At 45.5% G+C, this 72,089-nt stretch overlaps 1 protein-coding gene across 1 annotated transcript; it reads right to left on the bottom strand.

Moving 5' to 3' along the window:
* Positions 1–19,497: 19,497 nt before the first annotated feature.
* On the bottom strand, positions 19,498–59,664 carry LOC142382780 (EMILIN-1-A-like). The gene is made up of 14 exons (XM_075468903.1): positions 59,200–59,664; positions 41,729–41,854; positions 41,115–41,350; positions 40,485–40,726; positions 39,984–40,157; positions 37,193–37,972; positions 35,195–35,522; positions 33,805–34,047; positions 33,479–33,727; positions 32,826–33,011; positions 26,189–26,305; positions 25,443–25,460; positions 25,196–25,330; positions 19,498–23,709 (listed from the first exon to the last, which is right to left on the bottom strand). The coding sequence occupies exons 1-14, from the start codon at positions 59,337–59,339 to the stop codon at positions 23,387–23,389; spliced, it is 3,297 nt and encodes a 1,098-aa protein (XP_075325018.1). The 5' UTR covers positions 59,340–59,664; the 3' UTR covers positions 19,498–23,386.
* Between the last annotated feature and the right edge of the window lie 12,425 nt (positions 59,665–72,089).

Consider the following 72,089-nt stretch of genomic DNA (forward strand, 5'->3'; position numbering starts at 1 on the left):
GGAATATCATAGAGACTCGGAGATGACTTCCGTCAGACATAATTCGACCCTTGTGAACACGCCTGACTTGTCCCCATGTCTCTACGACCTTCCGTTCCGGAGATATAAGGAAAACAAAGTTGTTTCCGGGCGTAGCTCCACCCCCTTGACTCCGCCCCCAATGGTTATTGTGTCAGTGGATAGCCCTTGTCCTGCTGAATCCGAGGATGTGTGTATCTTGTCTATGCCACCTTCCTATCAGGACTTATTGCCTCTTAAGCTTATGCCGGGGTTCGGCATCCGGGGTTTTAGCCCCTTATCCTAACCCTAACCCTAACCCCTAACCCTAACCCTAACCCTAACCCTAACCCTAACCCTTATCCTAACCCTAACCCTAACCCTAACCCCTAACCCTAACCCTAACCCTAACCCCTAACCCTAACCCTACCCTAACCCTAACCCTAACCATGCCTAGCCCCAATTAATACCTAACCCTAACCATGTTTAACCCTAATCTTAGTGAGGCCTTACCTGGTCATTTTCCTAACCCTAACCATTAGTGGATTAATACCTAACCCTAACCATTCCTAACCCTAACCATGCCCTAACCCTAACCATGCCTAGCCCCAATTAATACCTAACCCTAACCATGTTTAACCCTAATCTTAGTGAGGCCTTACCTGGTCATTTTCCTAACCCTAACCATTAGTGGATATACACCTAACCCTAACCAATACCTAACCCTAACCATGCCTAACCCTAAACATATCTAACCCTAACCCATACTTACCTTAACCTTACTTACCTTAATTAGGGTCCAACCCTAAGATTTGGCAGAAATGGAATAAATTAAAAAATGGCAAATTAAATCACAGTTTATTAAAAACAATTTTTTCAATAAATTTTAATTGTAATTATCAAACATATTATTCGTTTATTTGGGATTGGGTTTCATTAAAATGTATAAAAATCATTAAAAAATAGCTTAAACACCATTAAAAACTTGAAACAGAAACCAGACAAAAACTCAACACGAATATGAGCAGAGAGGGGAGGGGCTGGGAGGAGCGACTATAAATAGGAGGAGATGAGAGCAGAGGAGCTCATTCTGCTCTCAGCCTCAGTGGGAACAGGACCTAGTACCAGCCAGCCAGTTCGAAACGTTTTATTTATTCGTGCTCGTTCTTTTGTTTTTGGCCTGAAGAAGACCCATTAGGGTCGAAACGTTGCCATTAGAGCACGTTCATTTTTATTTCTCTAAAAAACTAATTGATTTTTTTCTTTTCTTTTCTTGTTTGTTTCAAAACAAGCTTTTCTTTTCTTTTATTATTCATAACACATCTTTGATTTACATTTATACCTTGTTATTATATAAAAAATTGAAATACATTATTAAACTATAATAACAAAGGCTACATCAAAGTAAAAAAAGAAAAAAGAAAAAAACGAAAACAGCCCAGGAAATGGCTGATCGCTGGACCACGGTGCGCTACGGAAAAAGGCGCCGGCGCAACCGTGGTGGGGATGATGGGGGTTTCCACCAGGGGATGGCCCGTGCCCCGCCCAACCTCTACGGAGGTGGGGCCCAATATTTTCGCCCTACCCTAACCCCTAACCCCTAACCCTAACCCTAACCCTAACAATGCCTTACCCTAACCGGGAATAGGGGAGTGCTTGTGTACGTAATACTTACCTGGAACTAGGGTTTTTGACTGTGGGACTTGGTGAAAATTTTGGAAAATTGACCAAGTATTTTGTCAAAAATCATGTCTCCAAAATAGGTACCAATTGACTCCAAATGGCCTGAAACGTGCTCCTAACAACTTTCCCCAGGGTCCTTTTTGGCTGTGGGACTTAAGAACTTTTCGAGAAAATCGAGTTCCACTCATTTCAATGCGGAAACGGTTTTTGCCGATTATCTCCGGAACGAAAGGTCGTAGAGACTCGGAAGTGACTTCCGTCAGACATAATTCGACCCTTGTGAACACGCCTGACTTGTCCCCGTGTCTCTACGACCTTCCGGTCCGGAGATATAAGCAAAACAAAGTTGTTTCCGGTCGTAGCTCCGCCCCCGTGGCTCCGCCCCCAAAGGTTCGACTATCAGTGGGTAGCCCCTGTCCTGCTGAATCCGAGGATGTGTGTATCTAGTCTGTGCTACCTTCCTATCAGGACTTATGGCCATATGAAGGATGGTTCTCAAATGGTAGGGGGGTACCATTCGGAGTTTTGTCCCCTAACCCTACGGACATAGGGGAGTGCTTGTGTACGTTATACTTACCTGGAAACGGAAAAAAAAAAAAAATGGAAAGCAGAAAACAAAGTTAAATTTGACACGCCTTGGTGGTCCTGTGGACTCTGGGGATTGGGTCTAGACAGCTGGTCTACTACTGCCGTACCAAACAGCAGTAGACCAGCTGGATACACCCAATCCCCAGAGTCCACAGGACCACTAGGGCACGACCAGAGTCCAAATAGTTGCACTTATCACATGTGTGGGTTTCCCACACTCATATTCTCCGAAATACAGCATTGTCGGCCTTTCTTTCCGACTTCATGCCCACTTATTGTACGAAAGTGCCGTCGGACCTTATATGGTTGGACAGATAAGGCCCTCAGCTATCCGTAGACGTTGGTTTCATGTCTCTAGCACATTCCTATCAAAAGATATGAACTTAACATCCTAACACCATTACACAGGCACGATTTTGTCAGAAAACAATTCCACCAAGTGCATTCCCATGCATGTCAGAGTCCTGTGTATGTGAGTGCGAGTGATGCATCTCTTCCAGTGAGGATCTTGGTGGAGAGCCTACACAGGTGGAGCTCATTGCCTCATCAGGGTGCTGGGAATAAAGGAGCTGCAGAGCCTTCACTCAGTAACTCCACCGGCAGTCTCTCTGGCCGGCTGTTGTACTTTACCTGTTACAAGTTATTGACTATAATCACTGTTTATGCTACTGAATCACAACTTTTTGGACAAAATAGCTTACAACCTTTCCACCAAATGCGGTCCCATGCATTTCCTATGGAAAATACATTTTATCATGAGCATTTTGTTAAAAAACCATGTCTCCAAAATAGGTACCAATCGACTCCAAATGGCCTGAAACGTGCTCCTAACAACATTCCCCAGGGTCGCTTTTGGCTGTGGGACTTATTGAAAAAAAATTAAAGCCACACTACGCTCATTTCAATGGGGAAACGGTTTATGTTGAATAACTCCCGAACGGAAGGTCCTAGAGATTTGGAAAGTTGATCCGTTCCACATAATTCAGCCATGGGCTTTCCAATGGTACCCCCCACGAGTCTCTACGACATTCACTTCCGGAGTTATGGGCCAATCAGTGACAAGAATGTTAAAACGTCTATATCTCCGGAACGGAAGGTCCAAAACCTTATTCATTGGTACTGTGAGATTCAGCGGGCCCACAAATGGGGGGGTAGCCGAAGTTTCGATGCTGTGAATCACTGTTAAGGGTACTGAATCACCACGTCAAAGGTGGCGCTCAGCGACTACATTTTGCGTCATAACTCCCGAACGAAAGCTCGTAGAGACTCGGAAGTGACTTCCGTCAGACATAATTTGACCCTTCTGAACACGCCTGACTTGTCCCCAGGTCTCTACGACCTTCCGTTCAGGAGATATAGGCGTTTTAACGTGATTGGCTAATAACTCCGGACCGGAAGTTCCCACCCCTTATTCATTGGTACTGCTAGATAGAGCGTCCCCGAAAATGGGGGGGTAGCCAAAGTTTCGGAGCTATGAATCACTGTTAAGGGTTCCGAATTAGACCCTCTGAAGTGGCACTCTTGCCTTATCCTAACCCTAACCCTAACCCTAACTCTAACCCTAACCCTAACCCTAACCCTAAACCCTAACCCTAACCCTAACCCTAACCCTAAACCAACAGATTGCACGAAAACTATTCCCATGCATGTCAGAGTCCTGTGTGTGTGTGTAAATGTGAGTGCGAGTGATGCGTCTCTTCCAGTGAGGATCTTGGTGGAGAGCCTACACAGGTGGAGCTCATTGCCTCATCAGGGTGCTGGGAATAAAGGAGCTGCAGAGCCTTCACTCAGTAACTCCACCGGCAGTCTCTCTGGCCGGCTGTTGTAGTTTACCTGTTAAAAGTTATTGACTATAATCACTGTTTATGCTACTGAATCACAACTTTTTGGACAAAATAGCTTACAACCTTTCCACCAAATGCGGTCCAATGCATTTCCTATGGAAAATACATTTTATCACGAGCATTTTGTTAAAAAACCATGTCTCCAAAATAGGTACCAATCGACTCCAAATGGCCTGAAACGTGCTCCTAACAACATTCCCCAGGGTCCCTTTTGGCTGTGGGACTTTGTGGAAAAAAATTAAAGCCACACTACGCTCATTTCAATGGGGAAACGGTTTATGTTGAATAACTCCCGAACGGAAGGTCCTAGAGATTTGGAAAGTTGATCCGTCCCACATAATTTGGCCATGGGCTTTCCAATGGTACCCCCCACGAGTCTCTACGACATTCACTTCCGGAGTTATGGGCCAATCAGTGACAAGAATGTTAAAACGTCTATATCTCCGGAACGGAAGGTCCAAAACCTTATTCATTGGTACTGTGAGATTCAGCGGGCCCTAAAATGGGGGGGTAGCCGAAGTTTCGATGCTGTGAATCACTGTTAAGGGTACTGAATCACCACGTCAAAGGTGGCGATCGGCGACTACATTTTCCGTCATAACTCCCGAACGAAAGCTCGTAGAGACTCGGAAGTGACTTCCGTCAGACATAATTTGACCCTTATGAACACGCCTGACTTGTCCCCAGGTCTCTACGACCTTCCGTTCAAGAGATATAGGCGTTTTAACGTGATTGGCTAATAACTCCGGACCGGAAGTTCCCACCCCTTATTCATTGGTACTGCTAGATAGAGCGTCCCCGAAAATGGGGGGGTAGCCAAAGTTTCGGAGCTATGAATCACTGTTAAGGGTTCCGAATTAGACCCTCTGAAGTGGCACTCTTGCCTTATCCCTAACCTAACCCTAAACCCTAACCCTAACCCTAACCCTAACCCCCTAACCCTAACCCTAACCCCTAATACCCCTATTCCTAACCCTAACCCTAACCCCCTAACCCTAACCCTTGTGTACGTAATACTTACCTGGAACTAGGGTTTTTGACTGTGGGACTTGGTGAAAATTTTGGGAAATTTACCAAGTATTTTGTCAAAAATCATGTCTCCGAAATAGGTACCAATCGACTCCAAATGGCCTGAAACGTGCTCCTAACAACTTTCCACAGGGTCCTTTTTGGCTGTGGGACTTAGTAAAAAATCACCCCCCATTCATGAAATGCTCAATTTCCGAAGGTCAATGAACATGGGCAAGTGAGGTGTCTACAGACTCGGGGGGACCTGCTGAGCACGGGGAACCAACTCCCAGCTCGATACCACCTTCCCAGCCTGACCTGCACTTGGGCCGAAAATGAATGGGAGTCTATGGCAGCCATAGGAAGGGAGGGGCCTAGGACCACCAAACTTGGTGGACACCTGGGGGGCCCCCTGGGGACTATACACACCAAGTTTGGTCCAATGAGCACTTGTACTTTTTGAGTTATTTCGAGTGAGCAAATTTTTCTTATAATGGGAGTCAATGACAGCTACGTCATAGGAATAAGCCACACCCACCAAACTCGGTGGGCATGTAGGTCCCCTCCCACAGTCTCTCTGTGCCAAGTTTGGTCTCCCTACCACTTATACTTTTTGAGTTATTTCGAGTGAGCAAATCCATTTTCTGGTTTTCATCCTATATCCTAACCCTAACCCTGATCACAGGACTGTATGCCTAAACATAAGTCCGAGGTATTAGCCACATTTGAAAAATGAATCTTCAATTCATATTTTTTAATAAATTCATAATTCCCATAATTATCAGGTTTATAACCTTTCCCTTCCACTAACCCTAACCCTAAGGCCACAGGAACATGCTGGATCACAGGACTGTATGCCTAAACATAAGTCCGAGGTAGGAGCCACATTTGAGAAAGGAATTTTCAATTCATATTTTTTAATAAATTCATAATTCCCATAATTATCAGGTTTATAACCTTTCCCTTCCACTAACCCTAACCCTAAGGCCACAGGAACATGCTGGATCACAGGACTGTATGCCTAAACATAAGTCCGAGGTAGGAGCCACATTTGAAAAAGGAATTTTTAATTCATATTCTTTAATAAACTCATAATCCCCTCTCATTAACCCTATCCCGATAAAAACCCTCCGACCAACATATCACGAGTACACAGAATCAGGGAACAGATAATACACCACAATAGGAACAGACGACAGCAAGAACTGATGGACAAGGAGGCCCCGGCCTACCACTGCACACGACACACAACCAACCACAACCACACTCAGGGAGCCTTTAAAGCTCCATTTCACACGGTACATAAACGAACAACACCCCGGGAGGTATTAAACAAAACACAACCAATAAACCCCCCCCTCCCCCTTAATAATCTGGAACAAATTAATACTCCAACAAATACCATAATTCCTCTTCACTCTACTCTATTCCCCCCCCCCCCCCCCCCTTCTTTTCCTCCCCTCCTTCCTCTCTCTCTACAACACATGACACACACGGATACGGACCTTGTGTCTAACACACCCACTTTTTAAAAAATATAGATCCAGAAATGCACGGAGTTTCCCACGGCCTCCTGAGTTACTCCAAGACCATCCCAGCACACGCAGCAACCATCAGTTAGGTCCTGAGCGACAGTGCACCTCCCTTGGCACCTATACCAAACTCCATGGTGGTTGAACAGGAGTCCGAACTGGGACATCACGTAGGAGGGGGCCATTGAGCCTAACCCCAACCCCAACCCTAACCCTATACCCTAACCCTAACCCTAACCCTAACCCTACCCTAACCCTAACCCTAACCCTTAGGAACTTATTGCGAAAATCACGTTCCATTCATTTCAATGCGGAAATGGTTTTTGCCGATTATCTTGGGAACGGAATATCATAGAGACTCGGAGATGACTTCCGTCAGACATAATTCGACCCTTGTGAACACGCCTGACTTGTCCCCATGTCTCTACGACCTTCCGTTCCGGAGATATAAGGAAAACAAAGTTGTTTCCGGGCGTAGCTCCACCCCCTTGACTCCGCCCCCAATGGTTATTGTGTCAGTGGATAGCCCTTGTCCTGCTGAATCCGAGGATGTGTGTATCTTGTCTATGCCACCTTCCTATCAGGACTTATTGCCTCTTAAGCTTATGCCGGGGTTCGGCATCCGGGGTTTTAGCCCCTTATCCTAACCCTAACCCTAACCCCCTAACCCTAACCCTAACCCTAACCCCCTAACCCTAACCCCCTAACCCTTACCCTAACCCTTACCCTAACCCTAACCCTAACCCTTATCCTAACCCTAACCCTAACCCCCTAACCCTAACCCCCTAACCCTTACCCTAACCCTTACCCTAACCCTAACCCTAACCCTTATCCTAACCCTAACCCTAACCCTAACCCGTCTTGGGTGTGGGACTTGGTAAAAATTTTGGGAAATTGACCAAGTATTTTCTCAAAAATCATGTCTCCAAAATAGGTACCAAATGACTCCAAATGGCCTGAAACATGCTCCTAACAACTTTCCCCAGGGTCCGTTTTGGGTGTGGGACTTGGTAAAAATTTTGGGAAATTGACCAAGTATTTTCTAAAAAATCATGTGTCCAAAACAGGTACCAAATGACTCCAAATGGCCTGAAACGTGCTCCTAACAACATTCCACAGAGTCCTTTTTGGCTGTGGGACTTAGTCAATTTTGGAGAAAATCGATTTCCATTCATTTCAATGCGGAAACGGTTTTTGCCGATTATCTTCGGAACGAAAGGTCATAGAGACTCGGAGATGACTTCCGTCAGACATAATTCGACCCTTGTGAACACGCTCGACTTGTCCCCGTGTCTCTACGACCTTCCGTTCCTGAGATATAAGCAAAACAAAGTTGTTTCCGGTCGTAGCTCCGCCCCCGTGGCTCCACCCCTCATGGTTCAAAGGTCAGTGGATAGCCCTTGTCCTGCTGAATCCGGGGATGTGTGTATCTTGTCTATGTCACCTTCCTATCAGGACTTATGGCCTTTTAAGCATATGTCAGGGGGTGACATTCGGGGTTTTAGCCCCTTATCCTAATCCCTTCTGAAGTATGGCACCCTAATGGCAGGGGGGTGACATTCGGGGTTTTGTCCCCTTACCCAACAATGGGGAAGGACATAGGGGAGTGCTTGTGTACGTTATACTTACCTGGAACCGGAAAAAAAGACCTGGAAAGGAGAAAACAAAGTTAAATTAAATTTGACATGCCTTGGTGGTCCTGTGGACTCTGGGGATTGGGTCTAGTCAGCTGGTCTACTACTGCCGTACCAAACAGCAGTAGACCAGCTGGATACACCCAATCCCCAGAGTCCACAGGACCACCAGGTCACGACCAAAGAGTCCAAATAGTTGCACAATCACATGTGTGGGTTTCCCACACTCACAGTCTCCGAAATACAGCATTGTCAGCCTTTCTTTCCAACGCCATACCCACTTACTGTACGAAAGTGCCGTCGGACCTTATATGGTTGGACAGATAAGGCCCTCAGCTATCCGTAGACGTTGGTTTCATGTCTCTAGCGCATTCCTATCAAAAGATATGAACTTAACATACTAACAACATTCCACAGGCACGATTTTGGCAAAAAACTATTCCACCAAGTGCATTCCCATGCATGTCAGAGTCCTGTGTGTGTGTAAATGTGAGTGTGAGTGATGCATCTCTTCCAGTGAGGATCTTGGTGGAGAGCCTACACAGGTGGAGCTCATTGCCTCATCAGGGTGCTGGGAATAAAGGAGCTGCAGAGCCTTCACTCAGTAACTCCACCGGCAGTCTCTCTGGCCGGCTGTTGCACTTTACCTGTTAAAAGTTATTGACTATAATCACTGTTTATGCTACTGAATCACAACTTTTTGGACAAAATAGCTTACAACCTTTCCACCAAATGCGGTCCCATGCATTTCCTATGGAAAATACATTTTATCATGAGCATTTTGTTAAAAAACCATGTCTCCAAAATAGGTACCAATCGACTCCAAATGGCCTGAAACGTGCTCCTAACAACATTCCCCAGGGTCGCTTTTGGCTGTGGGACTTATTGAAAAAAAATTAAAGCCACACTACGCTCATTTCAATGGGGAAACGGTTTATGTTGAATAACTCCCGAACGGAAGGTCCTAGAGATTTGGAAAGTTGATCCGTCCCACATAATTCAGCCATGGGCTTTCCAATGGTACCCCCCACGAGTCTCTACGACATTCACTTCCGGAGTTATGGGCCAATCAGTGACAAGAATGTTAAAACGTCTATATCTCCGGAACGGAAGGTCCAAAACCTTATTCATTGGTACTGTGAGATTCAGCGGGCCCACAAATGGGGGGGTAGCCGAAGTTTCGATGCTGTGAATCACTGTTAAGGGTACTGAATCACCACGTCAAAGGTGGCGCTCAGCGACTACATTTTGCGTCATAACTCCCGAACGAAAGCTCGTAGAGACTCGGAAGTGACTTCCGTCAGACATAATTCGACCCTTCTGAACAAGCCTGACTTGTCCCCAGGTCTCTACAACCTTCCGTTCAGGAGATATAGGCGTTTTAACGTGATTGGCTAATAACTCCGGACCGGAAGTTCCCACCCCTTATTCATTGGTACTGCTAGATAGAGCGTCCCCGAAAATGGGGGGGTAGCCAAAGTTTCGGAGCTATGAATCACTGTTAAGGGTTCCAAATTAGACCCTCTGAAGTGGCACTCTTGCCTTATCCTAACCCTAACCCTAACGAGACAGAATTCTCATACCTAACCCTAACCCTTACCCTAACCCTAACCCTAACCCTAACCCCCCTAACCCTAACCCTAACCCTAACCCTAACCCCTAACCCCAATCGGCTGGACCAGGGCAACCATGCGGTGTTAACAAATGGTCCATGCGGGTTGGGGGGTAAGTATGCGGCCCCCCTGGGTTCCGACTCTAGGAACAGCACGCAGGGTGTGGTGGTCTTGAGCGGCATGACCTTAATCGTGGCTCAGTTTTCTATGGGGATTAGCCCCGCCCACGCAGCAGCACATGCCGCACCACACACGCCTTATCTGACCTCTGGGACACTTTGGTTGTCTTGGGTCGTTTAAAACTAACTTTAATGCTTCATTTAGTCCAATTACTTACCTTAAAATTACTTACCTCAGTCTCCGTTTTTCATCTCGCGCCGTCTCAATTCCTTTATTTCCTACTTTGCACACAATTTCCGACTATCGACCACTTACCATTCTTCAATTGACTTCCAATAGGGATTTACCTAATTGGGCGAGGGACACACAGCGGGACATGATCACTCCCGTCTGGGCCTCCCTCGGGCGAGGGTGTCTGGTGGTAATGGCCGAAACACCTGATGACCCTGAGGTCCACCACTGATGATGTGTCTCAAATTTAGCTAACTGACTAGGATCTCAAGTTGGACAACAGATCTGCTGACCTGTCTCCAATTTGAGAAAAACTCTCTGACACCAGACTAACACCGACCTTGACCTATATGGTCCACTCTAATTCTTTGGAAAATTCTCGCCTCAGCATACACCATCTAGGCGTCTTAGCTCGACCCCTGGAACACCATGGAATATCCAGCCGTGGTTAGCTTGGCTACCGCGAAGAGTTGAACTCTGTTGCTTTCCAGGTATTCAGGTAGTCTCAATATATACCATCTAGGCGTCTTAGCTCGACCCCTGAAACACCATGGAATACCCAGCCGTGGTTAGCTTGGCTACCGCGAAGAGTTGAACTCTGTTGCTTTCCAGGTTTTCAGTTAGTCTCAACAAAACATTAGTATGATTTTTCTTACAAGACGTATGCGATAGTCTTGATTCCGTATTAATGTAACAAATCGGATAACTGTTTCGACCCAAAAGAGTAATGCTAAGCGTGGAGGGGTCATCTAGTTGACAAGCGCCGGCCCGTGCCTTACCTTTAGTTCTCTATACCAAACCGTGAGTATCGTTGGATGCCTCGGGGGGAACTATCGAGACAGAATTCTCATACCTAACCCTCTAACCCTACCCTAACCCTCTAACCCTAACCCTAACCCTCTAACCCTAACCCTAACCCTAACCCCCTAACCCTAACCCTAACCCTAACCCTTACAACCTTTCCACCAAATGCGGTCCCATGCATTTCCTATGGAAAATACATTTTATCATGAGCATTTTGTTAAAAAACCATGTCTCCAAAATAGGTACCAATCGACTCCAAATGGCCTGAAACGTGCTCCTAACAACATTCCCCAGGGTCGCTTTTGGCTGTGGGACTTATTGAAAAAAAATTAAAGCCACACTACGCTCATTTCAATGGGGAAACGGTTTATGTTGAATAACTCCCGAACGGAAGGTCCTAGAGATTTGGAAAGTTGATCCGTCCCACATAATTCAGCCATGGGCTTTCCAATGGTACCCCCCACGAGTCTCTACGACATTCACTTCCGGAGTTATGGGCCAATCAGTGACAAGAATGTTAAAACGTCTATATCTCCGGAACGGAAGGTCCAAAACCTTATTCATTGGTACTGTGAGATTCAGCGGGCCCACAAATGGGGGGGTAGCCGAAGTTTCGATGCTGTGAATCACTGTTAAGGGTACTGAATCACCACGTCAAAGGTGGCGCTCAGCGACTACATTTTGCGTCATAACTCCCAAACGAAAGCTCGTAGAGACTCGGAAGTGACTTCCGTCAGACATAATTCGACCCTTCTGAACACGCCTGACTTGTCCCCAGGTCTCTACGACCTTCCGTTCAAGAGATATAGGCGTTTTAACGTGATTGGCTAATAACTCCGGACCGGAAGTTCCCACCCCTTATTCATTGGTACTGCTAGATAGAGCGTCCCCAAAAATGGGGGGGTAGCCAAAGTTTCGGAGCTATGAATCACTGTTAAGGGTTCCGAATTAGACCCTCTGAAGTGGCACTCTTGCCTTATCCCTAACCTAACCCTAACCCTAACCCAACCCTAACCCTAACCCTTACCCTAACCCTAACAATGCCTAACCCTAACCGGGAATAGGGGAGTGCTTGTGTACGTAATACTTACCTGGAACTAGGGTTTTTGACTGTGGGACTTGGTGAAAATTTTGGAAGATTGACCAAGTATTTTGTCAAAAATCATGTGTCCAAAATAGGTACCAAACGACTCCAAATGGCCTGAAACGTGCTCCTAACAACTTTCCCCAGGGTCCTTTTTGGCTGTGGGACTTAGGAACTTTTCGAGAAAATCGCGTTCCACTCTTTTCAATGGCGAAACGCTTTTTGTTGAATAACTTTGGAACAAAAGATCATAGAGACTCGGAAGTGACTTCCGTCAGACATAATTCGACCCTTCTGAACACGCCTGAGGTGGTTTCAAGTTTCTACGAATTACCGTTCCAGAGATATAAGGATTTTAAACTTTGTTTTGGCTGTATCTCCGGAATAGAAGGTCGTAGAGACTTGAAACCAAGTCTGGCGTGTTCAGAACCATCGAATTATGGCAGGCGGAAACAACTTCTGAGGCTCTAGGACCAGCCGTTCGAAAGATATCGAGTAAAAAGTAAAGTTACGGGGGTAACTTTAGGGGTTTTAGCCCTATATCCTAACCCTAACCCTAACCCCTAACCCTAACCCTAACCCTAACCCTAACCCTAAACATAAGTCCGAGGTATGAGCCACATTTGAAAAATGAATTTTCAATTCATATTTTTTAATAAATTCATAATCCCCATAATTATCAGGTTTATAACCTTTCCCTTCCACTAACCCTAACCCTAAGGCCACAGGAACATGCTGGATCACAGGACTGTATGCCTAAACATAAGTCCGAGGTAGGAGCCACATTTGAAAAAGGAATTTTCAATTCATATTTTTTAATAAATGCATAATTCCCATAATTATCAGGCTTATAACCTTTCCCTTCCACTAACCCTAACCCTAAGGCCACAGGAACATGCTGGATCACAGGACTGTATGCCTAAACATAAGTCCGAGGTATGAGCCACATTTGAAAAATGAATTTTCAATTCATATTTTTTAATAAATTCATAATTCCCATAATTATCAGGTCTATTACCTTTCCCTTCCACTAACCCTAACCCTAAGGTCACAGGAACATGCTGGATCACAGGACTGTATGCCTAAACATAAGTCCGAGGTATGAGCCACATTTGAAAAATGAATTTTCAATTCATAATTTTTAATAAATTCATAATTCCCATAACTATCAAGTCTATTACCTTTCCCTTCCACTAACCCTAACCCTAAGGTCACAGGAACATGCTGGATCACAGGACTGTATGCCTAAACATAAGTCTGAGGTATGAGCCACATTTGAAAAATGAATTTTCAATTCATATTTTTTAATAAATTCATAATTCCCATAATTATCAGGTTTATAACCTTTCCCTTCCACTAACCCTAACCCTAAGGTCACAGGAACATGCTGGATCACAGGACTGTATGCCTAAACATAAGTCCGAGGTATGAGCCACATTTGAAAAATGAATTTTCAATTCATAATTTTTAATAAATTCATAATTCCCATAACTATCAAGTCTATTACCTTTCCCTTCCACTAACCCTAACCCTAAGGTCACAGGAACATGCTGGATCACAGGACTGTATGCCTAAACATAAGTCCGAGGTATGAGCCACATTTGAAAAAGGAATTTTCAATTCATATTTTTTAATAAATTCATAACTCCCATAACTATCAGGTCTATTACCTTTCCCTTCCACTAACCCTAACCCTAAGGTCACAGGAACATGCTGGATCACAGGACTGTATGCCTAAACATAAGTCCGAGGTATTAGCCACATTTGAAAAATGAATCTTCAATTCATATTTTTTAATAAATTCATAATTCCCATAATTATCAGGTTTATAACCTTTCCCTTCCACTAATCCTAACCCTAAGGCCACAGGAACATGCTGGATCACAGGACTGTATGCCTAAACATAAGTCCGAGGTAGGAGCCACATTTGAGAAAGGAATTTTCAATTCATATTTTTTAATAAATTCATAATTCCCATAATTATCAGGTTTATAACCTTTCCCTTCCACTAACCCTAACCCTAAGGCCACAGGAACATGCTGGATCACAGGACTGTATGCCTAAACATAAGTCCGAGGTAGGAGCCACATTTGAAAAAGGAATTTTTAATTCATATTCTTTAATAAACTCATAATCCCCTCTCATTAACCCTATCCCGATAAAAACCCTCCGACCAACATATCACGAGTACACAGAATCAGGGAACAGATAATACACCACAATAGGAACAGACGACAGCAAGAACTGATGGACAAGGAGGCCCCGGCCTACCACTGCACACGACACACAACCAACCACAACCACACTCAGGGAGCCTTTAAAGCTCCATTTCACACGGTACATAAACGAACAACACCCCGGGAGGTACTAAACAAAACACAACCAATAAACCCCCCCCTCCCCCTTAATAATCTGGAACAAATTAATACTCCAACAAATACCATAATTCCTCTTCACTCTACTCTATTCCCCCCCCCCCCCCCCCCTTCTTTTCCTCCCCTCCTTCCTCTCTCTCTACAACACATGACACACACGGATACGGACCTTGTGTCTAACACACCCACTTTTTAAAAAATATAGATCCAGAAATGCACGGAGTTTCCCACGGCCTCCTGAGTTACTCCAAGACCATCCCAGCACACGCAGCAACCATCAGTTAGGTCCTGAGCGACAGTGCACCTCCCTTGGCACCTATACCAAACTCCATGGTGGTTGAACAGGAGTCCGAACTGGGACATCACGTAGGAGGGGGCCATTGAGCCTAACCCCAACCCCAACCCTAACCCTAACCCATGATGCATTGCAACCAATAAAAAAGTTAATTCTGAGTTTCTTTGTCCAATTTTTACCGTATCACCACATATATAACATATATCAAAATAATCGACTGACCGCCATGAACCCAAATATGAAACCCGATCATGCGTCGAGCCCAACGGGTGACTTTTATTACCACATCTAGGTATGTTTTACCACCCACAACCGCGAACGCGGGTACAAATTTCGTCGCATAAAGGGTTGAGGCTAGACCGTTGTTCTTCGGATCCTGCCGACCGGTCAACTTTCAAAGGTAAGTTCCTACTCGAGCATTCAAACACATTTCCTGTAGTCGTGCGGTGTATGGGGCACAGGAAATTGTACATTTTACTCACCTTTCCTGAGGTCGTGCGGTGTATGGGACACAGGAATTGGTTTTTCAGCACAGCTCAGCAGCAATTCCTGTAGTCGTGCGGTGTATGGGGCACAGGAAATTGCTTGTTGAGTTAGCATGGGAGTCTTGGTTGGCTCCAGGAGGCAGTGCTTGCACGGCTGGCCTGGTTCCTTCCTTCTCCTGGGGTGACTGGGAAGGCAGCGCTCGGTCGTGGCTGGTCCTGGTCATTCCTGGGGGGGACTTTCCTGGGCATAGCTGTTGGAGGTATTTTAGGGGATCCGGAGAGGCAGCGCTCTGTCGCGGCTGGCTCTGTACCCCCCTTTAACCCTCTGGTTGACCGGGAAGGCAACGCTTTGTCGTGGCTGGTCCTGGCTCTTCCTGCTGGGGATACCTTGGGGTGGGCATGGGGGTCCGGGTGGCTCCAGGAGGCAATGCTTGCATGGCTGGCCTGGTTCCGCCCTTCTCCTGGGGTGACTGGGAAGGCAGCGCTCGGTCGTGGCTGGTCCTGGTCATTCCTGGGGGGGACTCTCTTTAACATAGCTGTTAGGGGTATTTTAGGGGATCTGGAGAGGCAGCGCTCGGTCGCGGCTGGCTCCGGACCCCCCTTTAACCCTTTGGTTGGCCGGGAAGGCAACGCTCTGTCGTGGCTGGTCCTGGGTCTTCCTGTTGGGGATACCTTTGGGTTGGCATGGGAGTCTTGGGGGTTCCCGGAGGCCATATTAGTATGGCTGGCCGTGTTCCTTCCTTCCCCTGGGGTGACTGGGAAGGCAGCGCTCGGCCGTGGCTGGTCCTGGTCATTCCTGGGGGAGAGACTCTCTTTAGTAACCACCGGAGTTTGATCCTCAACTCTTCAGCCCTGATCGGCTGGACCAGGGTAACCAAGCGGTGTTAACAAATGGTCCATGCGGGTCAGGGGGTAAGTATGCGGCCCCCCTGGGTTCCGACTCTAGGAACAGCACGCAGGGTGTGGTGGTCCAGAGCGGCAGGACCTTAATCGTGGCTCAGTCTTCTACGGGGATTAGCCCCACTCACGCATCAGTACATGCCGCACCACACACGTCCAATCTGGCCTTTAAAAGACTTGAATTGGTTCCTTTCTCCATTCTTAACCCTAAATTCTCCATCCACTAGTCCAGCTTAGGTGACTAGGCCGTGGATGCACCGGGACCATAGCTCCTCCATCTCCCCGTTCCCCACCTTCCATCCCCTAGCCCGACTTAGGTGGCTAGGCCGTGGATGCACCGGGACCTAGTCTTTCCATCCCTTAGCCTAACTCGAGTGATTAGGACGTGGATGCAACAAAACTTATAACTCCTCCAAGTACTCGCGTCCACTTGTAATAGCACGGGTTATACTTATTTTAAGACTTAACTTTTAAACATGGATACTGTTCCAACTTATTTCTTTTATCCCGTAACCCGTGATTTACAAGATTGATACTTAACTCAACCCCAACGCGCCCCCTAAAAAAACGGCATTTAATCTCACTTTTTTATACTTACCTTACATAGGCCTCTGATAACACTTCGTAAAAAACAGTCTCAAATGACTAGTCCCGTTCAACTTTTAATAACCCTAAAATAAGACAAAAATCTTAAATTACTTACCTCGGTCTCCAATCGTTGACTACCGCCGTCTCGTCCCTAATAACCACCTTCATTTCCACTCCTCACACTTCTTGACCAATAAACTACGAACCACCTACCCTACTGACTTCCAATAAACATTTGTCTAATTGGACGATTGACACACAGCAGGACATGATCACTCCTGTCTGGGCCTCCCTCGGGTGAGGGTGTATGGTGGTAATGGCCGAAACACCCGTAGACCCCGGGGTCCACCACTGATGATGTGTCAAATAAATCCTTAGTTTGGAACCACCTTACTGTGGTCCCAGACTGGACTAAATCTAGATTGACTTCTCCCCACTATTAAAGAACCCTTTGACACCAACTTGACACCGACCTTGACTTTACGTTGGATTCCAATTTTTCTCGTCTCTCTTCTCTAATACCACTTATTCATCTTAAAAACGCTTATTTCGAGAAACATTTCAACCTTAAATAGGTTTCGCAACAAAGTAACTCTGTCCACAAGATTATCACTAATCCTCGGGGACATCGTTGATCGCCGCAAGGTTAACCGCCAGGATAAAGCTATCACACAAAAAAATCTTAACCCCTGAAACACCATGATATAACCAGCCGTGGTCAGCTTGGCTGCCGCGAAGAGTATGACTCTGCTGCTTCGGTATTTTCAGGGAGTCTCAATATACCATCAACTTAAAACTAAGTCCTATTTATTAGTCTCCTATATGACATATTTTTTAGCTCCGTATTGATGTAACAAATCGGATATCCATTTCGACCCAAAACAGTAATGCTAAGCGAGTAGAGGCTGTCACGTTGACAGGCGCCGGCCAGTGCCTTACCTTTAGTTCTCTATACCAAACCGTGAGTATCGTTGGATGCCTCGGGGGGAACTATCGAGACAGATTATACACACCTAACCCCTAACCCTAACCCCCTTACCCTAACCCTAACCCTAATTACCGTTCCAGAGATATAAGGATTTTAAACTTTGTTTTGGCTGTATCTCCGGAATAGAAGGTCGTAGAGACTTGAAACCAAGTCTGGCGTGTTCAGAACCATCGAATTATGGCAGGCGGAAACAACTTCTGAGGCTCTAGGACCAGCCGTTCGAAAGATATCGAGTAAAAAGTAAAGTTACGGGGGTAACTTTAGGGGTTTTAGCCCTATATCCTTACCCTAACCCCTAACACCCTAACCCTAAACCCTAACCCTGTGAAGAACATATATCAGAATAAATTTTTAATGACCACACACCGTACACCCCCCCTACACATTTCTATTACATATAAGATGTTCGGGTCCACTGGACCCAGGGCTAAAAGAAGTGTGGAAATTGATGTTCTGTGTACCTACACTCTGTCCTCCTCCTGTCTGGGCCTGCTGTTTTGTGTGTGTGTGTGTGTGTGCGCGTGTGAGTGACAGAGAGAGTTTCTGCACCTGCGGTTCCCACACAAGTTTTCAACATTTTTGCAAAATTCAAGCATCAACACTTAACACATCAAGCATCTACTCTTGTTTTCCCGCACATTTGACCCCCTGTCTTGCGGGAATCTTTATTTTCTCCCATTCTATCTGCAACAAATTGGAGGCGGGACACTATAAATATAGATTTGCCAGTGTGGTTTCTTATCACAACCGATCAAGATGGCCAAAAGGATCAAAATCACATGCGACAATTTTTTTACCTCGCACAAGCTGGGACAGGAGCTCCTAAAAAGGAAGCTGACCTTGGTGGGAACAATACGGAAAAACCATTCAGAGCTCCCACCTCAACTGCTGACTACAAAGAACAGGCCTGTCCAGTCTTCCATGGTTGCCTACACGGCTGACACATCCCTGGTATCCTATGTGCCAAAGAAAGGCAAGAATGTGGTACTCATGAGTACACTGCACGGGGATGGAAGAATCTGTGACCAGGAACATCACAAAACAGAGATCATCATGGATTATAATGCCACAAAAGGAGGGGTAGACAACATGGACAAGCTGGTGACGGCCTACAGCTGCAAACGGAGGACTCTACGCTGGCCACTGGTGATATTCTTTGACATGTTGGACATCTCAGCAAACAACGCCTTTGTCATTTGGATGGCACTTAACCCAGAGTGGAACAGAGGGAAGCTCCAGAAGAGACGCCTCTTTCTCGAGGATCTGGGAAAAGCTTTGATTGCTTTTAATTTTTAATATATTTTTTTTCTCTTTAAATTGCTGCTTTATGCTGTTCTTTTAAATGCCTTGTCTTTATGTAAAGCACATTGAGTTGCCTGTGGTATGAAATGCGCTATATAAATAAAGATGCCTTGCCTTGAATCCGTCGGTCGGGCCAGTTCCCCTATCCTAACCCTAACCCTAAGGAGGGGGAATCAGTTCCCCTATCCTTACCCTATGGATAAAAGTGTCTGCCAAATGCATAAACATCATTGTAAACTGAACCTTGAATATACATACCTTTAACAGCAGGCTGTTAAAAGAACCAATATACAGTACTAAACGAAGCCGTCTGCCTATACAACGCTGCTGTTCGATAGTCATGTTACAGATTTGTAGGAAACGTTCTTATCACATTGACATACTACAGTTTGATGATTAAAATAAGAGGCCAACAGTTATTCCCGGTTCAGTGATTTCTTGCATATAGCATTATTTTCTCAGACTCAGTGTCTTTAATGATAGTTAAACATTTAATGTCATCACAGAAGTTTGATGTGTAAAAACAGATTTACATGACAAATGCCTGTCAGACAATAAAATTGGTAAATCCACTGAGTAAAGAAGGCCTCCTTTTCACATCTCCTTAAGTGTCAAAGAACAGTCAGTTTAATATATTTAAAAGTTAATCTGGAGACAGCTAAGGAAAAACAGATAAAAACATTTAAAATTCTTCCATTGTGTTCATTGACCAATGACTGATATGGAAATGTTGAATACATTACTGATCTGCTGAAAACATTTAAATTATGATTCATATGTCTTTCTTAACCAGTTGTCATATATTTTCAATGCAAACACTCAGCATCACATGAAACATCTGAGTTTCTAAGTGAGTGTGTTGTCCATCATTCTCAGCTGCGTATACTTAACAGTCTTTCACAACAGGTAAAGGTGATACTGAATACTTCACTTTTTGTCATCAAATCCCAACTTAATCTGAACTCTAAAAACTGCCAAAGTCTGGTTTAGATTTACTGGTGAATCAATGAAAAAACATTTCTAATTTATAAAGAAATAACATAAAATGGGACTTGCACACGTTTCCATTGATTGAAGTTCATAAACTCAGATTTGATGTCTGATGACAGGGTGCCTGGTTCATGGTTGTAATTCAGTGGAATTTATAGTCCTAAAAGGAAACAATAATACCAAGAAACCTGTGGCATCCAAAAAAAATAGAAAGACCTCTTCTTTAGAAATTGCTTTGATATTTTTGAAAATCTAGCATATCATATCTTGTTATCAAACTGTTTCCTGTCTGAACCTACACGTCTGGTTCAGACAGGAAACAGCAACTGAATCACATCATTTTTTTTCTTTGCTACATCAGGCGAGATCCACAAAGTTGTTTTGATTCCAAACAAATATGTACCAAGTTATTCAGAACAGACAGAAGCCTTCTCATGTTATATTTATGAAGGTTTTACATATGAATTAGAATAAAAAACAGCAATGGAAAAATGACCATTGCTGTTGGAAACATGACCATCTTATTCATCTGTGTTCCACAGTTCTCCTGAAACTATTACACCCCATCAGAATACCTACTGTAAGTGTGACATGTCCGTGGTTTAAGTTACAGTGTTGTGCCCTGCTGCCACAATAATTTAGGATATGCACTATATTGCCAAAAGTATTCATTCACCAATCCAAATACCTAAATCCGGGTGTTCCAGTCACTTCCATGACCACAGGTGTATAAATCCAACCACCTCAGCATGCAGACTGCTTCTACAAACATCTGTGAAAGAATGTTTCGCTCTCAGGAGCTCAGTGAACTCCAGCATGGTGCCATGATGGGATGCCACCTGTGCAACAAGTCCAGCCGGGAGATTTCCTCGCTGCTAAATATTCCAGTCAGCTGTCAGTGGTGTAGTAACAGAGGTCGCCAACTTTCTGCAGAGCCGATCGCTGCAGACCTCCAACCTTCATGAGGCCTTCAGATTAGCTCAAGAATAGTATAGAGAGCTTCATGGAACGGGTTTCCATGGTAACTGCATCCAAGCCATACATCACCAAGTGCAATGCAAAGCGTCGGATGCAGCGGTGTAAAGCACGCCGCCGCTGGACTCCAGAGCAGTGGAGACGCCTTCTCTGGAGGGACCAATCAGGCTTCTTCATCTGGCGATCTGATGGAGGACTCTGGGCTTGGCGGTTGCCATGGGAACGGTACTTGTCTGACTGCATTGTGCCGAGTGTAAAGCATACGTTCATATGAATATAAAGGCAGATGAGCATTTTCTTTTGGCAATATAGTGAATGTCACTGTGGATGCAGAGTTCTCACTTATAATAAGTAATAATAACAATTTTCATTTTTTTATTACTGTAAACTGTAGTGTCACTACAATTTTTACTCCTTTTACATAACTGCTGGATAGTGTGATTCTATCACACGTTTCTTGTACCATTGATCCTTTCATGGGATTTATTGACAAAAAGAAAATATGCAGTAATTTCAGCCTTATCCTTTGACTTTTGTCCATATGTATGAAAATCTTTGGTTTAAATACAACATTTAAAAAAACCTTGAGAGCAAGCAAAAAGCATAATTAAAACAAAAAAAATTCTAAAAATCAACAGTCAAAATACAGACAACACATTCTGTGGTTCAAAAGTCTCAAAGCAACAAGCTTTCAAAATTGTTTTTTACACCGTGTGACCGGATGAGGTTTTCTGCCTGACCTTTTTCAAAACAGGACATTCACACAATCTTAAGGATTGATATTTAACTATCCAGTAGTATAATAATAATAATCAGGATTTCTGATTGAAATCAGTTAGATGAACTGACCAGGTGATACATGGTGTGGGTTCCAAATATCAAAGCTGAGATTTACATTTATTTCTCAAATTAACATGATAATTGAATACCAAATCTGGAGGAACAAGAGAATAGAGACAAATTAATGTCTAATAGAGAATAAACTAAATCAATGTGCATCTGACTGCAGAAGAGTTGCACAAAAGTCCAGCTGACGAGACTGTAGGTTTATCAGCTCACGTTGAAGGGAACATCAGGGCTTATAAGAAACTGGACACCTCATCACACATGTCATATGTTACGTCAGCCGACAGATATCTGAATATCAGGAAAACTTAAGAAACAACTGGGCAACATTTTTTGAAAACTGAAGTTTGCTAAATGTTCAGAATGTGCATGAAGCCTTCCACTTTAGGTAAAAATTAAACATTTATGGAAGAATGAATTTCATCAAATATCAGGATGCTGATGTTATGGCAAGAATGTGAAAGTGGAAAGAAGCTTACTCCTAGAACAATGATTTACTACAGCCCCTCACATTCCACTGTGAATCAGTTCATAAAACACCAGAGTGGTTACTGCAAACTTACCTGAACTTCACCAAAGCTGCAACATGACCCAAAGCTGCTGTAGAAAATGCCCTGACCAACACCTGAGACACTTCGCTGGGTTAAACAGCACCTGTGGGTCCAGCTATCTGCCAAAAACATGTGTGAGTGTGTGTATTTAGTATTATTTAATATTCATAAGGTCCAAAAACTAGGAGCCCAGTATGCTTATGGGGGGTTAAGCTGATTAAAAAGGGTATACTATTTATTTATCCCTTTATAAAAATGTAGCATGATATTAACATTTAAAATCTGGCTATTTGCCCTGTGGGATGATCAAAAATACCACTCAAATAACCCGTCAAACTAAAGAGAACACACGTCTGACTCTCTACACTCAGGACAGCCTTAAACTTTTCATCTCCATTCTTAAATGTATCCAATAACCAATCATTTATCCGGATGTTTGTTTCCATTGTGGCTGTAATGAACTGTGCAGCCTATAGGGGGCACTAACGTAACGTTGGACTGTTTACGCTGTATTTCTTCACCACATCAGTTGTTGCTTTCCCAAAGGCTGGAAAAACATCCCTAACAGCAGAAGCAGGTACGGCAGGCACCAGCTGATCCTGGTTTTCAGATATATGTGAAGTTGGATCATGTGACCACATCAGATCAGCTGACTGAAACAAATTCCTTCTAAATCAATCCCCTCCTCCCGACAAGGGCGCATAAAGAGACATAAACCTAATTCAGAATAGTCAGTTGCACAAGTCCTGTGTGAGCTGTGAAAGATGTGTTATATATAGAGATCATTTTTTAAGGAAGCTTCGTAAGAAAAGAGTTTGGTCATCAGGTTTGAATTACCCCAGAATCAGGATGGGACAAACCTTTTATGGCTCCCTCCTGTGGGTTAGGGATTAATCTCAAACACATGCTCAGATTTCCAGGCAGATTTGTTTCTCACACAGTGACATGAATGCTCACATGTCCTGATAGAGCAGCATGCCATTGAATATTGTGAGTGGCTCAGAAGAGTGGGGCAGTTTCCCTGTCACCAGGTCAATGCACACCGTGTCCCGAGTCTGCAGAGGCAGGATGATGCTGAAGACGGCCAGAGAGCCCGGAGTGATTTTAGCCTCAGCCACAGGGTTGTTCTCCAGGCCTTCAGGCTGATACCCTCCGGAGTCCACCCGGGCCATGCCATAGTTTGACCTGGAAAGGACCGCCTCTATCTTTTCATTCTTATAGCCTGTCAGCACAGCACTGAAGAAGTAATGTCCATCCACAGGGGCCGTGAAAATACCTGAAAGGGACACAGTTGAAACACAGTTGAGTCCTAAAGTGACTTTAAACTAAAAGGTTTGTGATCTTTACAAACATCCTTCTACCTCACTTTTAAAAGTAAGAACAATGTGCAAGCTTCCACCCTAAGCCAGGAAATGTAGAACTATATAACTGGAGGAAAATATGCCCTAAATACATCACATAATGCCTAAATAAATTAGCAGTCAGGGTAAAACTGATAACGTTCATTCAAACTTCTGTGTTCAGTGACTTGTTGAAGAAGTTGTCAACATACAGACAGGAAACTATTATTCCTGTTATTACCAAACAACATGCTCTACACATTGAGTGTAGTAGCACTTTCCACAATCAAAAATTAAGTGGTACTTATCTGGGGGGGCTTAGTAGGGTTTCGATGCGTGTCCACAAAAAACATCAATCACTACATGCTGTCATCTTTATGCTTGTTTATTCCAAGGACTCAAGGTTTCATTTAACTCAAAACAAACATTTCATTCATTTACTCACGATCAAAAAGATTGCTGCGTGAGACTCCCCCAGATTCTCAATGCTGAACTAAATCAGCCCCTAACACATATCACCTGTGCCTCTGCCTGGCTCGCTGTGGCAGTGGGTTAAATAGCACTCTTAGTATAATGGGCAAACATGCAACAGGTCAGTGTAGTTGTGGGGGAAGAGAAACAGTAGAACATGTATTATTAGAATGTCCTAGGTATAAGAGGGAGAGGAGAGGGTTGAGGGAAGGAATAGGTAAGTGAGGGGGGAGCTTAAGGAACTTGGTAGAGCATGGGAAGGCAAGGGAAGGGAGGAGGGTCATAATGAGGTACCTGGTGAAGACTGGTTTAGCCAAAAGAATTTAGATAGGAGTAAGAGGTAGAGTCCAGTAGATGGCGGCAAATGCAACTACAAGGATGCCAGCTGCCATTAAAAACCAAAGAAGAAGAAGAAGGCTCGCTGTGGCCAAACCCACCTCCCTCCTACTCCGCCCACGAGCGCAGGAAACAAAACCTGGGCAGCAATGCAGTCTATACATTCTGTTTCTTTTACCCTCTGAGACCACAGAATTACTTATTCCCAACCGGTGGTATGATTTATTAACTTCCATTTCTGCCTGCACACATCTCGTGCCTCAGCCTTACTCAGAGAGCTCTGCTCCGACTTAGGCACGAACATTTCCTCCTGTTACACAGCTGATACTGTCAGGATCTGGGTTTTCGGTTATGTTTTTGTGACTTAGTTATTGGTATTTTTATTCAGTGCTCTTTGTGTTTTCTTTATTAGATCAGCCTTTGTTTCATTTTAGTTCTGTTCTCTTGGTATTCAGTTGTTTAATTAATCCTTGTTCATTCTTTGAATTAGTTGGTTTGCTCTCCCATATTTGAAAATAAATCCTTTAACTTCATTTTTTGGCTCTTGTCTGTGTCTGCACCTGGGTCCTCCCTTAACCACATCATGACAGATACACAGCCTGCAGTGCTGCTCACCTGTTCTGGGGTCATAGAAGTCTCCCTCATTGACAAAGATTTCATTAAAAACAATAGTTCCTGTATCGTCCATGGGCACAGTGAGGGCAGCAGAAAATGAAAGCCTGTGGTCATTGGCATCAACACCTGGAACACCTGGAGACACACCCAGAAACACCATGAGGTCTGCACATTATGACTGAGGATGCATCACACTGAACAAACATGACTAACAGGATCATGTGTTTCAAGCCTAAAGGGTACACACCTGTTTCACCTCTGGGACCTGAAAAAAAAACACAGAAATGTTGTTAGAACGGGTGTAAAAGCTGAAGAGACAACAGTCTGTTTGTTTAATATAATCAGAACTAAAACCCAACTAATGTTCATTTCTGGCTTTCCCCTTTTCTCAGAACATTTTTAATTGACCCTCAATGATGCTCAACTCTACCTCTTTCATTAAAGGGGAACTTTGTGTTGTAGCCCCCTGTTGTAGTGGGCAGGTAGGATAACTCATTTAAAGAATGAATATCATGGAAAGTATGGTGTTGACCTGCTCTATGAAAAGTGCCCTGAGATGCTTGATGATTCAGCATTAATGAAACTGACCTGAATTGATCAGAAGGCTTTAATTATTTGTGCTGAGAATTATGACCATTTTTAAAATATGATTTAGAGCCAGAAGTGATGAGAGGACAGCTTCTGTCAGTATGGAAGGAACAGGTGAGCTAACCCGAACATTAAGGTTAAAATGAGATGATTTTAGTAATAGGTCCTGATCTAAAGTGGGCCGGTCTTAGGCATGAAACTCCAGGGCTGAAAAGGAGTCCCACTCCGGCCCGGCCATGGGAGTTATATCGTTGGTAACTCAAAATTATAAAGACAAAGTAACAAAGGAGATGTGCATAGATCCCATTCACTCATTCATCTGGTTTTTCTTTTGGTTTGGACAGAAGTCTGAGTGGCTTTGCTCTGAGATCTGAATGCTGCTGCATGATTTCACATCTCTCTCACCAGGCAGACCTCGGGCACCACTTTCTCCTTGTCGTCCTTGAGGGCCAAGGGGTCCCCGGGGTCCTGGCTGCCCATTGGAGCCTCTCTCTCCTGGAGGTCCTGGAGGTCCAGGTAGGCCTATGGGATGGTGCCAGCAATAAACACTTAAAGACTGAGAATTCAACATCACTTTACCTCAGAGACATTACTGACGTGAACTCATGAATTTATTTAAAGGTGCAATGGCTCAAACATTTTGTTGAGTTTAATCATTCTATCCAAAGTCTTGTGGTACTGACCACATCCCTCTATTTGTTTTCCTTAAATAACTTGAAGCACAGTTAGCCTGTTGGTAGCTAGCTGAGCTGAATAAATTACCTTCGTAATATTTTTAAATTCAAGGACATCTTGTCTCAGAGTGAAGCAGAAAAACTGGTTTATACATCTGTTACTTCAGGATTGGGCTGCTGTAATTATTATTGGGCTGCTGTAATTCTTTATTATTGGGCTGCTGTAATTCTTTATTATTGGGCTGCTGTAATTCTTTATTATTGGGCTGCTGTAATTCTTTATTATTGGGCTGCTGTATTTCTTTATTATTGGGCTGCTGTAATTCTTTATTATTAGGCTGCTGTAATTCTTTATTATTAGGCTGCTGTAATTCGTTATTATTAGGCTGCTGTAATTCTTTATTATTGGGCGGCTGTATTTCTTTATCATTGGACTGCTGTAATTATTTATTATTGGGCTGCTGTAATTATTTATTATTGGGCGGCTGTATTTCTTTATCATTGGACGGCTGTAATTATTTATTATTGGGCTGCTGTATTTCTTTATTATTGGGCGGCTGTATTTCTTTATCATTGGACTGCTGTAATTATTTATTATTGGGCTGCTGTAATTCTTTATTATTGGGCTGCTGTAATTCTTTATTATTGGGCTGCTGTATTTCTTTATTATTGGGCTGCTGTAATTCTTTATTATTGGGCTGCTGTATTCGTTATTATTGGGCTGCTCTAATTCGTTATTATTGGACTGCTGTATTTCGTTATTATTAGGCTGCTGTAATTCTTTATTATTGGGCTGCTGTATTTCTTTATTATTGGGCTGCTGTAATTCTTTATTATTGGGCTGCTGTATTTCTTTATTATTGGGCTGCTGTAATTCTTTATTATTGGACTGCTGTAATTCTTTATTGTTGGGCTGCTGTAATTCTTTATTATTGGGCTGCTGTATTTCTTTATTATTGGGCTGCTGTATTTCGTTATTATTGGGCTGCTCTAATTCGTTATTATTGGACTGCTGTATTTCGTTATTATTGGACTGCTGTAATTCTTTATTATTGGGCTGCTGTATTTCTTTATTATTGGGCTGCTGTAATTCTTTATTATTGGGCTGCTGTATTTCTTTATTATTGGGCTGCTGTAATTCTTTATCATTGGACTGCTGTAATTATTTATTATTGGGCTGCTGTAATTCTTTATTATTGGACTGCTGTAATTCTTTATTGTTGGGCTGCTGTATTTCTTTATTATTGGGCTGCTGTATTTCGTTATTATTGGGCTGCTGTAATTCTTTATTATTGGGCTGCTGTATTTCTTTATTATTAGGCTGCTGTAATTCTTTATTATTGGGCTGCTGTATTTCTTTATTATTGGTCTGCTGTAATTCTTTATTATTGGGCTGCTGTAATTCTTTATTATTGGGCTGCTGTATTTCTTTATTATTGGGCTGCTGTATTTCTTTATTATTAGGCTGCTGTAATTATTTATTATTGGGCTGCTGTAATTCTTTATTATTGGACTGCTGTAATTCTTTATTGTTGGGCTGCTGTATTTCTTTATTATTGGGCTGCTGTATTTCGTTATTATTGGGCTGCTGTAATTCTTTATTATTGGGCTGCTGTATTTCTTTATTATTAGGCTGCTGTAATTCTTTATTATTGGGCTGCTGTATTTCTTTATTATTGGTCTGCTGTAATTCTTTATTATTGGGCTGCTGTAATTCTTTATTATTGGGCTGCTGTATTTCTTTATTATTGGGCTGCTGTATTTCTTTATTATTAGGCTGCTGTAATTATTTATTATTGGGCTGCTGTATTTCTTTATTATTGGACTGCTGTATTTCTTTATCATTGGACTGCTGTATTTCTTTATCATTGGACTGCTGTATTTCTTTATTATTGGGCTGCTGTAATTCTTTATTATTGGGCTGCTGTAATTCTTTATTATTGGGCTGCTGTAATTATTTATTATTGGACTGCTGTAATTCTTTATTATTGGGCTGATGTAATTCTTTATTATTGGGCTGCTGTAATTCTTTATTTTTGTCTACAATTAAATGAAGACAAAACTGAGATCATTCTGTTTGGGAGCAAAGAGAAGAGGGTCAGCGTTGGTAAATATAGATAGATAGATAGATAGATAAATACTTTATTAATCCCAATTTGGGAAATTGTTTTGTTGCAGCAGCATACAGTAAAGATATAGAATAGAATAAAATAAATATAAAATAAAACACAATAAATAAATAAAAATAGTGAATAAACATTCGCTATGTACAAATCTACAGTATTTTTTGTTTTTTGTTATTGTTTTTTTAGGAGAGACTTCAAGCCTATTGAGGTTGAAGTTCTCTTCCAGCCAGAGGGGAGGTGTTATAGATGGTGATGGCTGCTGGTAGGAAGGATTTCCTGAAACGGTCCTTGTGACAGCGGAGCTGGATGAGCCTGTTGGAAAAGGAGCTCCGCTGTCCAACCAGCAGCTGGTGGAGAGGATGGGTGGGGTTATCCATGATGGATAACAGTTTGTTCAGTGTCCTCCTCTCCACCACCGATTCAAATGAGTCCAGTTTGCAGCCGATGACAGAACCAGCCTTCTTAATAAGTTTATTAAGCCTGCTGGTGTCACCGGCTCTGATGCTGTTCCCCCAGCAGACAACAGCGAAGAAGAGTGCACTGGCAACAACAGACTGATAGAACATCTCCAACATCTTGCTGCACACGTTGAAGGATCTCAGCTTCCTCAGAAAATAGAGTCGGCTCATCCCCTTCTTGCAAACAGCATTGGTGTTGGTCCTCCAGTTCAGTCCGTTGTCCAGGTGCACTCCCAGGTACCTGTAGTCCTCCACCACTGCAACATCCTCTCCCAAAACGCACAGAGGCTTTGGAGCCGTCCTCCTCCTTCTGAAGTCAATGACCATCTCTCTGGTCTTTGCCACATTCAGAAGCAGGTGATTTCTGCCAGACCAATCCACAAAATCCTCTACCAGCGCCCTGTACTCCCCCTCCTGTCCATCCCTTATACACCCAACAACCGCAGAGTCATCTGAATACTTCTGCAAGTGGCATGACTCTGAGTTGTATTTAAAGTCTGTGGTGTACAAGGTAAACAGGAAAGGAGACAGCACAGTCCCCTGAGGAGCTCCTGTACTGCCAACCACCACATCAGACAGAACACTGCCCAGCCGGACATACTTTGGTCTGTCTGTCAGGTAGTTGGCAATCCAGGAGATGATGGATGTGTCGACCCCCACGACCTGCAGTTTGTCACTCAGTAGACCCGGCTGGATCGTGTTGAATGCACTCGAAAAATCAAAGAATGTGATTCTCAGAGTGCAACCCGATCCATCCAGGTACGAGTGAGCACGCTGCAGCAGGTAAACAACAGCATCATCCACCCCCAGGTGAGGCTGGTAGGCAAACTGTAGCGGGTCAAGGGAAGAAGCCACCTGCGGTCTGAGATGCGTCATGACCAGTCTCTCCAGCACCTTCATCACATGAGATGTGAGAGCTACTGGTCGGTAATCATTGAGTCCAGAAGGAGTCTTCTTCTTCGGGACAGGAACCACGCAGGACGTCTTCCACAGTGCTGGGATCCTCTCTAGGTACAGGCTCAGGTTAAACAGGTGCTGGAATACCACAGACAGCTGGCTGGCACAGGTCCTCAGAACTCTGGGGCTGATGCCATCAGGTCCTGCAGCCTTGCCTAGGTGGAGTCTCTCCAGCTGTCTCTTCACCTGGCCAGTACTCACAGTCAGGCGGGGGAGGGGGGCTTATGCCTCAGTTGGGTAAAAGCAGTCCGGAGGTGAGGTGTTAAAGTCCAGTGCACTCAGCAGGGGGGATTGAGGAGTGGAGGACAAAGGCATTGAGAGCAGTCGGGGGTTGATGTCCACAGGATGTGTGGTGGGGGGGGCGAGGTGTGAAGTGGAGGAGACAGCTGAGGGTGGGGAGCTGAACCTATTGAAGAAGGTGTTCAGCTCGTTGGCCCTCTCCAGGGTGCCCACAGTCTGTCTGCCTTTCACCTTGAAGCCGGTTACGTCTTTCATCCCCGACCACACATCTCTGGTGTTGTTCTGCTGGAGCTTGGCCTCCAGCTTCCTCCTGTAGGAGTCCTTGCACTGCCGCAGTTTGTCCCTCAGGTCGTGCTGGATGCTCCTCATCTGGGCCTTGTCTCCTGCCCTGAAGGCCTCCTTCTTCCTGTTCAGGAGGGCTTTCAGGTCACTGGTGATCCAGGGTTTGTTGTTGGGGAAACAACGTACAGTCCGTTCCGGCAGTGTGTTATGTTCACAGAACTTGATGTAGTCCGTGATGCAGTCTGTCATGCCATCGATGTTCTCTCCATGTGGCACACAAAGCACATCCCAGTCAGTCGTTTCGAAGCAGTCCTGTAGGGTATCATTAGCCTCATGAGTCCACTTCCTCACAGTCCTTGTGGATACAGGCTGCCTCTGAACCAGGGGGACATACGTTGGTGCCAGGAGGACCAGGTTATGGTCAGATCTGCCAAGGGGGGGGAGGGCGGTGACCCTGTATGCATCCTTTGTATTTGCATACAGGAGGTCCAGGGTTTTATTATCTCTTGTAGGGCAATCAACATATTGGAAGAATGTTGGCAGAGTTGAGTCCAGGTTTGCATGATTAAAGTCACCATTTATACTCACAAACGCATTTGGATGTTGCGTTTGGAGTTTGGAGACAGTGGAGAGGATGACGTCACTAGCAGCCTCGGCATCAGCTGATGGAGGGATGTAAACAGTGACAATAATGGCGTAGGAGAACTCACGGGGCAAATAGAACGGACGTAATCCCACAGCTAACAGTTCAATGTCCGGGGTGCAGAGACGTTCCTTCACGGTAACATGACTGGGATTACACCACCTCTCATTCACGTACAGTGCAATCCCTCCTCCCTTCTTCTTACCGCTCAGTTAAACGTCCCTGTCCGCCCGTACGGTCGTGAAGCCGGGGAGAGCTGCGCTGTGGTCCGGGACGTGCGCGTGCAGCCATGTCTCCGTAAAGCACATAATGCTGCACTCCCGGTATTCCTGCTGGGTCTTTATCAGCGCGCCAAGCTTGTCCATTTTATTCCCCAGTGACCTTACGTTGCCAATTATTGTTGCTGGGACTGCAGGCTTAAATCTCCTCTTCCTGGTTCTCCGCCAGACTCCAGCTCTGCAGCCCCGGCGTCTCCTCTGCAGCTCCTTCGGGATGTCCGGTCTCGCTCCGGGCAGTAGCGCAGGTTTACACAGGGCTATCAGCTGGTCGCGGGTGGAAACAATGCCGTGGCTCCTCTGTGCGTGGCTCACCGTGACAAAAAGTGATGAAAAGAGGAGAAAACAAACCAGAAATCTCACGAAACAAAAAGTGGCCATTGTAGGGGATGTTTATAAATAAATACTAAAAGAAAGAAACACACAACTAAGTAAAAGTGATAGAAAGGACGAAAAAGGTGAAAAAAAAATCACTGGAGCTGCTGCAACAGGCTGCTACCTAGGGTGCGCCAACAATTTTATTCTTGAGACTTTGGCCCTTACAATCACTGAGCGAGTCGGTAACCTCGGAGTGTTGATAGACTCAGATCTGACTTTCAGCAGCCACATCAAAGCTGTCACCAAGGCAGCTTTTTACCATCTCGAAACATCAACAGAATTAAAGGTTTCCTCTCCCAAACAGACCAGGAGAAACTCATCCATGCATTCATCTCCAGTAGACTCAATTACTGTAATGCTCTTTTAACTGGACTTCCCAAAAAGAGCATTAAACATCTGCAGCTCATCCAGAACGCTGCTGCTGGAGTTTTAACCCGGACTAAGAGATCTGAACACATCATCGCCTCAGGCACGCTCAGGACGGGAGATTGGACTGAAGACAAGTTTCAGTGCAATCTGTTGGTTTCCTTAGCTAGGAAACTGTTTTTGAATTGGCTCCATATGAATGAATTGGATTATTTTGATATTAATTATAATTACAATGAGTTGAATTCCATTCGCCTTGAATTGAACTTTATTATTTAAGTGCCTTGAGATGACATTTGTTGTAATTTTGCGCTTTATAAATTAACTGAATTTAATTGAAATTTGCAATTTTAAACATTTCTACAATTATTAAAGCTTGTGATTTACATGCACCCTGAATGGGTCACCGTGCACGATCACACTCACCCCTAAGATCAATTTAGAATCTATTAAATTAACATTGTTTTCGGACTGTGGGAGAAAGCTGGAGAACCAACGCAGGTAGAAATATAATCATTGGAATGTTATTCTAAAGTAAGTGCACCAATTGTTAAAACAGAGAGCTTAATCGAGCCCTCAAGGTGTGGCTGAATAACATAAAATAAAATAACAATGAAAGAGAAGAGAGGAGTTAGCAGCTCACCGGTGAGGCCGGGGGAAATCTTCAGGTCTCGAAGCACCTGGTTCAGGCTGGAGTTCAGGCTCTTCATCCTGCTGTGGATGTTCTCCTGGTCCTTCTGAATAAATCCCAACATGTCTTGTTGATGGATGACGGACTCATTCACAACAGAAACACATGACCACAAACTCGTCACATGTTGATTCAGTCCTGAATGAGGAAAAAGGCAGAAAATCAGACATTTTATGAAACAAGAAGAGTCATATTGTGGGAAACAGAAGTGAAACAGTTCTTATCAGTCCTACTTGGGTGATGTGATCATAGCCTGAAGACTGATGTCTGAGTTAATGACGAGGTGGCCTTCATGTATACACTCCTTTATTTCCTATCCTTATCTTAATGAGAAAACTCAAAATTAGGGAACGAGGCCATGAATTCCTCAAGGGAAGTTAATTGAGGTGAAATATGAAGTGAGAAGTAGAATTGTCTGATCATAGAACAGTACCATCACTTGTTTTTTTTTTGTTTTTTTAGAGTGGCTCGCTACATGGACATTAGAAAATAATGATTAATAGAAAGTAATTCAGATATAAACCACTTCTGCTCTGACAACTTTTACATTCTGTTCTATAATACCATTTCTGGAGTTAAAATGAAACCGTCAAAACCAACCACACCTTCCTTGATTTTGTGGATGGAGTCAGAAACACCATCCAACTTTCCACATACTCCTTCCAGCTTTGACAGCCTCTTCTCCAGCCCGTCTCCGGACCTCTTACAGTCTCCCATCTCCACCAGCAGCATGCTCTCGAACTGACGAACATCCCGATCCATCTTATCCAGGCGGTCTCGGCTCTCCTCGATGTGCTCCGTCACTTCCTCCTGGATTTTGTCCAGCTCAGAGATGATCTTGTCCTTGGTGTTTCCTGTTCATAGTGAAAGGTGTTAACATTAGCTGAGGAACGTACAGTAATGAATGAAGGTTTAACTGAGCTGGACCCACCGAGGTCGGTTATGGCACTGCCATGTTTGTGCACAGTGTGTTCCAGACCCTTCAGGGTGTCGTTGATGGAGCTGAATGTGAAGATGACCTCAGACAATTCCCTTTGAAGCGTCTTCAGCTGATTATTGTTGATGGAGCCTCCAATCACACTGTGGCCATCTAAAGGTTTTCCTGCATCCAGCCTGGGACCACCACTGCCACTGGGACCACCACTGGGACCACCACTGCCACTGGAACTGCCACCTATTCAGGGTTTGGTTTGCATACAACTTTCATTACATATTTCAGTTATGCCTTAAGTTATCTAATTCATATAAGGCAGAGATACTCATTGTGCGGCTCCTCAAAGGTTTAATCGGCGGCTCGCACTCGCATAGTAGCTTATAACAAAATGGTAACAATAACAATACATTTTTTCAAATAACACACAGCAAATACTGCACAGTATTAGGTATTTTTATTAAGTTTGCATTTTTGTAGTATTAAGTATTTTTATTAAGTATTAATTAAGGCTTAATGGTGTTTCCTAAAGGGAGCTCTGTTAAACCTGGCAACGCAGCCCGCTTAAACCACAGAGCACGCTAGCTCCTTTAGCCAGCACGACGGATCAGTTTTTAATTTTAAAAAAAAGGGCAAAAACCAGCACAAAAACCAAAACGAAAATCAGCATGAAGACGCCAGAGAGGGGACGAGCAGGCAAACATCGGGTGTACCGCGAGATGCAGGCACAATGGATCGGTTTTTAATTAAAAAAGGGCAAAAAGCAGCACAAAAAGCAGCACAAAAACCATGCTCATCCTGAATGTCTCACTATGATTACAACAACAAACAACAAATACAACATGAAGAAAGTCGAGGACATGCAGGCCAGCTTACGCTCATCCCAGTATTAAGGTAAATGTGGTCTGAATTGAAAATGTATTGGCTGTGTTGTTTCTTTTTTGTGGGATGTTTTATATGTAAAAATGCATATTTGCTAAAGGGGACTTTAGTATGTTGTGGTAAAAGTGGCTCTTCTCTTGATTTTGCTCTGCCAATGTGGCTCTTGGGAAAAAAATAGTGAGTATCACTGCCTTAAGTTATCTAATTCATATAAGGGATGCCTACAAAAACATTAGACTACATGAAGTACTTTAAATAGTTCCTGAGCCTAGGATTTTAAAGACTTTGAGATATTTTAAGATGACATGCTCTCTTATTCAGTATCTACTTTAAATGCTCATATCTTGTATCTTGTGATAAGAAGATACAAAATTATTAGAGCTGACTGAACTTCCTCTAAGAACTAAATACAGCAGTATGATGTTGAACTGAGGGAAACATAAGGATGGACAGGGCAGCATTAACTCTAACCAGAAAGATTAAAGAACACGTGATTGATGGATCTGACCTGTGGACGTGTCATGGCCGCTCTTACATTGACCGATGCACGTCTGAACATCGGTTCGCAGCACACGGACTTCCTCCTGCAGGAGGGAGCAGATGTGGGAGCAGCCGTCTCCGTCCAGTCTCGTTTGGATGCTGTTGATGTGGTTCTGCATTTTCACCAGTGCATCCTGGGAACTGTTTTTCAGCCTCTGGAGCTCATCCTCTACTTTCCCACACAGCTCACCGTCTCTCCCCAGCAGCTCCACCTCCGTAACTATCCGGTTGAAATGCTCTCCGTGGTCACCGGTCAGAGATTTGATCTGACGGACATCATGACTCAGGTCCAAAACCTGGAAATTTGTTTACCAATTAACAATCACATCCCTTTAATCTCAGCGTCTTAAGAGACATCAGTTTGTAAACACTTCAATGAATTAATTTAACATAAAGTGGGTAAGTTATAATAATTCACATTCTGTGTCATTTAAATCTACACAAAGAATGAAGATGAAGGCAGCCCAACGGACTGTGTTTAAATGTTTTTTGGCTAAAGATCAGACAACATATCATAAGAGCCTGAATATTGAGTATCAGTTTATCGGCAGAGAGGGTCATTACAATTACATGTGTCACCGACCCCCCAATGTGCATGTCGCATACTTCTCCTACTACTCCTACTAACTTTAACTTTTTTTAAGTTCCCGGATGCATACTAGATTCTCCGAAATGTTGGGTATGCATCATGAGGTAACTACTCATACTCAAACTACCCAAGATGCAACGTAACGTGACGTCGCCGATCGTCATTTCTTGTCAAAACGGCAGTTTCAAGCTAGCTACAACGAGGGTAGGTTCACTTCCTCTTTTAAAAACAAAAGCACCAATTGTATGGTAATGGCTTTCCCTATGATAAAAGGCAACGGGTATTTTATTTTGTGAAAATAACAGGAAGTGCGTTAGCTCACTGCGGCTAGCTTTAGTAGCGCCGAATTCGTGGGAACAAAATTGTAAACAGCCGGTATTTTGTCAGGTTTTCAACACGTTGGGGATCTAAACGACTAATTTCTCACCTGAAAATGTTTCAAATGTTGCTAAAGTTTACAGAGTTTAGAGCTTAAGAGAAATCAGCTTCAGGCCGGCTGATTTCGGCTCGGGCAGGAGCAAAATGCATTGTTGGTAAACGCTCTGCATACTGTCTGATCGATGAGTATGCAGTACGCAGTATGCAGTACGCAGTACGTTGTATGCAGTACGTAGTATGCAGTATGCAGTATGTAGTACGCACTACGTAGTATGCAGTACGTAGTGTGCAGTATGTAGTATGTAGTATGTAGTATGCAGTATGTAGTATGCAGTATGTAGTATGCAGTACGTAGTATGCAGTATGCAGTACGTAGTATGCAGTACGTAGTATGCAGTATGCAGTACGCAGTATGCAGTATGCAGTATGTAGTATGCAGTATGTAGTATGCAGTATGCAGTATGTAGTATGCAGTATGCAGTATGTAGTATGCAGTATGTAGTATATAGTAGGCAGTACGTAGTATGCGGTTTTGAACACAGCCATAATCACCTCTGAAGTTTCCACCTGCCCAAAGGTTTTGGTCACTGGATGGAAAGTGTGAATGGTTGTGAAACTGCCCGCAGATGCAATGCTGACACATGTGACTGTAATGATCCTGTGGGTGTATAAAGTGCTTTATAAATAAAGTTGGTATGGTATGTGACTGTAATGATCCTGTCTGCTTATAAGCTGATACTCCCCAGCATCTAGTTCAAAACTGAAGAAGCCTTTTGGATGAAAGGTGAAACATCTTCAAGAACAAAGAAGTCCAGGTGCCCTTATCCAAGCTCTTACTGTGACCTGGATGAATCTTATCTAACATCAGAGGACATATTATGTGGGACAGTAAGAACCAATCCAAACATGTTTCTGTTCATAAAGATGTGTCTATCTTTGAATTATTGGTGTAATCTAATGAAAGTGAGACTTGGACTTAAACACCTGATGTGTGCTTACCCTGCCATACAGAGAGTCTCCGGACACCGACAGGTTTTTGAGTTGAGTGGTGAAATGTTGAATCTGATCCTCGTTCGCCACTACTCTCCACTCAAGAGATTTCTGTGTTGTATTTTCTCTTCCTCCACCAGTCTCCGACAATCCTCCTCCCATGGTGGTTCCTGCCCCTCCTGCCCCTCCTGCCCCCCTCCCACCACCTGCTCCTCCCCCTGTAGCTCCTCGTTCTGTTCCAAACCTTCCCTTTCCATCGGTTTTGTCTCCTCCTCCTTTAGACTGGCTGCAGCCACACTCCTCCAGGGTCAACTTCATGAGGGAAGTGTTGAAGTAGTCCTTCAGGTTCTTCTCCAGGTTCTTCTCCAGGTGTGAGCACCTCTGCTCGGTTTGCTGCACATTGCTGTTGATTCGCTGCTCCAGGTCTTGCAGCAGCTTGTTCAGCCAACCCTTTGTCACCACACCATCTCCCCCAGCAGCCAACCCTTCCCCTCTGGACCCACTTTGGTTACTTCGGCTGCTGCCTCCGGCTCCGCTGAAGTCGGCGTTCAGACGGTGGAGTAGAACATCAAAGTTCTCTGAGGCGGAGCTGATCTTGCGTTCAGCATCACTGATGCGGTTCTGGAGGTCGTCCACAATGTGACAGCATCCCTGTGAGCGCAGCACTGTCTGCCTCAGCTGGTTTAGGTCCTGCTGATAACCAGCATCCAGGGCGTTCAGCTGCTTCTCCAGAGCTCGGATCCTCTCCCGGTCCTCCTGCTGCTGTCGGCGCAGAGCTTCCACGCCTGCCTGAAAGACACAAAACTCAATCAAATTTTTCCAAATACAAGCTTGTGCACGTGGTGCACGTTTATCTTGAAAAAGATAAAAGTAGAAGAAAGAACTTTTTAATGTTCATAGGTAGGGATGGGAATCGAAAACCGGTTCTTGTTGAGAACCGGTTCCCAGTGTTTCAATTCCTTGGAATCGTTTGGCCATTTTGCAAACGATTCCCTTATCGATTCCAGTGGGCGCGAATGACGTCACCACGCAGCGTTGTGTGGCGAGTCCAGCGCAGCCAGCAGCCAACAGTAAACATGGCGCCAAAGCGGTACAAACGCTCGAAAGTTTGGTTACACATCCCTAAAAAAGACGACAACAGGGCAACTTGCAAAGTGAATATTTCACCAAAGGGAGGAAATACTACCAACATGCAATAACTATGAATGAATGTCGCGTTTTCGATCCGCTCCGGACTAACGTTGGTGAATCTGAACCCAGCAGCGTTAGCAACGTTAGCATGTCCTCGGCTAACACTGCAGGTAACTAACTAACAAACACTGCCTATCATGTTAGCAGCATTTGCCTGATTGTAAAAGCTGCTGTTAGTAACGGTTAAGGTTAAATGAATGCCTTCTCAGGCATTACATTTAGATGAAATCATGAGAGACAGAGCCTGACTGGCTCAGAGCCAGAGGCTGGTGGTACTACCCCCAGTTCACCTCTACCTCCAGCTTCTCCTTTCACCAGAGCAGGAAGAGTTAAATTACCCAGGCCAGGATAGACCAATGTGGACCTCACCGTTGTTGGGTTTGTGAGGTCAGGACTCGTGTTACTTCTAAACTAAACAAAGTTGATGCTAATCGACCGGTTTGTTGTCCTTTTTCTCCAAATGAGAATCGATAAGGGAACCGACAAAGAACCGAATTGTTAAGCAGAATCGCAAATGGAATTGGAATCGTAAAATCTTATCAATTCCCATGCCTATTCATAGGTATTTACCTCCTTTGGGAGGCAGAGCCTTCAGTTATCAGGCCCCTCTCTTGTGGAATAAGCTGCCAGTAAATGTCCGGGAAGCAGACACCCTTTCCACTTTTAAGACCAGGCTTAAAACTTTCCTTTTTGATAAAGCTTATAGTTAGGGATGGCTCAGGTGATCCTGAACTGCTGGGGGGACTCATCTGTCACACCTTTCCTCACTTTACTCTCTTTATGTATATGTGATGTTATTGTGGTCATTAACTCGTGTTTCCCTGTTCCAACAGATATCCTTTGAATGGTGTTACAGTGCCGCCGCCGCCTCGGCCCCCCCCCCAATTTCTGTCTTCTCAAACCCCAGCTGGTGGAGGCGGATGGCCACCCTTCCTGAGTCTGGTTCTGATGGCCACCCTTCCTGAGTCTGGTTCTGATGGCCACCCTTCCTGAGTCTGGTTCTGCCAGAGGTTTCTTCCTGTTAAAAGGGAGTCGTTTCTCTCCACAGTCGCCTCAGGCACGCTCAGGCCGGGAGATTGGACCGAAAAACAAAAAGTTTTCAGTGCAATCTGTTGGTTTTCTTAGCTAGGAAATTGTTTTTGAATTGGCTCTATATGAACGAATTGGATTATTTTATGAATTATGATTATTATTAATTAATTGAATTCCAATTGGCTTGAATTGGACTTACTATCTAAGTGCCTTGAGATGACATTTGTTGTATTTGGCGCTATATAAATAAAAATGAATTTAATTGAATTTAATTGAATTTGATTAAGACAACATTTAGAAATGTCCTCTTTGTATCTACTTCCTGTTTAAAGACATTGTAATTACATTAATGTAATATTATCACAAAGACTAGAGGCAGACTGGAAGATGGCAAATCTTTTTCTCTAATGGACCTATAGGGAATAACTTGATATTTATGTTCCCTGACTAAGAGACAGAAAAGTCAAAGTTTTCTTTTACATACCATCCGAATAGAATCATTAGAGCTAATGTTGTTAAAACATAGTGTCCCCTGAATGTTATTTGGATAATCAGCTCATAAAAGGAGGCCTGATACCTGACAAGATGAGCAGGAAAGCGACACTCTCCTCTCCAACTCTCTCAGGATCTCCTCCTTCAGTGAGTTCAGCCTCCCTCCACTTATTCCTCCTCCAGACGCACTTCCATCCAGCTCATTGCCTTTTCCGTTCACGAGGTGGTTGTTAATGCTGACCAGGGTTTTATCGTGAGCCTGTTGGCGGGGATAATCATCAGACACGGTACAGCACAAAACATGAACAGATGATGTCCGATATAAGTACAAGGCACCCGAAGGTGCTGCTTCCACTGGGAGGAAAAAGAAAGCAAGAGACAAATGAACCAGGGATCTGCTCATATAGGCTCCGCCCACCAGCTCCAGGTGCTTCAGATTATTGGCCTGAAGCCGACATCAGAAAGCAGCTCAATAAATCAGGATGGAACAATGGGTTCCCCAGTCAATGTGGGCAAGGAAGTCAAGTTAAAGTTAATTTCTATGGCACATTTAAAGCAGTCTTGCAGGACTTGCGGACTGACTCACCTGAGTGCGGTTGTCCAACTGATCGAGTTTGGTTTGAATACTATGAATCGTCTCCTTAATCTCTGGCTGAGCTGCATCTGCCGGGTTTCTTCCTCCTGAAGAAGCTCCTCCACCTCTGAGACCCGGCCTGTTGGCCTCCTGCTGGAAGCGTTCGTTCATGGTTGACTGGAGAGTCTGCAGGTTCTTCGTCAGGCTCTGGATCTTTTCCTCCAGCTGCCTCATCTTCTCACTGTCCCGTTGACCTGAAAAGGAAGAAAGCAGCTCAACTGTTAAGTCAAATGTTAAGCTGTGAAGGACCAAGAGAGAAATAGAAAACTCTCTATGAGCATTTTAATGTTGTCGTGGAAAAATAATGTTAAAAAACTGGTCCCTTCCTGTTAATCATTCCACTGACTCAGGAGATGAGGAACAAATGTTTGACTTCAGTGTTTCACCTTTCAGTGAAAGGTTTAGTGTATATTTCAAACTTACATCCATACATTTTTTCCATACCAGCTTAATCCAACTCAGGGTTGCAGAAGGCTGTGAGGCAACGGTGCTCACCACCACACAATCATGTAGCCCTATTTCAAACTGCCCTAGGACTCATGTTTGTGAGCATCCAATGACCAAATATGAGGGTTCACTCACCACTTCCTGTCTGTCCGGGTCCAGTTCGGCCTCCCCGGTAACCCCCCGTGTCTTGTCCAAAGCTGGTGTCCCCGGTCTGTCCAGACTGAGGTCTGGTGATGGAGATCTGGGTTCCCGCTTCACTAATTGGACCATTGTTACAGTCCTCTCCGCTGTAACCTTGGCAACATTTCCAATCCATCTCTGTCACCATTTTATAGGCCACTTTGTAGCGTGGCCTCATGTAGGTCCGATAGCTGCAGAGACACCAGTACATCAGCGTCTGTTGTCTTAGATCCAGTTCATGAGTGAAAATGACACCAGGAGTATGTAATGTGATGTAATGTAATATGATGTAATATAACGTAATGTAACATAATGTAATGTAACGTGCTGTAACGTAATGTAACGTAACGTAATGTAACGTAATGTAATGTAATGTAACGCAATGTAACGTAATGTGATGTAACATGATGTAATGTGATGTAATATAACGTAATGTAACATAATGTAATATAACGTAATGTAATGTAGTATAATGTAACGTAATATAATGTAAAGTAAAGTAATATAATGTAATGTAATATAATGTAACATAATGTAATATAATGTAACGTAATGTAATGTATACTCACACCACTACTCGGCTGCACTGTCCACTCCCCCAGCTGCAAGGATGATAATCAGGCTTCACATAGGTTTCAACTCCATCCTCGACCACACAGCTCACAGTCTTTGTGACCACAAAAGCACACCAGTTCCTTTGTAACACACAAAGCTGTTATTAACACGTAAGTGATTAGTTGAATAAAACTCAAAAGTGCTTCGGTTGCTGGTGGACGAACACTCTTTAGTGCCTGAACAGAAGCAGACTAAATGAATCCATCTGTTTCCTAAATGCACAGGAGAGGGTGGTGTGTACATCTTTATATGCTTTTACAAGTTAAACTTTTATTAGCTGGATGATCCCGGGGTAGGTTTTCACTTTTCTGTGGCTCAGAGTGGGGATGTTACGCAACATTTTAAAGATGCACACTATAAAGTCTTCTTTCTGCACAGCTCATTTAAAACTATGGGAGAACAAATCAGCCACAACATTAAACTCACTAACAGGTGAGTAGAAAATCACAGTAATTCATTCATTTTTCTGACATTTATGTGGATGTTTACGATTAAGATCAGATTTATTGGTCATGCAAACACACCAAATTTGTCCTCCGCTTTTAACCCATCCAGGTTGGCACATGCACATGCACATGCACATGCATATAGAGATAGATGCCAACCTGGAGCGGTTGGCAGCTATTCACAGCGCCCGGGGAGCATGGGGGTACGGTGCCTTGCTCAAGGGCATCTCAGCCGTGACAAGGAGATGGAACTGACACCCCTCCAGCTGTCAGTTCCACCAATTGTTGAGTGGCGAGGGGATCGAACCTGCCAACCTTCCGGTTATTGGACGACCGACTCTAACCGCTGAGCCACACCCGCCTTCTTTGGTACGCGCCGCCTCCCAAAACACAGACCTGACTGAAATACCCCCCCCAAGGAGGACAAAACCCCCCCCCACAGCATAAAAATGCTGCAGGAACACGACAACAAGCTTGAGGCCATTAAAGCCCTCAGACCTCAGTATGATTAGGCGTCTTCATAAAGCACCAGAACCAGTCTGGTCCACAGAGGTCCACTGTGACCCTCCCCGCTGGACATCCTGGAGACAGACCTCAGCTGAGATGTTTCTCCCACATGTCAGCAGGGAACAACACCAATCAAAACAGCTGCTCTTAATATTTTATCTTATAATATTGCTCTTATAATATAACATAACGGCCCAACAGCGGTAGCATCTGGGGTGCTACACATTTTCTCTCTACGGTCTTCATTTCAAGCAGCCATTCCTGGAAAAAGATTATTACTATCATGATAAGACCAAGGATCTTAAGGAATCTTTAAGGGGGTTACTTTAAAAGACAACACTCTCTCATATCAAATATGTTACCAATAACCTTAAATTAACTCATCGTTAATTCCTGTCAGAAATGCTTCTGTTCAGGTAAGAAATAAGTTGAATCAGTTTGTATCGACACAGATATTTAATCTAATCCAATGTTGTTTCTAAAGCACATTTCAAACAACAGGGTTAAATCAAAGTGCTGTACAGTGAGTGAAATGCCTCATTTATAAGATTTATATATAAATATACACACACTCGCCAACATATGCATTTCATTTCACATACATAAAAAAACAAGTGTGTGTTTAAAAGAGATTTAAAAACAGGAAGACAGGAAGCCTACTTAGGAACACTACTTATTTCACAGTTTTGGAGCTGTGATCTGAGCTTCAGCCTCTGATTAGAGGACCTCAGGGACCCAGAAGGGACATGAGGCTGAACCAGGGGGACGATGCATCCTGTTGGTGCTTCTGATTACAGACGGGGGTGTGTGTCATGGGTTGCCAGTGTTATTTCAGCTTTATGGATGATCGAAAACATGTCGAGCTAATACACTGCTCACAGTGACCCTGAAACACCTGCAGAGGCTGAAGATATTTCAGATAAAACAAGGAGTGAACCAACTGTCAGAGTGATTTCTATCTGTTTCTTCTTTAAGTTATGAGTCAAACATCCTGCAGGTCATCTGACAGCTTGGTTCTTTATAGAAATGACACACTCATTGCTCATGTGTGGGTTATTGTGGATAAAATCTCCCAAAACTGTTAACTGAGGTTAAACTTAACCAAAGTGCAGACAACAGACTGGAGGTTAAACTAAACCAGAGTGCAGACAACAGACTGGAGGTTAAACTAAACCAGAGTGCAGACAACAGACGGGAGGTTAAACTAAACCAGAGTGCAGATAACAGATTGGAGGTTAAACGAAACCAAAGTGCAGACAACAGACTGGAGGTTAAACTAAACCAGAGTGCAGACAGACTGGAGGTTAAACTAAACCAGAGTGCAGACAACAGACTGGAGGTTAAACTAAACCAGAGTGCAGACAGCAGACTGGAGGTTAAACTAAACCAAAGTGCAGACAACAGACGGGAGGTTAAACTAAACCAGAGTGCAGACAGACTGGAGGTTAAACTAAACCAGAGTGCAGACAACAGACTGGAGGTTAAACTAAACCAGAGTGCAGACAGACTGGAGGTTAAACTAAACCAGAGTGCAGACAACAGACGGGAGGTTAAACTAAACCAGAGTGCAGACAGACTGGAGGTTAAACTAAACCAGAGTGCAAATAACAGATTGGAGGTTAAACTAAACCAGAGTGCAGACAGACTGGAGGTTAAACGAAACCAAAGTGCAGACAACAGACTGGAGGTTAAACTAAACCAAAGTGCAGACAGACTGGAGGTTAAACTAAACCAGAGTGCAAATAACAGATTGGAGGTTAAACTAAACCAGAGTGCAGACAGACTGGAGGTTAAACTAAACCAAAGTGCAGACAACAGACTGGAGGTTAAACTAAACCAGAGTGCAGACAGACTGGAGGTTAAACTAAACCAAAGTGCAGACAGACTGGAGGTTAAACTAAACCAAAGTGCAGACAGACTGGAGGTTAAACTAAACCAGAGTGCAGACAGACTGGAGGTTAAACTAAACCAGAGTGCAGACAACAGACGGGAGGTTAAACTAAACCAAAGTGCAGACAACAGACTGGAGGTTAAACTAAACCAGAGTGCAGACAACAGACGGGAGGTTAAACTAAACCAGAGTGCAGACAACAGACGGGAGGTTAAACTAAACCAGAGTGCAGAAAGACTGGAGGTTAAACTAAACCAAAGTGCAGACAGACTGGAGGTTAAACTAAACCAGAGTGCAGACAACAGACGGGAGGTTAAACTAAACCAGAGTGCAGACAACAGACTGGAGGTTAAACTAAACCAGAGTGCAGACAGACTGGAGGTTAAACTAAACCAGAGTGCAGACAACAGACTGGAGGTTAAACTAAACCAGAGTGCAGACAACAGACTGGAGGTTAAACTAAACCAGAGTGCAGACAACAGACTGGAGGTTAAACTAAACCAAAGTGCAGACAACAGACGGGAGGTTAAACTAAACCAGAGTGCAGACAACAGACTGGAGGTTAAACTAAACCAGAGTGCAGACAGACTGGAGGTTAAACTAAACCAGAGTGCAGACAACAGACTGGAGGTTAAACTAAACCAGAGTGCAGACAACAGACTGGAGGTTAAACTAAACCAGAGTGCAGACAACAGACGGGAGGTTAAACTAAACCAAATGTTTAAACAAAAACTGAAACTAAAAGTGCAGATAAGCTTGGAAACCATAAACTAAACAAAGCAAAAAAACTAAATAACAGAACACTTCAGACTGGGAGAAAACCAGCAAGGAGCTAGGAACATAACTATAGTAGTGCCCAAAGGATCTGACCAAGACTGAGGCAAAGAAGAAGAAACGACAAGACTGAGAATGCATTATATCCATATAAAACTAAAGCAGGAACAACAACTAAGGCAAATTATAAAAGAGAGATGAGAAACAAAAAGGAACATCAAGAACAGACGATACAGACAGAGAAAAAAATCCTAATTCCAACCCAGAACTCCAAAATACTGAGAATCAGTCAAATCAGAATCAAAGGAAATCTAACCCAAAGTCACAAAGTAAAATACAAAATAAAACCTAAAAAACAAAATAAAAGAGGAAAAAAAAACACAATCCCTGACACAAACAGTGGAAATGTGGAGCTGATGTCATCCGGTGACGTTGTTGTTGAGGTAATGAATGTCTGTGAATCCCATAGAAACAGTGACTCTTTGTGTGAAAAATTAAGGAAGATTTATTTCCTCTGGAATCCAGAACAACGTGACAAAATGTCTCAGTGAGCTGATAGATGACACACAGTTACATTTTTACGTTTTCTTTTCTCCTCTCAAATGAAAAAACTTCTGGAATTAAACAGAATCCAGAAGTCCAGAGTCAGAGTGAGTTTGGTGTGTTAAGCTGGGCATACACTGTGCGATTTTTGGCCCGATGTCTAAAAGATTTTCACTCGTGCGACTATTTTGGAGATCGAGCCGAGTTTTGGCTCAATCGTGCGTCTCGCATCGTGTAGTATACACGGGCTAACGACAAACGATTAAGCCCTCCCGACCACCTCCCGATCGATCGGATGAAAATCAAATTTGTTTGAAATCCTGGTCGCTCCTCGTGAGGCTCTCGCACAGCTGAAGCAGTTGCACGAGCCGATTGACCTCATCCTGTCACACTACGCATGCGCAAACATAGGCACGGAAGAGAAAATTGTCAACAGACAACAGAAGAAGAAAAAGACAACAGAACAGCATGGCAGCAACCGGCGACCGAGTCCGACGTGTCGTGCAGTGTGAGCAGCCAGATCACATCAGACCATCGGGTTGTACAGTGTGAGAACAGGAATCGTGAGCTGTGACGTTTTAACCCTTGCGATTCACTCGTACAGTATGAGCAGCAGCTGAATACCGCGATTGAAAAAAAATCGCACAGTGTATGCCCAGCTTTAGAGGTGAAGAGCATCTGGTTCCACCATCATGGAACCACCAACAGTTCAGACTGAGACCGCCTGGTTTGTAGGGAACCAGAACCAAAACCAGACGAGGTTCCTGAGAGGAACCCAGAGGTCCAGAAGGAGCCTCAGGATGAGTTTACCCAGCTGCTGCAGACCCAGAAGTCTCTCTGTAGGCAGCATTACCGGGTCTGATTCAGGGACCGGGTCTGATTCAGGATCTGATTCAGGCAGCATCAGGGACCGGAGGCCTCCACCCTCTGGAGATGTTAGTTCTCAGCCTGCTTAGGAAATCTCAGTTTAAGGACCTAAGCTACAGAACTGAACTCATTGGCACTGAGCACCACTAACCCTAACCCTGGACCTGGTTCTCCTGGACCCTAACCCTGGACCTGGTTCTCCTGGATCCTAGCCCTTACCCTGTGGCTCCTCCCTGTTTTCCTGGGACAATAAATAGTGTTTATCAGCAGCACTCAGACAGTCCCAGTGATTTCACTCCAGAGGAAATGACTCATGTGCATGTTTGCTAGCATGCGTCGGTGAGGCCACTGACCGCAGCCACACCTACAGTCACACATATTTGGCCTGGATTTGCCTTATTACTTACATGGTTGGGCTCAGATAATATATCAGCTTAGAGCTTTGCATCACATCACCTGAAGTAAAACATCAGCATCTCAGAATTTATGTGGATCTATTTTCTTGTGAGTTGGTGGATTTTATTGTTTATAAAGGACTTTTAAAATGGACCTAAACAGGTGGAGGCCACGCCCATTTTATAAGAATTAGTTACCACCCAGAACCCTGTCTCCTGCTCCACTTATCTAAAGTCAGCTGATCATTACAATGATTAAAATGGTGTTACATTTCTAAAACAGCCCCCTCCCCCATCATGGCAGCAGGAAACTCAGATCGTGTCGTTTGTTTTCTGTTGGAGGATATTTTTCTGCCAATGAAATAAATCAAAAAACACAAGAGGAGCAAATCCAGAAAACCTAAAAAAAAAAGACATTAGAACAAAAACTTTAACTGAACAAAAACATCAAAATATTAAATTTGTTTGATGTTATGAGCCAGGTATTCCTTTAACTCTCAGCAGTGATGATGGAATCGGTTCCATCCCACCATTCCCAAATGGGCCTCCAATCGTCGGAATTCCGGCACTTTTTTCCTCCCATTGTCAGAATGACAGTATGTTTTATTTTTTATAAACATCCCGCAATTCCAACAATTCCTTTAATAGCCTATTAAACCCTTTTTTTTAATTTTTATTATTTATTTATTTTTTAGAGGAACTCCACAACCTCACAAACCAACTATAATAAATTATTATCAAAATGCCCTGAAATTTCAAATATCTAAATACAGTGTTAATGTAAATGGAGCGAGTCTGAAAGATGTCAGAATAAGCAGAAACGCAGAGTCAGTGACCCATCAGCAGTCAGCTGGAGGAATCTTCTGCACGCTGGCCTCATTATGCAACATTAATAATTACATTAATATTTATAACATTACATTAATAATTACAGACATCAATGACAGCTTATTTTTACTGGTTTTAAATCAATAAGTGAACAGTGTTTGTCTGTTTGTCACTCCTTTTTGTGTAATAAACTATCTGAATATCATTAATAAGCGTTTTCAAATTCAAATGAATGGCTCCTGATCAGGCCTCTGCAAAGCTGATCATTTGAATCAGGTGTGCCGGAGGGAGGGAAACATGGAGAACATGCAGGGCAGTGGGTCTGTGTTCGAAACCGCCTACTACATACTATTCGATCAGACAGTATGCAGAGCGTTTACCCACAATGCATTTGGCTCCTGCCCGAGCCGAAATCAGCCGGCCTGAAGCTGATTTCTCTTAAGCTCTAAACTCTGTAAACTTTAGCAACATTTGAAACATTTTCAGGTGAGAAAGTAGTCGTTTAGATCCCCAACGTGTTGAAAACCTGAAAAAATACCAGCCGTTTACCATTTTGTTCACACAAATTCGGCGCTACTAAAGCTAGCCGCAGTGAGCTAACGCACTTCTGGTTGTTTTCACAAAATAAAATACCCGTTGCCTTTTATCATAGGGAAAGCCATTACCATACAATTGGTGCTTTTTTTTTTAAAACAGGAAGTGAACCTACCCTCGTTGTAGCTAGCTTGAAACTGCCGTTTTGACAGGAAATGACGATCGGCGACGTCACGTTACATTGCATCTTGGGTAGTTTGAGTAGGAGTAGTAACCTCATGATGCATACCCAACATTTCAGAGAATCTAGTATGCATCCGGAAACTTAAAAAAAGTTAAAGTTAGTAGGAGTAGTGGGAGAAGTAGGGGGTTTCGAACACAGCCTGGGCCCCGAGGACCGGAATTTAGAAACAGTGCCTTACAGAAAGGACATCATTTACACCTTTATGCTGTTTGAACTCTGCCATAAAGATCTTTGTCTATTTTGACGTCTGAATGTCCAACACCAGATCAAAGCGGAAGAACCAACAACAGCAACAACACAGACCAAAGCTCTGATGGTTCCACTTATTTCTAATAGAGAGGAACCCTGAGGTCCAGAAGGAGCCTGTACGACTGAATTTAAACAGCTGCTGCAGACTCAGTCACTCTGGAGGCAGCATCAGGGCCTGGGTCAGATTCTGAAAACATGATTTTAATAGTAACTCGATCTACGATGCACGCGTTGGTTTACTTTAACTGCAGCTTCTTTGGTGGGCAGACATGATATTTAACATATTTCAGCTGCAAATCTACTTGAATTCAACATGGAATAATTATCAAAAATGCTTATTTTTAGTGAGGAGCTGGTGGTGTGGGATGAACTGAATACCAGATTAAAGTGCCTGATGTTGGAAGACAGCCATGGACGTTGGAAACCACAGAGTGTGTGACGACATGTAGAGTCAACGAGCCATGAAATTCAAGTTGGGTCGACTATTTTCTCGTTTGAATAGATCTATGAAAAAGATGCCATTGAATTAACATGGAGTTGTGGTTCAATGTGATGATTAAAATACATTAGATGTTAACATCGATCTAAAATGTGAATTATGTGCTTTAAATTATGTTCCAATCTCAGGCAACAGCTCTCAGCTCTCTGAGATTAAAATGTTGTTTCAGTCTGACTGTTTGGGACCCTAACTCTCACCCTGTTTGGGACCCTCACCCTCTCCCTGTTTGGGACCTCACCCTCACCCTCTCCCCGTTTGGGACACTCACCCTCTCCCCGTTTGGGACACTCACCCTCACCCTGTTTGGGACTCTCACCCTCTCCCTGTTTGGGAAACTCACCCTCTCCCCGTTTGGGACACTCACCCTCACCCTGTTTGGGACACTAACCCTCACCCTGTTTGGGACACTCACCCTCACCCTGTTTGGGAAACTCACCCTCTCCCCGTTTGGGACACTCACCCTCTCCCTGTTTGGGACACTCACCCTCACCCTGTTTGGGACACTAACCCTCACCCCGTTTGGGACACTAACCCTCACCCCGTTTGGGACACTCACCCTCACCCTGTTTGGGACACTAACCCTCTCCCTGTTTGGGACTCTCACCCTCTCCCTGTTTGGGAAACTCACCCTCTCCCCGTTTGGGACACTCACCCTCACCCTGTTTGGGACACTAACCCTCTCCCCGTTTGGGACACTCACCCTCACCCTGTTTGGGACACTAACCCTCTCCCCGTTTGGGACACTCACCCTCTCCCCGTTTGGGACACTCACCCTCACCCCGTTTGGGACACTAACCCTCTCCCTGTTTGGGACTCTCACCCTCTCCCTGTTTGGGAAACTAACCCTCACCCTGTTTGGGACTCTCACCCTCTCCCTGTTTGGGAAACTAACCCTCACCCTGTTTGGGACTCTCACCCTCTCCCTGTTTGGGAAACTAACCCTCACCCTGTTTGGGACACTCACCCTCTCCCTGTTTGGGAAACTAACCCTCACCTTGTTTGGGAAACTAACCCTCACCCTGTTTGGGACTCTCACCCTCTCCCCGTTTGGGACACTCAGCATTACATTACATCACATTACGGTCATTTTGCAGACGCTTTTAACCAAAGCGACTTACAATAAGTGCGTTCAACATCGGTAGGCAAAAGAACTTCAGGTCACAAGAAATCATAAGTGCATTTCCTTCCAAAACCAAACAGCTAAGAGAAAAACTAGTGCGAGAGTAAGTGCGATAAGTCAGGTACCTAGACAGATGGGAAGACAATTTAGAAAACAAAGACAATTTAGGATTCAATATAAACACAAGAAACTTGTGCTAAAGAAAATAAAAAATTTAAAGAAAATAAAGGACCAGACTCAGTGAATAATTCCCTACACTCCCTATTATATAGATCAGTGAGCAGTGCTGACCAACATATCATTGGGGTCATCAGGTGGGAATCTCCTTCCCTCAGTGTTTCGTCTAGTTGGGCCCACGACACCTCCAGGAGGCTAGACAATGACCACTGGCGTCCCAGAGTCACCCCCTAATGCCAGCCAACACTGCCCCTCACACCACAACCACCATAATCTACCTCAGCCTCTCACCAACTGCACACCAGTCACAGCGGGGTGGGGATGCAAACCCTGGTTCGGGTAGGGGAAGAAATAAAAGAGGTAAGAAAAACAGGAATGGGATGCACACCCTGGTTCGGGTAGGGGCTAATGAAAATATAGAGGGTGCTAGTGGTGGAGGAAACAATAAGCGCGTAAGGAACTAGGACAGAGCAGGTGATCTCCTAAGAGGGCGGATCTGGGTAGTTTTTCCTGAAGAGGTGGGTTTTCAGCCTGCGGCGAAAGATGGGCAGCTACTCAGCTGTCCTGATATCAGTCGGGAGATCGTTCCACCATCGGGGTGCCAGAACAGAGAAAAGCCGTGACCGTGTCGATCGTGCGCAGGGACCCCTGAGTGACGGGGTAGCCAGGCCTCAGCCTCTCCCTGTTTGGGAGACTAACCCTCACCCTGTTTGGGACCCTAACCCTCACCCTGTTTGGGACACTAACCCAAACCCTGTTTGGGACACTAACCCAAACCCTGTTTGGGACCCTCACTCTGTTTGGGACTGTCACCCTCATCCTGTTTGGGACACTAACCCTCACCCTGTTTGGGACCCTAACCCTCTCCCTGTTTGGGACCCTAACCCTCACCCTGTTTGGGACCATAACTCTCACCCTGTTTGGGACTCTCACCCTGTTTGGGACACTCACTCTGTTTGGGATCCTAACCCTCTCCCTGTTTGGGACCCTAACCCTCTCCCTGTTTTTGACCCTAACCCTCTCCCTGTTTTTGACCCTAACCCTCTCCCTGTTTGGGACTCTCACCCTCACTCTGTTTGGGACTGTCACCCTCATCCTGTTTGGGACACTAACCCTCACCCTGTTTGGGACTTTAACCCTCACCCTGTTTGGGACCCTAACCCTCACCCTGTTTGGGACCATAACTCTCACCCTGTTTGGGACTCTCACCCTGTTTGGGACACTCACTCTGTTTGGGATCCTAACCCTCTCCCTGTTTGGGACCCTAACCCTCTCCCTGTTTTTGACTCTCACCCTCTCCCTGTTTGGGACTCTCACCCTCTCCCTGTTTGGGACTCTCACCCTCTCCCGGTTTGGGACCCTAACCCTCTCCCTGTTTGGGACTCTAACCCTCACCCTGTTTGGGACTCTCACCCTCTCCCTGTTTTGGACCCTAACCCTCACCCTGTTTGGGACCCTAACCCTCACCCTGTTTGGGACTCTAACCCTCACCCTGTTTGGGACTCTAACCCTCACCCTGTTTAGGACCCTAACCCTCACCCTGTTTGGGACTCTCACCCTGTTTGGGACCCTAACCCTCACCCTGTTTGGGACTCTCACCCTGTTTGGGACCCTAGCCCTCACCCTGTTTGGGACCCTAACCCTCACCCTGTTTGAGACTCTCACCCTGTTTGGGACTCTCACCCTGTTTGGGACCCTAACCCTCTCCCTGTTTGGGACTCTAACCCTCTCCCTGTTTGGGACTCTCACCTTGTTTGGGACCATAACTCTCACCCTGTTTGGGACCCCAACTCTCATCCTGTTTGGGACACTCACCCTCACCCTGTTTGGGACCCTCACCCTTGCCCTGTTTGGGACCCTCACCCTTGCCCTGTTTGGGACTCTAACCCTCTCCCTGTTTGGGACTCTCACCCTCTCCCTGTTTGGGACCCTAACCCTCACCCTGTTTGGGACCCTAACCCTCTCCCTGTTTGGGACTCTCACCCTGTTTGGGACCCTAACCCTCTCCCTGTTTGGGACTCTCACCCTGTTTGGGACCCTAACCCTCACCCTGTTTGGGACTCTCACCCTGTTTGGGACCCTAACTCTCATCCTGTTTGGGACCCTAACTCTCACCCTGTTTGGGACCCTAACTCTCATCCTGTTTGGGACCCTCACCCTGTTTGGGACTCTCACCCTCACCCTGTTTGGGACCCTAACTCTGACCCTGTTTGGAACCTTCACCCTGTTTGGGACCCTAGCCCTCACCCTGTTTGGGACCCTAACCCTCACCCTGTTTGGGACTCTAGCCCTCACCCTGTTTGGGACTCTCACCCTATTTGGGACCCTAACCCTCACCCTGTTTGGGACTCTCACCCTCTCCCTGTTTTGGACCCTAACCCTCACCCTGTTTGGGACCCTAACCCTCACCCTGTTTGGGACTCTAACCCTCACCCTGTTTGGGACTCTAACCCTCACCCTGTTTAGGACCCTAACCCTCACCCTGTTTGGGACTCTCACCCTGTTTGGGACCCTAACCCTCACCCTGTTTGGGACTCTCACCCTGTTTGGGACCCTAGCCCTCACCCTGTTTGGGACCCTAACCCTCACCCTGTTTGAGACTCTCACCCTGTTTGGGACTCTCACCCTGTTTGGGACCCTAACCCTCTCCCTGTTTGGGACTCTAACCCTCTCCCTGTTTGGGACTCTCACCTTGTTTGGGACCATAACTCTCACCCTGTTTGGGACCCCAACTCTCATCCTGTTTGGGACACTCACCCTCACCCTGTTTGGGACCCTCACCCTCTTTCTGTTTGGGACCCTCACCCTTGCCCTGTTTGGGACCCTCACCCTTGCCCTGTTTGGGACTCTAACCCTCTCCCTGTTTGGGACTCTCACCCTCTCCCTGTTTGGGACCCTAACCCTCACCCTGTTTGGGACCCTAACCCTCTCCCTGTTTGGGACTCTCACCCTGTTTGGGACCCTAACCCTCTCCCTGTTTGGGACTCTCACCCTGTTTGGGACCCTAACCCTCACCCTGTTTGGGACTCTCACCCTGTTTGGGACCCTAACTCTCATCCTGTTTGGGACCCTAACTCTCACCCTGTTTGGGACCCTAACTCTCATCCTGTTTGGGACCCTCACCCTGTTTGGGACTCTCACCCTCACCCTGTTTGGGACCCTAACTCTGACCCTGTTTGGAACCTTCACCCTGTTTGGGACCCTAGCCCTCACCCTGTTTGGGACCCTAACCCTCACCCTGTTTGGGACTCTAGCCCTCACCCTGTTTGGGACTCTCACCCTATTTGGGACCCTAACCCTCACCCTGTTTGGGACTCTAGCCCTCACCCTGTTTGGGACTCTCACCCTATTTGGGACCCTAACCCTCACCCTGTTTGGGACTCTAGCCCTCACCCTGTTTGGGACTCTAACCCTCTCCCTGTTTGGGACTCTCACCCTGTTTGGGACCCTAACCCTCACCCTGTTTGGGACTCTAGCCCTCACCCTGTTTGGGACTCTCACCCTATTTGGGACCCTAACCCTCACCCTGTTTGGGACCCTAACCCTCACCCTGTTTGGGACTCTAGCCCTCACCCTGTTTGGGACTCTAACCCTCTCCCTGTTTGGGACTCTCACCCTGTTTGGGACCCTAGCCCTCTCCCTGTTTGGGACTCTCACCCTGTTTGGGACCCTAACCCTCACCCTGTTTGGGACCCTAACCCTCACCCTGTTTGGGACTCTAGCCCTCACCCTGTTTGGGACCCTAACCCTCTCCCTGTTTGGGACTCTCACCCTGTTTGGGACCCTAGCCCTCTCCCTGTTTGGGACCCTAACCCTCTCCCTGTTTGGGACCCTAACCCTCTCCCTGTTTGGGACTCTCACCCTGTTTGGGACCCTAACCCTCACCCTGTTTGGGACTCTCACCCTGTTTGGGACCCTAACCCTCTCCCTGTTTGGGACCCTAACTCTGTTTGGGACTCTCACCCTGTTTGGGACCCTAACCCTCACCCTGTTTGGGACCCTCACCCTGTTTGGGACTCTCACCCTGTTTGGGACCCTCACCCTGTTTGGGACCCTAACTCTCATCCTGTTTGGGACCATAACTCTCACCCTGTTTGGGACCCTCACCCTGTTTGGGACCATAACTCTCACCCTGTTTGGGACCCTCACCCTGTTTGGGACCCTAACTCTCATCCTGTTTGGGACCCTCACCCTGTTTGGGACTCTCACCCTGTTTGGGACCCTAACTCTCATCCTGTTTGGGACCCTCACCCTGTTTGGGACCCTCACCCTGTTTGGGACCCTAACTCTCATCCTGTTTGGGACCCTCACCCTGTTTGGGACTCTCACCCTCACCCTGTTTGGAACCTTCACCCTGTTTGGGACCCTTACCCTGTTTGGGACCCTCACCCTGTTTGGGATCCCAACTCTCACCCTGTTTGGGACCCCAACTCTCACCCTGTTTGGGACTCTCACCCTGTTTGGGACCCTAACTCTCACCCTGTTTGGGACCCTCACCCTGTTTGGGGCCCTCACCCTCTTTGGGACCCTCACTCTCGCCCTGTTTGGGACCCTAACTCTCACCCTGTTTGGGACCCTAACTCTGTTTGGGACCCTAACCCTCGCCCTGTTTTGGGACTCTAACCCTCACCCTGTTTTGGACTCTCACCCTGTTTGGGACCCTAACTCTCACCCTGTTTGGGACCCTAACTCTGTTTGGGACCCTCACCCTGTTTGGGGCCCTCACCCTCTTTGGGACCCTCACTCTCGCCCTGTTTGGGACCCTAACTCTCACCCTGTTTGGGACCCTAACTCTGTTTGGGACCCTAACCCTCGCCCTGTTTTGGACCCTCGCCCTGTTTGGGACTCTAACCCTCACCCTGTTTTGGACCCTAACCCTCTCCCTGTTTTGGACCCTCGCCCTGTTTGGGACTCTAACCCTCACCCTGTTTTGGACCCTAACCCTCTCCCTGTTTTGGACCCTCGCCCTGTTTGGGACCCTAACTCTCACCCTGTTTGGGACCCTAACTCTGTTTGGGACCATCACTCTCTCCCTGTTTGGGACCCTAACCCTCACCCTGTTTTGGACCCTAACCCTCACCCTGTTTTGGACCCTAACCCTCTCCCTGTTTGGGACCCTAACCCTCACCCTGTTTTGGACCCTAACCCTCTCCCTGTTTGGGACTCTAACCCTCTCCCTGTTTTGGACCCTAACCCTCTCCCTGTTTTGGACCCTAACCCTCTCCCTGTTTTGGAACTCTAACCCTCTCCCTGTTTTGGACCCTCACCCATTTTGGGACACTAACCCTCTCCCTGTTTTGGACCCCAGCCCTCACCCTGTTTGGGACCCTCACCCATTTTGGGACACTAACCCTCTCCCTGTTTTGGACCCCAGCCCTCACCCTGTTTGGGACCCTCACCCATTTTGGGACTCTAACCCTCTCCCTGTTTTGGACCCTAACCCTCTCCCTGTTTTGGACCCTAACCCTCTCCCTGTTTTGGGACTCTAACCCTCTCCCTGTTTTGGACCCTAACCCTCTCCCTGTTTTGGGACTCTAACCCTCTCCCTGTTTTGGACCCTCACCCATTTTGGGACTCTAACCCTCTCCCTGTTTTGGACTCTAACCCTCACCCTGTTTGGGACACTAACCCTCTCCCTGTTTTGGGACTCTAACCCTCTCCCTGTTTTGGACACTAACCCTCTCCCTGTTTTGGGACTCTAACCCTCTCCCTGTTTTGGACTCTAACCCTCTCCCTGTTTTGGACTCTAACCCTCACCCTGTTTTGGACCATCACCCTCACCCTGTTTGGGACACTAACCCTCTCCCTGTTTGGGACACTAACCCTCTCCCTGTTTGGGACTCTAACCCTCTCCCTGTTTTGGGACTCTAACCCTCTCCCTGTTTTGGAACTCTAACCCTCTCCCTGTTTTGGGACTCTAACCCTCACCCTGTTTGGGACCCTCACCCTGTTTGGGACTCTAACCCTCTCCCTGTTTTGGGACTCTAACCCTCACCCTGTTTGGGACTCTAACCCTCTCCCTGTTTTGGACACTAACCCTCACCCTGTTTGGGACCCTCACCCTGTTTGGGACTCTCACCCTCTCCCTGTTTGGGACTCGAACCCTCTCCCTGTTTTGGGACTCTAACCCTCTCCCTGTTTGGGACTCTAACCCTCTCCCTGTTTTGGACACTAACCCTCACCCTGTTTGGGACTCTCACCCTCTCCCTGTTTGGGACTCGAACCCTCTCCCTGTTTTGGACCCTAACCCTCTCCCTGTTTTGGACCCTAACCCTCTCCCTGTTTTGGAACTCTAACCCTCTCCCTGTTTTGGACCCTCACCCATTTTGGGACACTAACCCTCTCCCTGTTTTGGACCCCAGCCCTCACCCTGTTTGGGACCCTCACCCATTTTGGGACACTAACCCTCTCCCTGTTTTGGACCCCAGCCCTCACCCTGTTTGGGACCCTCACCCATTTTGGGACTCTAACCCTCTCCCTGTTTTGGACCCTAACCCTCTCCCTGTTTTGGACCCTAACCCTCTCCCTGTTTTGGGACTCTAACCCTCTCCCTGTTTTGGACCCTAACCCTCTCCCTGTTTTGGGACTCTAACCCTCTCCCTGTTTTGGACCCTCACCCATTTTGGGACTCTAACCCTCTCCCTGTTTTGGACTCTAACCCTCACCCTGTTTGGGACACTAACCCTCTCCCTGTTTGGGACTCTAACCCTCTCCCTGTTTTGGACACTAACCCTCACCCTGTTTGGGACCCTCACCCTGTTTGGGACTCTCACCCTCTCCCTGTTTGGGACTCGAACCCTCTCCCTGTTTTGGGACTCTAACCCTCTCCCTGTTTGGGACTCTAACCCTCTCCCTGTTTTGGACACTAACCCTCACCCTGTTTGGGACTCGAACCCTCTCCCTGTTTGGGACTCGAACCCTCTCCCTGTTTTGGGACTCTAACCCTCTCCCTGTTTGGGACTCTAACCCTCTCCCTGTTTTGGACTCTAACCCTCTCCCTGTTTTGGACTCTAACCCTCACCCTGTTTGGGACCATCACCCTCACCCTGTTTGGGACTCTAACCCTCTCCCTGTTTTGGACACTAACCCTCTCCCTGTTTGGGACACTAACCCTCTCCCTGTTTGGGACTCTAACCCTCTCCCTGTTTTGGGACTCTAACCCTCTCCCTGTTTTGGAACTCTAACCCTCTCCCTGTTTTGGGACTCTAACCCTCACCCTGTTTGGGACCCTCACCCTGTTTGGGACTCTAACCCTCTCCCTGTTTTGGGACTCTAACCCTCACCCTGTTTGGGACTCTAACCCTCTCCCTGTTTTGGGACTCTAACCCTCACCCTGTTTGGGACTCTAACCCTCTCCCTGTTTTGGACACTAACCCTCACCCTGTTTGGGACCCTCACCCTGTTTGGGACTCTCACCCTCTCCCTGTTTGGGACTCGAACCCTCTCCCTGTTTTGGGACTCTAACCCTCTCCCTGTTTGGGACTCTAACCCTCTCCCTGTTTTGGACACTAACCCTCACCCTGTTTGGGACTCTCACCCTCTCCCTGTTTGGGACTCGAACCCTCTCCCTGTTTTGGGACTCTAACCCTCTCCCTGTTTGGGACTCGAACCCTCTCCCTGTTTTGGGACTCTAACCCTCTCCCTGTTTTGGACACTAACCGTCTCCCTGTTTTGGGACTCTAACCCTCTCCCTGTTTTGGACCCCAGCCCTCACCCTGTTTGGGACCCTCACCCTGTTTGGGACTCTAACCCTGTTTGGGACCCTCACCCTGTTTGGGACTCTAACAGCAGATTTGTCACCTTCAGAAACACTTTGAATGTTTTTTGTCTCTTTTTGTTCAGCATCTGGTTTTACTGGTTTGTTGTCGTTGTGCAATAATAAATGCAGAGAACCAAACTTCAGCTTCTGGAACTGATTCTGTGGCTTTAAATCTTAATAATGAAGGAGACAAAGAATACAAGCAGTGACCCAAACCAACTGATGCTGAATATGGTCACCATATTTCAGACTGACCCACAGAAGTTCCTGAGAAAAAACCCGAACCTTAACACCATCTGACAGAAAGAGCCCCCAGAGTCCAGCACCCAAACACAGGATCTGCAACGTGGACCGGAACCAGTAAGACCGCAGAAATCCGGTCCACATCCCGCCAGGTCAGAACCACATCCCGCCGGGTCAGAACCTTATTTAGACCCATCAACAAAATGCATCTGTGGCTGATCAATGTGTTTACGTCTGCTGCACGTGCACATGAATCCAACATGCACGTATTCGTGCCCGCTGTGTCTAAACTCGGTGAGCCCCCCCCCTCATTATCATCCTCATCCTTTCCGTGCACGTGTCGTTTTACCTGTGTCTGCTGGCAGCGCGGGCCCCCTGCGCGTGCGTGTGTCCGCCAGCATACAGACTGTAGGAGGGTCGCAGCGGGAACGTGCTCTTGGCGTGTCCGCAGGTCCAGAGGACGAGCAGCAGCAGCGGGAGCGCGGCCATCCCGATCAATAGAGGATCGATCAGAAATATCAATTTTCAGTCAGAACACGATCAGCTGGCGGAAATCCGTCTCCATGGAGACAACAGAAAAGTTTCCACACAGTCCGTCCCGTCCTACCGTCCCATGATCCGGTTCCGATCCAAACGGACTCCTCCGCGTTCCCCCCGGTCCCGGTCCACCGCCTTCAGGCCGCCTTTAGTCCCGCTCCGGTCCGGTTCGGTGCGGGCCCGGTTGGTCCATTCCAGCTGGTCTAAAACAAAGAGAAGAAAAAGTTGCGACAGACTGAACCGAGACCAGCTGCTCCTCCTCTTCATCACCGCCCCGCAGAACTGTCCCCGCCCCCCCCGGAGGAGAAACCGGAGCCACCTGAACCCGCCCGGCTCACAGAGGGATACAGGCTCCTAACAGGAGTCCAGTCCGCTGGTTCCGACTCTCAGCAATAAAGATGAAGAACTTTCTCCAAATGTTTAGTTCAGATTTACTTAAAGGCAGAAGAAGGTAAACAACAACATTTCTCTGATGTCCTGTTCTTAAATGTGTGAAAAAGTGGAAACAGAGCTCCGAAAAACAGCTGCAGGCAGGATGCTGGTGGTTGGGTTAGAGATACAGCAGGTTACCATGGAGATACAGCAGGTTAGATCATATTTCTAGCTCTGGTTCAGCTCTGAGTTTAACATTCATGCAGAAGCTAAAATAAGCCACATTATTCATGAAACTATGGGGTCCCTTCATAAGGGTGGTGCGAGATGGTTGATTGGTGGGGAAATGTTGATGAATCTTTATGTGGATGGCGAGATGTGTCCTAACTGTGACAAAAGTCTAATTTGTTGTTGGACGTGAGTGACGAAGCCAGGTGAGATGCTGGAGATGTTAACCCTGTGTATGTAGATGTATGTAATTATTTTTATGTTTGGATTAGTTTAGTTTATGTAAGCATTTTTTAGCGAGTAATGTTTTGTGTGTGGGTTTTTCTTTTTCTGTTTTTTTTTCTTTTTTCCTGTTTTTTCTTTTTTTTTCTCATGCTATGTTGTTCTATTCTTGTCATTGTTCATATGTTGTTCCTTTTGTCGTACTGTTGAAAAGCAATAAAAAAGTGAATTACAAAAAAAATAAGCCACATCATCTCTGAGCTCCACCTGGATGTTCAGCTCCGGCCAACATAAATACATCAATAACTGGACACAAAGGTTTATCATTTGGTTTCATTTCAGTGTATTTTCCAGACATGAAGAGAACATTGACATTAGGACAGCTGTTAAAGCTGATGGTAAATGTTTTCCAAACAACAAAATGAAAGCTCACAGAGGACTGTGCAAACACCCTTATCAGATCTCATATTATACGGTGACACCCGAGCCAAAGAACAGCCAGAACACAACCAGAACACAGCCAAAGAACCGCCAGAACAAAACCAGAACACAGCCAAAGAACCGCCAGAACAAAACCAGAACACAGCCAAAGAACCGCCAGAACAAAACCAGAACACAGCCAAAGAACCGCCAGAACAAAACCAGAACACAGCCAAAGAACAGCCAGAACAAAGCCAGAATAAAGCCAGAACAAAGCCAGAATAAAGCCAGAACAAAGCCAGAACAAAACCAGAACACAGCCAAAGAACAGCCAGAACAAAACCAGAACACAGCCAAAGAACCGCCAGAACAAAACCAGAACACAGCCAAAGAACCGCCAGAACAAAACCAGAACACAGCCAAAGAACAGCCAGAACAAAACCAGAATAAAGCCAGAACAAAGCCAGAACACAGCCAAAGAACAGCCAGAACAAAACCAGAACACAGCCAAAGAACAGCCAGAACAAAGCCAGAATAAAGCCAGAACAAAACCAGAACACAGCCAAAGAACCGCCAGAACAAAACCAGAACACAGCCAAAGAACCGCCAGAACAAAACCAGAACACAGCCAAAGAACAGCCAGAACAAAACCAGAACACAGCCAAAGAACCGCCAGAACAAAACCAGAACACAGCCAAAGAACAGCCAGAACAAAACCAGAACACAGCCAAAGAACCGCCAGAACAAAACCAGAACACAGCCAAAGAACCGCCAGAACAAAACCAGAACACAGCCAAAGAAAAGCCAGAACAAAGCCAGAATAAAGCCAGAACAAAGCCAGAACACAGCCAAAGAACAGCCAGAACAAAACCAGAACACAGCCAAAGAACCGCCAGAACAAAACCAGAACACAGCCAAAGAACCGCCAGAACAAAACCAGAACACAGCCAAAGAACAGCCAGAACAAAACCAGAACACAGCCAAAGAACAGCCAGAACAAAACCAGAACACAGCCAAAGAACAGCCAGAACAAAGCCAGAATAAAGCCAGAACAAAACCAGAACACAGCCAAAGAACAGCCAGAACAAAACCAGAACACAGCCAGAACAAAACCAGAACACAGCCAAAGAACCGCCAGAACAAAACCAGAACACAGCCAAAGAACAGCCAGAACAAAGCCAGAATAAAGCCAGAACAAAACCAGAACACAGCCAAAGAACAGCCAGAACAAAACCAGAACACAGCCAGAGTTAAAGGTTTCCTCTCCCAGAAACACCAGAAGTTGAAAACCACACACAGTGTTTTATAGGAGATGAACTGTGTTCAGTTTTAAGTTTGTTACTGAACAGAAGAATCAACACAACCAAAAGAAATGAGAACAATTTCCCAAACAGACCAACAATCACAGGAAGATAACCTGGAATCCATGCTGCTAAAGGCAGGAATCTAACCAGCAGCCTCACAATCCATGCTGCTAAAGGCAGGAATCTAACCAGCAGCCTCACAGATCTGCTTCCAGCTGCTGACTTCATGAGTTCTGGGCCTCGTTCTGAGAGCAGGGCCATGAAGTGGGAGGTGATGACATCACTGTTAGCATTCCTGCTGTTAACGTAAACATGTGACCCTGAACGCAGCACGCTGCATGTTTCTGTGGTGAAGAAGAATATCAGCTGTGCCGGGGCTGCGGGTCCCGGGGCCACCGGGTCCCGGGGCTGCTGGGTCCGGGGCTGCTGGGTCCTGGTGCTGCTGGGTCCTGGTGCTGCTGGGTCCTGGTGCTGCTGGGTCTTGGTGCTGCTGGGTCCTGGTGCTGCTGGGTCCTGGTGCTGCTGGGTCTTGGGGCCGCTGGTCCTTGGGGCTGCTGGGTCCTGGGGCCGCTGGTCCCTGGGGCTGCTGGGTCCTGGGGCTGCTGGGTCCTGGGGCTGCTGGGTCCCGGGGCTCTGGGTCCTGGGACTGCGTGGTCCTGGGGCTGCTGGGTCCTGGGGCTGCTGGGTCCTGGGGCTGCTGGTCCCGGGGCTGTGGGTCCTGGGGCTGCTGGGTCCCAGGGCTCTGGGTCCTGGGACTGCGTGGTCCCGGGGCTGCTGGGTCCTGGGGCTGCTGGGTCCTGGGGCTGCTGGGTCCTGGTGCTGCTTGGTCTTGGGGCCGCTGGTCCCTGGGGCGGCGGGTCCTGGGGCTGCTGGGTCCTGGGGCTGCTGGGTCCTGGGGCTGCTGGGTCCTGGGGCCGCTTGGTCCTGGGGCCGCTGGGTCCTGGGGCCGCTGGGTCCTGGGGCCGCTGGGTCCTGGGGCCGCTGGGTCCTGGGGCGGCGAAGTCGCCATGAAGTCATTAGCAGCTTCCAATTTTTGCCAGGAGGTTCTGCTTGGTCCCCAGCGGCTCCAGAAGACCCCGACCAGCTCCCAGAAAGCCCCACAGTCCGCCGCGTCCATTGTTGGTCAGATCCTTCTTTCAGGGTGGGGTGGGTAGGACACGGATGCGGACTTTCAAAAGAAAACTGGGTTTATTTCACCAAACAAAAAGCGCGGCTGAGCCGGATTAAAAAAACTGTGAATTATCAAACAAATTACTTGACGTGGCATGGAATAAATACTTAGCTTCAAAAGAGACAACGTGGCGGCATGAGGCATATCACAGGTGAGTACATGTAACGTGGTTAGGAAGGAAGGTAAGGATCTGACAGAAAGACAGAGACTGGAAACTAAATAGGGACCTGGGAGTGATCAGTGACAGCTGGTGGGGAATGAACAGGTGACATGAGTGAAGCTAATGAACTGAACATGGAAGTGAGGGGAAAACAAGAACTCAAAACCAAGACCTGAAACCTAAAACATGATGAAACCTAAAACTAAAAACATGGCAGAGTCCCGTGGGCGTGACAGACTCCTGCTGCAGTGCCTCTGAGCAAGGCAGTGGTTGATCTGCAGCAGAAACATCTGATGGCAGCATTCATGATGAACCCCAACAATGTATTCTTCAGTTTCTAAACTTAACCAGTCTGTGAATCAAACTTTAGAAAATGTGGGTCGGATGAGTCTGTTCAGATTTATCTGCTACATTCTCAGAAGTTTGACTGATGTTTGTCACGATGTTGGAACTGAACTGTTTTGAGCCGTCTTCGCTTCACTGCAGATCAACGTGTCTATAACGCATTCTGCAGCGGGACAGCAGGGCATCATGGGTAACGTCCGTTCTACCCATCGACACTAAAAGCATCAACACGAGCGTCCAAGGACGAAGTAAAGAAAAAAAAACCTGAAACTCCAGATCAGGTTAGATAAGGTCGAGTCAAACTGAACTGAAGTTTTTTTGCCCGAGGGTTAGGGTTAGGGGCTGTTACAGCGGCCGGACGTACCCCCTCACCTGTTCAGGGTTAGGGTTAGGGGCAGTTACAGAGTTAAGGGCTGTTACAGGGTTAGGGTTTGGGGCAGTTACAGGGTTAGGGGCAGTTACAGGGTTAGGGTTAGGGGCAGTTACAGGGTTAGGGTTTGGGGCAGTTACAGGGTTAGGGGCAGTTACAGGGTTAGGGTTAGGGGCAGTTACAGGGTTAGGGTTAGGGGCCGTTACAGGGTTAGGGTTAGGGGCAGTTACAGGGTTAGGGTTAGGGGCAGTTACAGGGTTAGGGTTAGGGGCCGTTACAGGGTTAGGGTTGGGGGCCGTTACAGGGTTAGGGGCAGTTACAGGGTTAGGGTTAGGGGCAGTTACAGGGTTAGGGTTAGGGGCAGTTACAGGGTTAGGGTTAGGGGCCGTTACAGGGTTAGGGTTGGGGGCCGTTACAGGGTTAGGGTTGGGGGCAGTTACAGAAGTTTCACCTGATATGCCTTTAAGTGCAGCTGTGAAGCAACAGAAATCTTCAGGTTTCCTCCTGCTGAGCTCCATCACAGGAGGAAAAGCCAGAGGAAAAAATGGGCGTTTAGGTATCTGTACATATCCAAACATCCATTCATTCTCTTTGCCCGCCTGATCCAATTCAAAGCATGGAGAGCAGGGGTCTCTCCAGTTCTTCACGAGGTGAAGAAAAGATGGCAGAAGTCATTCTGAAAGAAAACCCTAAACCTAACCACACCAACCCTTTGTATTTTGTGTAAAACTGAAGATGAACCAGGAAGTCATTGCTTCCCTCTGGGTGTTGTTTTCATGCAGCTTCGCACCACAAAGTGAGTTAGTTACTGTTCGTCTCAGGCTGCTCACCCTCCTTTTCTCAGACTTATTTACATGAATCCAAATTCATTAATTATGGGACAGGGTGTTGTTTCCATCATTTCATTACTCTGCTTGAGTTACAGTGACCTCAGTTTCACAGCCTCGGATGACAGAAGCACTTAGCCGCAGAACCACAACACCAACACATTCACGCTCTGATTCCTAAAGACAGAACAACTCGGCTCTGTTTGTCCGGACGACACAGTCTGATTCTGACGATGAAAAGATCCGAAAACGGCCGGGAGTCGAGTGAGCCGAGAGAACACCGGCCACCCAACGAGTCCTCCAACCTAGACGCTCATCAGGCGTCTGTGCATGGCACAGAATGGCGTCTGTGCACGACACATAATGGTGTCTGTGCACGACACATAATGGTGTCTGTGCACGACACATAATGGCGTCTGTGCGTACTTTAAACACGACACATAATGGCTTCTGTGTGTACCTTATACACGATACATAATGCCGTCTGTGCGTACCTTATACACGACACATAATGCCGTCTGTGCGTACCTTATACACGACACATAATGCCGTCTGTGCGTACCTTGTACACGACACATAATGCCGTCTGTGCGTACTTTAAACACGACACATAATGGCTTCTGTGCGTACCTTATACACGATACATAATGGCGTCTGTGTGTACCTTATACACGACACATAATGGCGTCTGTGCGTACCTTATACACGATACATAATGGCGTCTGTGCGTACCTTATACACGACACATAATGGCGTCTGTGCATACTTTAAACACGACACATAATGGCTTCTGTGCGTACCTTATACACGACACATAATGGCGTCTGTGCGTACCTTATACACGACACATAATGCCGTCTGTGCGTACCTTGTACACGACACATACTGGCGTCTGTGCGTACTTTAAACACGACACATAATGGCTTCTGTGTGTACCTTATACACGACACATAATGGGGTCTGTGCGTACCTTATACACGATACATAATGGGGTCTGTGTGTACCTTATACACGACACATAATGGCGTCTGTGCGTACCTTATACACGACACATAATGGCTTCTGTGCGTACCTTATACACGACACATAATGCCGTCTGTGCGTACCTTAAACACGACACATAATGACATCTGTGCGTACCTTAAACACGACACATAATGACATCTGTGCGTACCTTAAACATGACACATAATGGCGTCTCTGCGTACCTTAAACACGACACATAATGCCGTCTGTGCGTACCTTAAACACGACACATAATGACATCTGTGCGTACCTTAAACACGACACATAATGACATCTGTGCGTACCTTAAACATGACACATAATGGCGTCTCTGCGTACCTTAAACACGACACATAATGGAATGAAAAGAAGAACTCTGGACTGACAACAGATGGAAATATTTCTGCTCTCACATCAACTCGCTGAATAACAGACTCTGCTCCACATGAAGAGTTTAAATGTTAGAGATCCCTCCTGTTCAGCGTGGTTCATTAAAACACTTTCAGCCTGCAGAGTGAATCCAACTCTCCGTCTGACTGATATCAATCATGGGTTTCAGGAATGTTACAGAATGTGTGGCAGGAGAAAGTGGGTCAAGAAACTCAGGCTTCACTGCTTTAGCAGAAACACCGCCACAAGTTTACCCATCCAGGGGGAGGAGCTCCACCATCTGAGCTGGGAACACCTCAGGACCCCCAGGAGGAGCTGGGGGGGGGGGCTGGGTTTCCCTGCTGGTTCTGACCTCAGATAAGAGGATGATGATAAGATATATCAAAAGTGTGACCATAAATATAAGACTGGAATATATGTTTTTCTTTTCTTTTGAATTTGACCCAGATGATTCTTAAATGGAAATAAGCTCGATGCAAATAACCCAGCAGCTGTGTCCTCCTCATTGTGTTAATATATTGTTAATATTTATCTTTAGGAATTTCAGTTATTTTGTGTTTAAATTGATCTGTAGATCTAAAGCATTTTTTCTCTTTCTCTCAGATCTTTTCTGTTCCACCTCTTCTCTCTTTGGGACTTTCAGACATTATCACCTCATGTGACCTCCATCTGTGTTGATCATCGACCTCCCAAACCGTGATAAATATAAATAAATATAAATAAATATAAATAAATAAATATTAATAAATAATACATATAAATAAATATAAATAAATAAATAAATAAATACATATAAATAAATATACACCATGCGGCCTCCTGCGACCATCAAGCTGGCTGCAGAGCTTTGGGCAGATTTTTGTCCCTTTATTTTCCCATATTTCTGAGCACCTTTGAACCCCCCAAGCAGCTGGCCAGGTTGCCAGGTTTGCCAGGTTTGAGATTTCTGTTCCAGAAAGGTTGATCCAGTTCAAGCTGATCGTCATCAAACAGAAACGGCTTCAGGTTTAGTCTGAGTCTGAGACTAATCTAAACTGATCTAAGGTTTGCTGGGGGTGGGAAACATACCTGGGGCCCCTCTCTGCTGTTTCCATTCGCTCCGAGCACCCAACCCCACCGTGTTTATTTTACTTCCTCCAGGAGCTTTTCTCAGCTGCAGATGTTCAGCTGCAGATGTTCAGGTGGAGAAATCAACACAAACTAAAGTCTCTGTTAAAGTCCTGAATCTGAAACTTTTTTCTTCTTCTCAGAACAAACTCTGAAGGCTCTGAAGCTCGCCTCATGAAGTTAATGTTTAGGTTCCGTCAGTCCTTTGGACCCAACTAAAGCACAAATAACAACAATAATAATTACAACAATAATAATAATTACATTAGTACCCTACACAGTAGCCTTCTGTAGAGGTTGAGCTGGTGTTTTCACAGTTCAGGCTGCAACATCAGAGCTGACAGCATAACGTTTCCTACGTGCATTAAACACCACAAACATTTCATGTTATCAACAATATGATTATTCTATTTCTCTGGTTCCTTTATTCAACAGGACTTGTGAAAAAAATCTCACCCGCAGATCAAAGTTGTCCCTGAGAGGCCCATCAGTCCAATGCTCTTCTTTTATTTTTTATCTTTATTTAACAGGCAAAATCAATTGAGAACAGCTTCTCGTTTACAATGAAGACCAGGGGTCCGTTTCACAAAGCAGGTTCAACATACTCTGAGTCTATTCCTGACCTCTGAGTTGCTTTACTCTGAGACAGAAAACTCTGAGTTGATCTACTCTGAGGTTCCAGAAACACTGATTTGAGTGAGTTTAGTCAACTCTGAATAATTTCACTTTGAGTATAGAGCCACAACCTTGACAGGTTGCAGTATGTCCAAAACTCAGCTGGCAGGGTGCTAACTCACACCAAGCCCTGGCAGCACGTCACCCCCATCCTAAAGCAACTTCACCGGCTCCCAGTCAAAGCACGCATCACCTATAAAATCCTTCTCTTGACCTACAAATCTCTCCATTCACTTGCACCTAAGCACATTTCCGATCTCCTCCACCCCTACTCCCAGTCGCGGCTTCTGCGCTCCTCAGACAAGGACCTACTTTCCGTTCCTCGTACCAGACTGAAAACATATGGAGTTAGGGCCTTCTGTTCAGCTGCCCCTACCCTATGGAACAATCTGCCACTTCACATCCGTTCTGCCCCCTCTTTACTACAGTTCAAAAATAATCTAAAAACACATCTCTTCTCCATGTCCTACTCTTCTTAAACCCCTCCGGCCCTACCCTTCCCCCCTTCTTTTCTTTTGTTAAAGCGACCTTGGGTACCTTGAAAGGCGCTATATAAGTCCAAGTTATTATCATTATTATTACAACTTTAAAAAGCCAGCATCAATGGAGCCCCGATTCGCCGAGTCACCATGGCAACGGGGAACAAGCGGGGTTACGTTTTTCACCAACCTGGAATTGGAAATCTTAATGCGCTCATACGGCGAGTTTCAACACGTTTTTAGAAATAAGTGCAACACCGCTGCAGCTGCAAAAGTGTAAGTTTAAATGTAGTCCTTTGCAATCCCAATAATATTACAGGGAAACTGCTTGAATGGTAGCCCATTCATTTATTTCATTTAGGTGCAATCCCGCGGGGGAGAAGCGCACTTGGCAGCAGTTTAAGATGAAATATAAAAACATTGTTCAAACAGGTGAGACCTCGGCATGGAGGCTCATTCTGATCATGTTTTACACTGTAAAGTAAATATTAAGTGGCGATTTGACTGTGCAGTTATTTTATCCCCAACATAATGCTGTTTTCACACACATAAATGTCTTCTCATCTATATCATGTTCTGTTAAATAATTAAGCCTATTTAAACTAACACAGACTTCTACTGAGCCAACAGAAAGAAGGCAGATGCCCGTAAAACGGGTGCTGCCCAGCACCGCCACCTCTAACGGGAGGCCAGTGGCTGAGGGAGTCCACCCCCAACACACGAGTGCCTTTATAAAATATAATAGGCCTATATATGTCTGTTTTAAGCCTATTCATACAAATATTTATTTGTCTTTTATGTCTTTTTTTTCTTTTGTCCCAACAGATTCTGATGGTGCCGCTCAAAAAGATAATTGTCTGTAAATGCAAAAACATCTATGCGGTCTGATAACCATCTCCTGATGAATATTTAATTCTCTGCGCAGTAATGCTACTCCTTCATCCACGGGATCGTTGTCTAAAGGACATGTTGGTGGAAACAGTCGCCTCCTGCTGTGCCTAATGGACTTCTAGAAGTAGAAGAACTCACTCTGCTGACTGAATGAATGAGGAAATCAAATGGCTGAAAGAGGGCGGAGACAGAGAGAAACTCCAGGTTTCTTGAATAAAACCTGAGGGGTGTTCCTAGAAAGTAGCTAAAGTAAGCCAGGCTATAGCCGGAAAGTGTCGCTTGAACTAGCGCCATCTCCCATTTAAGCCTCAAGTCGTTCCTCGAAGACATTTTAGCTGCATCTTGGTGAGGCTAATCCAAGCCAGGCTTACATAGCCTAGCTTAGTGCGAGTGCACGAGGAACGTAAGAAGCCCTGACGAGTGGATGGTGGAAAAACGGAGATCTGTGTGAAAAGGAGAGCAAGACAAGCGCTGTTATTTTTTCTGCAGCTGAACAAATAATGCTGATGGAGCTGTATGAGGATTTTAAGTGTCATCACCAGAAATGGTAATACAGCTGTGATCAATAAAGCGAAGAAACGGCTAACAACTGCAGACAGACTAAACGCGTAAGTTATGAAAGTTTCATACCATTGACATTCATTTCACTGTCCTCATGTATTTATGCTCTCCTCTTTGTGTTATAATGTGTTTACATAAAGCATGCTGAACTGTCTCTGTATGAGATGTACAGCACACATATACTGGCCCTGCTCAGTTTATTAATAACCCAATAATCAACACGCATCATCATACTTTGTGACTGTATTATCCTGTGTGTGACCCACATATTATTTTTTCACTGTTACATCTCAGCAGGAGCAATCTTACCAGCCAAAAGCGTACCTGGCAGCAGGTGAAGGTAAAGTACAGGAACATGTTTCAGAGTGGTAAGTAGCCTTTGAAGAAATGTGTTTGTCCAATAAAGAGAGCACCAAACTAGATATGGAAGAAACTGAAAATAAAAAAGATCAAGCTAGAGATCATGAAACTGGAGAGGGATGTTAGTATAAATTCAGATAAAGGAGAATTTGGTGTTGTGAACTGTATTTAATTCTGTTTTCTCTCCACAGCTTGAGAAACATGTAATAATAATTAAACAATTCAACACAACTTGAACTCAAACCTGTCATTATTGTACGGTTCATGCAAAGTGTTAGAAATGTGTTTTTTACATTTATATTCACAGTGGGGTGCCATGACCTAAATGTGTGGAAAGTTATAAATCATCTCTGTCCATTTAGCCTTCTTACACTTGCTCTGACTTAAACTGCTACTGTGTCAATGCTAAATGATGAAAAGGAGTTCTGACTCACACAACAACAAGGATCAAAGGAAATATGTGTCCCTGTGCAGGTCCCTCACTGTGTCAGGAGAAACTGAGTCCTTTCAGGCACTGGAACCTGCAGGGACTCAACGAAGAAAAGACTTGAGCCTGAAAAGTTGTCCACAAGACAAAATGTATAAAATATGAAGTATACTATTCATTTAAGATGGCTCTGTCAGAATTCAGCCATGGTGCCTGAGAACTTTAAGCAATGAACCTGTATTTAATTTGGCCAAAGGTCATTTCTATCCGTGCCCTTGTTGTAGCATGTGCATGTGCATGTGCATGTGCATGTGCATGTGCATGTGCATGTGCATGTGCATGTGCATGTGCATGCCCTTGTTCCTGGATCAGGACATGGCGTGAGGAGGTACGGCCAGCATGCATAGCCTCTGTCCCCAGGCAGGACACCAGTGAACTCTCCTGCAGAATAAGAGAAATGTTGGATGGATATACATGTGTTAAGACTTGGCAATTGGATGCAATATGTGCCTTATATGGCTATCTATGGTAAAGTATGACGAGCACTTTAAATTCCTTAAGATGACCTCTACACCTGACCTCTCATTACATTACCAAAATTCTGCCTATGCTACACCTTACTTCAGAAGTACACTCCTTCGGGTTATTAAAATTCTGGCGCCTTGTGCAAACCTCTGTGCCAGTGAGGATGCTCAGAACATCCTAGAATCATGGACTGATCCCGGCCATTTAGCCTCATGTTGGAAATGAAATGAGCTCCATCACAGATCATCTGTATGCACGGAGGATAGGAGTCAATGATGAGGTTTCACAGGGCATAAATGTAACATTGCTCAGCGTGACTCAAAGGGGTTGATGTGGTGTTTTTCAAAATGAGAAATCCAGTTCAGAGTCTATGGACAATTATCCCCAAGTGTACCTGAACATTTAGGATATGGAAAAATGTTCGGTTTACATAGTGAGCCTCCACGGGTCCAGCAGGGGCCTGGACCATGTGACAATGTTTAAATCCAGACTGAAAACAGTTCTATTTAGATGTGCATATGACACCTGAAAGTATTTTATCTGCACTCTTCACTTTTAAATGAATTAATTAATGATTTTTTGTTTTTTGGAATGATTTTATTGCCTTCTTGTGGTTTTATGTAGCTGTAAAGCACTTTGAATTGCCTTGTGTACAAATTGTGCTATCCAAATAAAATTGCCTTGCCGTGGATGCGTACATGGGCACAGTGTAGTGCACCGGTAACATTAGGGAAGCCTGAGGGAGATGATGAACTTAATGCAAATACTTCAGCCAGTAGGTTGTTTTACATTATCGGCTACTGTAAATGTGGAGCAGCAGCCTGAAAGGACAGAGGTCATATTTTTAATATGGTAAGATGTTT

Source organism: Odontesthes bonariensis, chromosome 1 (genome assembly GCF_027942865.1).
Source record: "Odontesthes bonariensis isolate fOdoBon6 chromosome 1, fOdoBon6.hap1, whole genome shotgun sequence".
Classification (NCBI taxonomy): Eukaryota; Metazoa; Chordata; class Actinopteri; order Atheriniformes; family Atherinopsidae; genus Odontesthes; species Odontesthes bonariensis.

Bases quoted from the DNA above. Each gene is read 5' to 3' on its own strand.
- LOC142382780 (XM_075468903.1), bottom strand. From the start codon at position 59,339: ATGGCCGCGCTCCCGCTGCTGCTGCTCGTCCTCTGGACCTGCGGACAC. The intron at 41,351-41,728 runs GTGAGTATACAT...GTGTCTCTGCAG, and splicing joins CAGTGCAGCCGAGTAGTGGT to CTATCGGACCTACATGAGGC. The intron at 37,973-39,983 runs GTATCAGGCCTC...TGTGTCTTTCAG, and splicing joins TTTCCTGCTCATCTTGTCAG to GCAGGCGTGGAAGCTCTGCG.